This window comes from Bidens hawaiensis, unplaced genomic scaffold, assembly GCF_021521415.1.
Source record: "Bidens hawaiensis isolate Kalapana, Puna unplaced genomic scaffold, B.hawaiensis_p1.1 tig00000657_1, whole genome shotgun sequence".
Taxonomy (NCBI): domain Eukaryota; kingdom Viridiplantae; phylum Streptophyta; class Magnoliopsida; order Asterales; family Asteraceae; genus Bidens; species Bidens hawaiensis.
Window position 1 is genome coordinate 5,049,563 of NW_027491039.1, and position 72,089 is coordinate 5,121,651.

The 72,089-nt window shown below is 34.6% G+C and overlaps 2 protein-coding genes across 2 annotated transcripts; one reads left to right on the plus strand and one right to left on the minus strand.

The window, feature by feature from the left end:
* Window positions 1-12,806: 12,806 nt before the first annotated feature.
* Window positions 12,807-14,633, minus strand: LOC143530655 (protein NUCLEAR FUSION DEFECTIVE 4-like). Its single transcript, XM_077026136.1, has 3 exons — window positions 14,433-14,633; window positions 13,117-13,949; window positions 12,807-13,017 (listed from the first exon to the last, which is right to left on the minus strand). Exons 1-3 carry the CDS (start codon window positions 14,631-14,633, stop codon window positions 12,807-12,809), a joined length of 1,245 nt encoding a protein of 414 aa, XP_076882251.1.
* A 25,359-nt stretch (window positions 14,634-39,992) lies between these two features.
* LOC143530665 (protein ANTAGONIST OF LIKE HETEROCHROMATIN PROTEIN 1-like) lies at window positions 39,993-41,237 on the plus strand. The gene has a single exon (XM_077026143.1). It carries the CDS (start codon window positions 39,993-39,995, stop codon window positions 41,235-41,237), a length of 1,245 nt encoding a protein of 414 aa, XP_076882258.1.
* Window positions 41,238-72,089: the final 30,852 nt, after the last annotated feature.

Genomic DNA, 72,089 nt, shown 5'->3' on the forward strand with positions numbered 1-72,089 from the left:
GGTGGTTCGGGTGTGGCAACGGGGGAACTTGTTCACGGTAGACCATACGTCTGATCATGTTAGGGTACCAATCCCAGCTAACGTTGTTTTCGTAAAGGCTTCCGGATAGGCGGTACCTCTTCGGTGCGGGAGCTGCGAGTTCCGGGACTACGCGGGGTGGCGAGGCGGTAGGTAACTGAGGTTCCTTCCCGTGAGCATGCGTCATCGAATCGGATGATGATGAGGGTGGCGTCGACATTCCTACAGGTAAGCCGTGTATGCGCGCGCGTATGAGCGAAAGAGGTAAGAGATAAGATTACAAGACTACACAAACCTATGCAGTGCGTATTATTATAACTAATGGGTCGTCGCGGTTATAGTCTAGTATGCATGCAGTTTCTAGTTCGCTATAACCAATGGCTCTGATACCAATCTGTCACACCCTCAAAATCCACTAACGGAGTTTTACCGTCAGAGGGTGTGAACTGGCAGGATCGGAATCATTAGTTATAACCAAACCAAAGAAAACGTTTAAATGAAAAATAAGTGCGGAAGCGTAAAACCTTAATTCAAAAGTTGCGTCACGCAGGACGACTTAAAACCAAATGTAAATGTTAAAATTAAGTTTGCAGAGTAAGATGTTTAACAATTAATGCATGCTCCTAAACCGCGCGCCCGCCTCGGCTACCTGAGAATAACATACTAAAAGGGGTCAACACGAGGTTGGTGAGTTCACAAGTTATATAAGATAAATCGTTTAGCGTTTGAGTTCAGCGTTTTCGTTAAGTGTTTTGCGTAACCACGTTACGGCGTTTAAAAGTTTTGCGTAACCACGTTACGGCGTTTAAATGTTTTGCGTAACCACGTTACGGCGTTTAAATGTTTTGCGTAACCACGTTACGGCGTTTAAGTGTGTAACCACGTTACAGCGTTTAAGTGTTACCAGATAATGTTATGTCAAATTATATATCGATAGGTAGCTAATCTATACAACAAGTATTACTAAGTGGTTCGAGACCGAAGCTGACTGTTTATCAAGTGCCCGTCACCAGGTCAACCCAGACCATGGTAAGTGTTAGCCAAAATTACACCCACTCAACCTCCAGTTGAGCTTAGCGTCGGGTGGGGTTTGTCAAACCCAGTAGTACTACTCAACAGTGACTCGCTATTCCAAATATTAACCGGTTCGATGCGTGGGACTTCAAGGGTTACGTGCCGCTTAGCCTCTACAAGTGATATATATAATTTATAACAAAATCTTAAATATGTGTTTATCTCAAAAATGCGTTTATCGGAGTATGTTATCTCCCCCAAGTGAAAAACGTTTGAAAACAGTTCAAAGAGCGGGGTAAGTGAACTCACTGTTTGCGAAGAATATTCCAAATTAGATCACCGAGTGATGCGCGTCGTAGAAAACTCTCTAGCGTTCTAAAATAACAAAGAGATTTTCTAAGTATCGGAACGTTTAACGAGTCTCTAGACTCGGCACATAATACCTATGCACGTATCATGTTTCGTGTTTCGTTTGTGAACCGTGTGTGATTTAAACAAGTACAATTGTGATACGATACACGAGTGAGCAATTACTTTCGTGTCATGTATTAATAACATACTTACAAGCAATTATTCCCGTAAGGGCATTTTGGTCAACAAACAAAGACTAACTAACCATTATTCCCCATAAGGGCAATTTGGTCAATTCATGGCAATCAAACTAGCAACTATTCCCCGCAAGGGTATTTTGGTCAAAATACAACAATTATATAAAAACTATCATATTTCATGCATTCCTACACAACTCAGCAGCTAGTTTCATTGTGACAGAATTTCTACTTGAAAGATTGTACTATTTCACCGATCATATCATCTCAATTAATTCACCAAAAATCACCACTGAAACATACATGTCTTAGGTTTCCAGAACATATTTTATATTATTTTTATTCCATATAGATTTCTCATAATGATCAAAACACTACAGTAAACTCATATCAGTCAGATTCATGCACAACAGAATGTTATTTGCAATTCCCGGTAAACGAAAAATCCAATAAATGCAAGACCACTTGGGTTTGGTTCCTAACTCAGTGAGTCAACTTCCAGAAGTGGAACCAACCCAATTGGCCTCGTAGTTCATGAGATATAGAATTTACAATATAACCTAACAGCAGGTCTAACAGCTCAGCTTTGCATCACGTTTTTGTAAAATCATAAAAGTATACTTCCACTTATCCAAAAATTACGAATTTATACTTTATAGAAACTAGACTCAACCTAGTTTACTGCAGTACCCACAATCTCAATCAATTTTCACGTTTACACTTCGTTACAGTCAGTTAAACATCGTATATATATTCTGTCCAGAATCTGTTCACATCAAAACTCAACATCATAACAATCTATGAACTATCATGCATCCATATAACCCTCTAGACACCATAACTACTATCCATGCATATAAATCACACCATACATACAAGATTAGGGTTTGTGTTTTAATTCAAATCAAGAACAACAATCAATCATGTATCAATATCAATCTAGTTATCACTTTATCATCAAATCAATTCAAGAATCACATGAACAATATAACACCTAGAATCGGCCAGCTAGGGTTTGTTATTAACCCAACAAACATCAAATTCAATCAACAAGGATGTGAAGGATGATCAAATATACCTTCCTAGCACTTAGTTCTTGGATCAAAGACTTGAATTGATGGTGTATGTGGGTGTTCTTGTGGACGGCAGCCGTGGAGAAGGGAGGTGAGAGAGAGCCGATCGGAACTTGTAGGTTAGGGTTAGGATAATAATAATAGTTAGGGTTAAGTTAATAATATATTTATAGATATACAAGTTACATTCTAATCCCTCTACTTTCCAAGTGTTGTTTTTCTAGAACATTCTATCATACTTGCACAATAAGTTAACATGACCATAATATTATCACATAGCACATAATCCTAACACATAGTAATCACATAGTTCGTGTTTTGACGTTTGTCGTTTATTTATCAACTCGTTTGCGTTTCGGTGCAAATCCCGAAAGACTACTACACATGTAGTAAATGTTAAGCGTCATTTAAACCCTAGTTTAAATGTAATGAAGTATGCGTTATAGATTCAACGATCTTTAAAGTTTGAATTAACGGAGTTGAGTTAACGAGGTTAACCTGGAATTGACGATTGTCACAATTGCTAGTAAAGTATGTTATTAGTACGTGACACGAAAGTAATTGCTCACTCATGTATCGTATCACAATTGTACTTGTTTAAGTCACACACAATTCACAAACGAAACACGAAATCTGTTACGTGCATAGGTATTATGTGCCGAGTCTAGAGACTCGTTAAACGTACCGACACTTAGAAAATCTCTTTGTTATTTAGAACGCTAGAGAGTTTCTACGACGCACATCACTTGGTGATCTAGATCGGGATATTCTTCGCAAACAGTGAGTTTCACTTACCCCACTCTTAAACTGTTTTCAAACGTTTTTCACTTGGGGGAGATAACATACTCCGATAAACATATTTTCTGAGATAAACGCATATGAAAGATTTTGTTATAAATTATATATCACTTGTAAAGGCTAAGCGGCATACGTAACATTTGAAGTCCCACACATCGGACCGGTTAATATTTGGAATAGCGAGTCACTTTTGGGTAGTACTACTGGGTTTGACAAACCCCACCCGACGCTAAGCTCAACTGGAGGTTGAGTGGGTGTAATTTTTGGCTAACACTTACCATGGTCTGGATTGACCTGGTGACGGGCACTTGATAAACAGTCAGCTTCGGTCGCGAACCACTTAGCGATACTTGTTGTATAGATTAGCTACCTATCGATATATAATTTGACATAACACTATCTGGTTACGCAACACTTAAACGTCGTAACGGGGTTACGCAACACTGAAACGCCGTAACGAGGTTACGCAAAACGCAAAACGATTTATCTTATTTAACTTGTGAACTCACCAACCTTGTGTTGACACTTTTAGTATGTTATTCTCAGGTAGCCGAGGCGGGCGCGCGGTTTAGGAGCATGCATTAATTGAAAACATCTTTATTCTGCAAACTTAATTTTAACAGTTACATTTGGTTTTAAGTCGTCCTGCGTGACGCAACTTTTGAATTAAGGTTTTACGCTTCCGCACTTATTTACATTTAAACGTTTTTCTTTGGTTTGATTATAACTAATGATTCCGATCCTGCCAGTTCACACCCTCTGACGGTAAAACTCCGTTAGTGGATTTTGAGGGTGTGACAGATTGGTATCAGAGCCATTGGTTATAGCGAACTAGAAGCTGCATGCATACTAGACAGTAACCGCGACGACCCATTAGTTATAATGATACGCACTGCATAGGTTTGTGTAGTCTTGAAATCTTATTTCTTTACCTCTTTCCCTCATACGCGCGCATATTCACGGCATACCTGTAGGAATGTCGACGCCACCCTCATCATCATCCGATTCGATGACGCATGCTCACGGGAAGGAACCGCAGTTACCTACTGCCTCGCCACCCCGTGTAGTCCCGGAACTCGAAGCTCCTGCACCGAAGAGGTACCGCCTATCCGGAGGCCTGTATGAAAACGACGTTAGCTGGGATTGGTACCCCAACATGATCAGACGTATGGTCTACCGTGAACAAGTTCCCCCATTGCCTCACCCGAACCACCCTGCTTACCCTAACACTCTACCACCCATAACCGAACCTGTGGAGCGAGTTCTCGCAGCTGTCATTTCTTGTTTGGAGCGTGATGTGGGTTACATGCGCTACACAAGAGAAAATGTTTCCAGACTGTTTAAAGACGGAACCGAGACTCAGGAGGAGATTGCCCGCATGGCAGCGGCAATGAAAGAAATGCAAGAGACTAGTGAGCAACAAACGAAGGTTATGATGAAGATGCAAGCCGAGATGATAGACTTGCAAGAGCAACTCCAAGAAGCAAGGACCCGAATCGAGATAGCACTCGAGCGTTGCGATGACCTACAAATGCAACTTGCTCAGAACGCAGCAGAACCTGAGGCAGAGCCTGAGGCCGAGCCCGAGGCAGAGCCTGAAGTAGAACCTGAAGAAGATCCCGAAGAGGAGCCTGAGGAGGATCCCGAGGAAGATCCCGAGGAGGAACCCGAAGAAGAACCGGAGGAAGAACCGGCTGAGTAGGAGGCACATTCAGAGGTGTCCTCAGATGACGACATCTAGTGATGATGACACTTAGATGGAGGGGTTGTCTCCATCCTAACTATTATTTTTCTATGATTTTAAGGATTGATTGGAAATACTTTGTAGCGAATACAATGGTTTTAATCATGAATTTTTATTTAAACTAATATGTGGTTGTGATGTGATGTTGTTTCTTATTTTTCTTTCTTACCTATCTTTTATTACATGTATGGTGTGTTGTATATGAAAAAAAAAAAAATTTCATGTTTAACATTTTATACTGTGATTCTAGGAAATGGCCGGAAGAAACGCTGGACGAGGACGTGGTAACATCAGCATGACTGCAGCTGAACTCCAAACTCTGCTGAATGACCATGTTGCTGCCGCTTTAGCTGCACACGTTCAGAATCAAACAGGAGGTCCGAATGGAACATGTACCTTCAAGAACTACCTAGACTGCAAGCCCAGTACGTTTAAGGGCACTGTGGGAGCTATAGGCTTCCTGCGTTGGGCTGAGAAGGCCGAGTCGGCCTTTGAAATGTGTAACTGTCCCCCTGCCAGTAGGGTCAAATTCGCTGCTGGGACACTTGAGGATTCCGCCCTCACTTGGTGGAATTCGAACGTCCAGATCCTTGGATTGGAACTGGCTAACGCGATGAACTGGGAGGAGTTCAAAAACATGATGCGAGAGGAGTACTGTCCGAGGGAGGAAATTTCGAAGTTAGAGTCGGAGTTTTGGTCGTTGAAGATGGTGGGTTCGGAGATTGAAGCCTACACTACTCGTTCGCACGAGTTGGCTGTGATGTGTCCGCGGATGGTGGATCCGCCGAGCAAGAGGATAGAGATGTACATTGATGGGTTAGCACCACAGATTCAGGGTATGGTGACGTCTTCCAGACCAGCCACGATCCAGCAAGCGATCCGTTTGGCTCACAAACTGACGGATCAGGCTGTGACCCAGGGTGCGTTACCACCGAGGGGTTCGACTGTTAAAGCCCGTGACAACCCGAGTAATGACCACGTCAGCAACAGTTACAACAACAGCAACCCGAACAGCGGGAAGAGAAAGTTTGACAACACCAGATCTTCATCCTCAAACCTCCCACCGCAACACCACTACCGTAAGCCCGAATTTACTAGGAGTTTCAACACTCAGAATCACAACAACAACAACAACGGTAGCGGGCAGGTTTCGAGCGGATATGCTGGGAAATATCCAAAGTGCAACAGGTGCAACTTTCATCATGTTGGTCAGTGTGACCGTGTCAAGTGTCAAAGATGCGGAAAGATAGGTCACCAAGCGAAGGAATGTAGAGTTGACCTTGCGGCGAAGGGTGCTCCTAAGCCACCGATGACGACTAAGGGATGTTTTGAATGTGGACAGGAAGGTCATTTCCGGAAGGATTGCCCCAAGCTGAAACAGAATGACAATAATGGGGGTAATGGAAGTGGCAGTAATGGTGGAGGAAATGGCAAAGGAAGAGCGTTTGTGATTGGATCGGGTCAAGCCCGCAATGATCCGCATGTGGTGTCTGGTAAGTTCCCTGTAAACGATTGTTTTGCTTCTGTTTTGTTTGACACTGGAGCTGATAGGAGTTTTGTGTCAAAAACTTTTAGCCAACTTTTAGACCTTACTCCAACCCCGTTAGACGCTAAGTTTCCTGTTGAATTAGCTAACGGTAAAACTGTAGTAACAACTCATATACTTGCGGGATGTAAGTTGAAACTGTCAGGTCATGTCTTTGACATCGACCTTATTCCTTTTACGCTTAGTAGTTTCGATGTCGTTGTCGGCATGGACTGGTTATCCGAGAACCGAGCGGAGATTATATGCCATGATAAGATAGTCCATATTACCACCCCTTCCGGCGAGATCATTTCGGTCTGAGGCGAGAGAAGCGGCATGACCACCAGCGTCATTACCCTTTTGAAGGCACAGAAGTATCTACGAAAGGGTCATCCGGCAATTTTGGCGCAGATTGTTGAGAAACCCGCGGAGGAGAAACGAATTGAAGACATACCGGTTGTGCGAGACTTTCCGGAAGTTTTCCCGGAGGATTTGCCCGGACTCCCTCCTATTCGTCAAGTAGAATTTCAAATCGAGTTGACACCCGGTGCAGCACCCATAGCACGAGCCCCGTATCGGCTCGCACCGGCGGAACTTCAGGAGTTGTCCACTCAGTTGCAAGATTTTTTGGATAAAGGTTTTATCCGACCTAGCTCATCGCCATGGGGAGCCCCTGTCTTGTTTGTCCGAAAGAAAGACGGGACTTTCCGAATGTGCATCGACTACTGGGAGTTGAACAAGGTGACGGTCAAGAACCGTTATCCTTTACCCCGAATTGATGATTTGTTTGACCAGCTTCAGGGATCGAGTTACTACTCGAAGATCGATCTACGATCCGGTTACCACCAGCTGAGAGTGCGCGAAGAAGATATTTCAAAGACGGCTTTCAGAACACGGTATGGTCACTACGAGTTTTCGGTTATGCCTTTTGGCCTAACCAACGCGCCAGCCGTATTTATGGATCTCATGAATCGAGTATGCAAGGCGTACCTCGACAAGTTTGTGATTGTTTTCATTGATGATATTCTCGTCTACTCCAAGAACGAGACTGACCACGAATAGCACTTAAGGATAATTCTGGAACTACTGAAGAAGGAACAACTGTATGCTAAGCTCTCGAAATGTGAATTTTGGCTTCGCGAGGTTCACTTTTTAGGACATGTGATCAACGAGAATGGTATCCATGTCGATCCCGGTAAGGTAGAGGCCATCAAAAACTGGGAAGCACCTAAGACTCCGACCGAGGTGCGACAATTCCTAGGACTGGCCGGCTACTACCGGCGTTTCATCGAGGGATTTTCAAAAATTGCTCAACCCCTCACCGCTTTGACCCACAAGGGCACTAAGTACAATTGGGGTGACACGCAAGAATCCGCTTTTCAACTGTTGAAAACCAAACTTTGTAGCGCCCCTATTTTAGCTCTCCCCGAGGGAACGGAAAATTTTGAGGTACACTGTGACGCATCTATACAAGGTCTCGGTTGTGTGTTGATGCAACTCGAGAAGGTTATAGCCTACGCCTCTCGACAACTACGGGTTCACGAGAAGAACTACACGACCCACGATTTGGAACTCGGAGCTGTAGTGTTTGCTCTTAAGATATGGAGGCATTACTTGTACGGTACCAAGTTTACCATTTACACCGACCACAAGAGTCTCCAACATATCTACGATCAGAATGAGCTGAACATGCGACAGCGTCGTTGGGTCGAGCTGCTTAAAGATTATGATTGTGCCATCAAGTACCACCCTGGCAAGGCCAATGTGGTGGCCGACGCCCTCAGCAGAAAAGAAACAGATAAACCCAGACGGGTGAGAGCATTGCAACTCACGATTCATGCCAGCTTACCCGATCAGATTCGCGATGCGCAACTGGAAGCTTTGAAAGATGATAATCTTCCATCGGAACTCATGCGGGGCATGAGCAAGCAACTTGAAACCAAATCGGACGGGGTCCGATATTTTGAGAACCGGATTTGTGTTCCACGATACGGAGAGTTGAGAACTCTAGTGATGGACGAAGCTCACAAGTCCCGATATTCTATCCACCCTGGCTCAGATAAAATGTATCATGATTTAAAGACACTTTACTGGTGGCCGAACATGAAAGCCGACATTGCCACCTACGTGAGCAAATGTTTGACTTGTGCCAGAGTCAAGATAGAATACCAGAAACCATCTAGTCTTCTGCAACAACCGGAACTCCCAATGTGGAAATGGGAACACATCTCAATGGATTTTATTACGGGTTTGCCTAAGACGCCGACGGGATGCGATACCATCTGGGTGATCGTTGACCGGTTGACTAAATCGGCGCACTTCCTAGCAATTAAGGAAACAGACAAAATGGAAAGACTGACTCGAGTATACATGAAAGAAGTGGTGTCTAGACACGGAGTGCCTGTCTCGATCATTTCCGATCGAGATTCTCGTTTCACCTCGCACTTTTGGAAGTCGCTGCAAAGCGCACTGGGCACCCGTCTCGATATGAGTACAGCATACCATCCTCAGACAGATGGGCAAAGTGAACGGACTATTCAGACCCTGGAGGATATGTTGCGTGCATGCGTCTTAGATTTCGGAAAAGGTTGGGAACCCCACTTACCCTTGGTAGAGTTTTCGTATAATAACAGCTACCACGCAAGTATTAAGGCAGCGCCGTTTGAAGCGCTGTACGGACGGAAGTGTCGATCACCACTCTGCTGGGCAGAGGTGGGTGACAGCCAAATCACTGGTCCGGAACTGGTACTCGAAACCTCGGAAAAGATTGTTCAAATCCGAAATCGCATGGCAGCAGCACGAGATCGCCAAAAGAGTTACGCCGACAAGCGCCGAAAACCTCTCGAATTTCAAGTGAACGATCGGGTGTTACTCAAAGTCTCACCTTGGAAAGGTGTGGTTCGCTTTGGGAAGCGAAACAAACTCAACCCACGGTATGTTGGTCCGTACCGGATAACTGAGCGCATTGGTCCGGTGGCGTACCGACTGGACCTACCAACAGAACTCAGTGGCGTACACGATGTATTCCACGTATCAAATTTGAAGAAATGCCTGTCTGATGAAACCCAAGTAGTCCCTTTGGAGGAACTACAAGTTGATGAACAGTTACGGTTCATTGAGGAACCAGTCGAGGTTTTGGATTGGGAAACCAAAACGCTCAAGCACAGCAAAATTCCAATCGTTAAGGTTCGTTGGAACTCGAGACGTGGACCGGAGTTCACGTGGGAACGCGAGGATCACATGATGAAAAAGTATCCTCACCTTTTTGAAGGGCTAACCAAACACCGAAAACCGCGAAACCCGGCAAACCGTCAAACATCACCGGAGGTATGAATTAAATTTCGGGACGAAATTTCTTCCTACTAAGGGATGATATGACAAACTGAAAATTTTTCTTACTTTTTTTCAGACACTCATCACGACTTGACTCAAATTTTCGGGACGAAAATTCTTTAACATGGGAATGATGTGACAATCGTAAATTTCAGGTTAACCCCGTTAACTCAACTCCGTCAATTCAAACTTTAAGATCGTTGAATCTATAACGCACACTTCATTACATTTAAACTAGGGTTTAAATGACGCTTAACACTTACTACATGTGTAGTCTTTCGGGATTTGCACCGAAACGCAAACGAGTTGACGCGAACGATTGATAAATAAACGACAAACGTCAAAACACTAATTATGTGATAATTATGTGTTAGGTATATGTGTGTTACTTGATTGTTATGTGGAATGTTAAACAAGAAACAAGAACCAACTAGTTTAGGCTAGAGATGTAACACTTGAAAGATTAGGGACTAGAGTGTAACTTGTATTATTATAAATATAACCTTAACACTAAACCCTAAATTATTTTCTAAACACAAGACCCGATCGGCCTCCCTCCTTGCTCCCTCACGGCTGCCGTCCACAACACTCTCACATATACACCTCAAATCAAGTGATTAATCCAAGAACTAGGTGCTAGGAAGGTATACTTGATCATCCCTTACCTCCTTGTTGTTTAATTTTGATGTTTAATGGGTTAAGTATAAACCCTAGGCAGCCGATTTTGGTTCATGTATATGGTTAATACGATTGTTGTTATTTGGATAATGAATTGATAACTAGATTGATGTTGTTGCATGATTCATTGTTGTCTTTGATTTGAGTTAAAACACAAACCCTAATCTTGTATGTATGGTGTAATTGAGTTGCATGGATAGTAGTATTAGTGTCTAGCATGTTATATGATTTATTTGTGATCCATGGCTAGTGAAATTGTTAAGTTTTGATGTGAACAGAATCTGGACAGAATGTATGTACGATGTTCAAGTGACTGTAACGAAGTGTAAACGTGAAAATTGGTTGAGATTGTGGGTACTGCAGTAAACTAGGTTGAGTCTAGTTTTCATGAAGTATAAGTTTGTAATTTTTGGACAAGTATAAGTGTGCTTTTATGATTTTACAAAAACGTGGTGCAAAGCTGAGCTGCTAGACCTGCTGTTAGGTTATGTTGTAAATGTTATATCTCATGAACTACGAGACCAATTGGGTTGGTTCCACTTCTGGAAGTTGACTCATTGAGTTAGGAACCAAACCCAAGTGGTCTTGTATTTATTGGATTTTTCGTTTAACGGGAATTGCAAATAACATTTTGTTGCGCATGAATCTGACTGATATGAGTTTGCTGTAATGTTTTGGTCATTATAAGAAAAATATGTGGAATAAAAATAAGATAAAATATGTTCTGGAAACCTAAGATATGTATGCTTCTGTGGTGATTTTTGGTGAATTAATTGAGACGTTATGATCGGTGAACTAGTGCAATCTTTCAAGTAAAAATTCTGTCATAATGAAACTAGCTGCTGAGTTGTGTAAAAATGCATGAAATATGATAGTTTTTATATAATTGTTGTGTTTTGACCAAAATACCCTTGCGGGGAATAGTTGTAAATTGATTGCCATGAATTGACCAAATTGCCCTTATGGGGAATAATGGTTAGTTAATCTTTGTTTGTTGACCAAAATGCCCTTACGGGGATAATTGCTAGTAAAGTATGTTATTAGTACGTGACACGAAAGTAATTGCTCACTCATGTATCGTATCACAATTGTACTTGTTTAAGTCACACACAATTCACAAACGAAACACGAAATCTGTTACGTGCATAGGTATTATGTGCCGAGTCTAGAGACTCGTTAAACGTACCGATACTTAGAAAATCTCTTTGTTATTTAGAACGCTAGAGAGTTTCTACGACGCACATCACTTGGTGATCTAGATCGGGATATTCTTCGCAAACAGTGAGTTTCACTTACCCCACTCTTAAACTGTTTTCAAACGTTTTTCACTTGGGGGAGATAACATACTCCGATAAACATATTTTCTGAGATAAACGCATATGAAAGATTTTGTTATAAATTATATATCACTTGTAAAGGCTAAGCGGCATACGTAACATTTGAAGTCCCACACATCGGACCGGTTAATATTTGGAATAGCGAGTCACTTTTGGGTAGTACTACTGGGTTTGACAAACCCCACCCGACGCTAAGCTCAACTGGAGGTTGAGTGGGTGTAATTTTTGGCTAACACTTACCATGGTCTGGATTGACCTGGTGACGGGCACTTGATAAACAGTCAGCTTCGGTCGCGAACCACTTAGCGATACTTGTTGTATAGATTAGCTACCTATCGATATATAATTTGACATAACACTATCTGGTTACGCAACACTTAAACGTCGTAACGGGGTTACGCAACACTGAAACGCCGTAACGAGGTTACGCAAAACGCAAAACGATTTATCTTATTTAACTTGTGAACTCACCAACCTTGTGTTGACACTTTTAGTATGTTATTCTCAGGTAGCCGAGGCGGGCGCGCGGTTTAGGAGCATGCATTCATTGAAAACATCTTTATTCTGCAAACTTAATTTTAACAGTTACATTTGGTTTTAAGTCGTCCTGCGTGACGCAACTTTTGAATTAAGGTTTTACGCTTCCGCACTTATTTACATTTAAACGTTTTTCTTTGGTTTGATTATAACTAATGATTCCGATCCTGCCAGTTCACACCCTCTGACGGTAAAACTCCGTTAGTGGATTTTGAGGGTGTGACAGTATTTGAGACCGAAGAGTTCAGAGGCGGTCGGGACCGTTATGGCTAGGCGGACCCCGTAGCATATCCCGACAACTATCCAGCCAATGTAGAGCGAGCCCGGCATGGCTATGGCCATTAATACATAGCCCACCATCATTAGGATTTGGGATGCTGCATTCCATAAAGGTCTTGGTGTTCCTGCTTTCCTGTGACACCATAAAACATAGTTAAAAACAAAAAATAAGGTTAAACTTGATGAAACTAAATACATTTACATATTTTTGCGGAGGATTAAGAAAAATTACCTGATAAAATACTCGGAAATCGACCCGGACCCGATACGACCGAAAAATCCCCATATGCTCGTCAATGATATGAATATGGATACATCTGCATACCCGACTGCCAAACCCATTTGAGCCATATTATTCTGAACAGCTAGACCCGTACCCACACCACACAGAAACAAGACGAACAATATCCAAAAATCAATCGTCTTCAACGCCTCAAACACCGTATGTTCTTCCCCGATCACTGGCTGCATCTTTTCCTTTGCCTCATCCATCACATTACCCGTCTCGGTGACTGTTTCTTCTTGATGTACAAGTAAAGGCTCTGTCACCGCGGTTTTGACTGATTCTATGTCTAAGGTTTTCTCATTTGATCCGATTCGGTTTTGAATTGCGATGCACACTGGAACCAATAATGGAGAAGCTAACATGAGAAGTAAAATGATGCAAAACACCCGTGATAGTGTGGGGCCGTGGTCCCCTGTGATGTCGAATACTAGTAAGTACACTGCGATGGTGATTGCCACGGCATTGAATATACCAATGTAGCGAGTTTCGGATTTTTCTTCCGCTGCAGTGGATGAAGCAGGGATTTCTCTAAGGAAGACGATGGCAAAGAGACAGACGAAGAAGGGTACAACTGTTAGCATGAGGAGGAAACGAGCTGGATCACTGTTGAAGAGAGCTGTGCAGATATCAGTGAAGATGGCGGTGCTTAATCCGACGTAACCTTTGAGGATTCCTGAGACCGGGCCTCTGTTTTTTCGGAAGTTGCGAATGCAAGTTACCAAAATGGCCGTGTTCATCCATGTTGTGCTGTTTCCTCCCATACACAGAAATATGCACATCTATGAAGAAGAAAAAACACAAGGGTCAGTCTAACTGGAAAAATCTGCATGTGTGGCCTATATGATGTAGGAAACACTCTTGTATAAACTTGAGAGTTACTCGAGATCGGATTGATAAACTTGAAACGAGCGGACCCTTATCGATCCAAAGCCTCGTATAACTTTTGGACTTCTATGCATTAATTTCACACTGCACGATCAATAAGTTGATCCGGGACGGAACTCGAGTTTGACAAAACAACTCATGAACTGAGCTAGCTCAAGCTCTCAAAAGTCAAAACGAGCCTAGAGTGATGCTTCTAATTGAGCTCGTTTTCATACCCGACCCAACTTGCAGGGTTAAGTTTTTAACCTCTTTTACCATACCCGCCCAGCAATTAAAGCTCGTCCCAAACCCGTCAGGTGTGTAAGAACAAAATACTTAAAAATGCAGATCTAGTTAATGAAACAAAATGCATGAACAGAAACACATATCATCATCACCTGCCAGTAAGGAAGAGGCTGAATCCTCTGACTGACGACGAGCCACTGGACCCCATAGCCAACAAACCCTTCGATGGAACCTATGAGAAGAAGAACCGAGGGAGAAACACGGTACGAAGCCAGACCGGCAACCAAGCCAAAGGCTTTGCCGATATCTTTAGCCACAGATAGACTATTAAGCTGCAGCTGAGTCAGTGCCATTAGCGACTTAAGCGCGTCTGAATAGTTTGAAAACGTGTAGTTGTTTCCGGCAATGGCTTGCACCCACACCGCCGTCACGAAACCCATCCATTTTCCGGCAACCGACGTCGGAGAAGATGATAATAGCCAGAAAGGGTTTCTGGAGATCTTGGATGATTATTATTATTTATATAAAGGGACGTTGGGTTTGTTGAATGCAGTATTGTTTTCTTTAAGGACAGGAAACCAGTCGTCGGGGAGTTTAATGAAACCATGGTTGATGATGATTCCAAGAGTTTGTGTAAGAGTGTACAAGTTTAGATGCGTGTGGTACAATGGATGCTCTTGTTTTTTTTAGAGGAAGGGGAAATGAAAATGATAATAAAGAACTAAATATAGAAAATTGAATGACAAAAATGGAAAATGAAACGGAATCGGATGAAAATAGTATGCACGAGATTTGACTAATTAATAAAAAATCTTGAATTTAGCTCCTATCATTTGTGGTGTAATAATCAATAATATTTTGTTTTTAGTAGAAAAGTAAAGGTACTTTTTTTTTGAATGATAACTTCTTTTTATTCTTGTTTTCTATGGGACTTGAACCTAATACCTTCTCTTTTCAAACCAATTAAACACATATATTTGATTTTTTTTTCCAGAAAATATTCGTTATTTAATTTACTTTATTTTAGAAAATATATGTGTTTAAAGTGAAAAGTACTATAGATGTTGGTAACTTTTAAAACTTAAATAATCTTTGAATTTTTTTTATCACCTAATAATTTACTTATAAAATCCAACACGTTTAATCCGGGATTTAAGTTTAACCCTTAAGGTGGCGTTTGTTATGCAATAATGATTGGGAGAATGAAATGATTCATTGAGTTGGAATGAAAAAAGTGGTGTTCGGTTGCTCGATGGAATGGAATCATCCAATACACATGGAATCCCATTCCATCAAAACCATTCCTTCCCACCCCCCTTCTTTTTTCATTCCATTCCTCTTTCACCATACTTTCTCAACAACACTACCACCACCTAACAACAACAATCACTGCCTTCGCCACCACCAACACCTGACTACCACCGTCGCCACCACCACCGCCACCACCACCGCCTCCGCCACCACCACCTTACCACCAGCGTAACCACCGCCACCGCTGTCGCCACCATCTTCGATGTGACTATCGCAAACATTGTCACCACCGCAACCTGACCATCACCGCTATCCTACCATCTCTATCACTACCAATGCTACCACCGCCAGCCCCACCACCACCGTCGCCACTGCCACCACCATATTCGTCGCCAGAGTTAACACCACCATCGTCACCAATACAGTTTTTTTTTGGGTGAAAAAAATTGTGAGATGAGTGTTTTTATTATTTATATTTCATTCATACAATTTTTTGGGATACAAATCAAATAAAGTAATAATTCATTTCATTCCTCTAGGTTAACCAAACAAGACAAATGAATAGTAATGATTCATTTCATTCCCGTGTTCATTCCATTCCTTTTCCTATTTTATTCCCCCTTCATTCTATTGCCTCCAACCAAACATACTCAAATCTTTAAAAGTAAAAGGCACACTAACAGTTAGCATCAAGCTAAATACTCTTTGTTAAAAATATTTTAATTTCTAACAACCATAAATTTATGTTCATAGTGTTTGAAATGGAAATCAGATTTCAAGAAGATTAAATGAGACCCCAGAGAGTTGGGTCAAAATCAATAAATGCTATCTTGTTTTCGGAAGACTTCACTCGGTATTAAGTGTTGTTTCAAATGATGTTAAAAAATATTTTTTCGTTTTTTATTATGAAAATGGAATAATTCAAGTTGCTAAAATTTAAGAAGATCAAGGGCTGTTTGGTATCTCTTAGCAGTTACTTAATGGTTTATCTATATCTATATTTTTATATTATTAAGGAGAAGTGATGGACGAAAAAATCATTTCATAATTAGAGCACGAGGATACAATCGTCATTTCATAATTGGACAGAAAAAGTAATTTGCCATTACATCATCTCGTTCTTCAAGCGTAACGTACAAGCTTATGAAGCCTCATGTTTTGTGTAGTTACTCTTCTATCCTTTATACCATGGTATATTATCCTTTATATTATTATTAGGTCCCCAATTCATTCAATTAATATTAATAATATATATTATATAATATATTGTTCCTCCTATCATTAACTGTATTTTTAAATCATCTCAGTTGTTTAAACTCTTCAAATTAAGATCCTGACCGTTCAAACTGATTAAAAACCTTCTGGAAGAAGAAGTTTAGGAAGGTTTCACACTCTCTCTCCAATTCCCTTATTCTGCGGTTACCACTCCCTAAATCATCGTCCCCCTCAACTCTTCTCCTAAACTGTAACAAAGTTTCACTTTAAAGGCATCTTGGCTGTTCACCCCTCTTTAAAAATGAGCAAATCAACCTTCAAAAGGCATAATATTATATCATATGCGTAGCTATCAAATTTCGTGTCCTCTTTTGCTTGAACCCAAATCTGGCAATTTGATGTTAGAGGACGTCGGAGAGGTACGCATAATCGCCTGTACAAGTTTGATTGAATATTACTAACCTATTTCTCATGATTTGTCATCAAAGTTCATGATTTTTAATATCGTACATCTTCTAAAAGAATTCCAATGTTGATTGTTCTACTATAGGTGCTGCTTTTTGGGCACAGCTGCCCCAAAGATTTATCTACAACATATCATCCATATTGAACAAACCTGGTTGGGTTAAAGGTATGCTTGTGTAGTTTCTTTTCTATGTATTATGTATTATGATAGTTGATTAAATATGGTTTATTAATTGTATATTCGTATGCAAGGTATCGCGGTTGATATAATGGTGGAGTTGCTCTTACTCAAGTCGATAAAATTCGAGTACCTGCTGAAAATAACAACTTACCACCTGACTCATTTTTGTTAAAAGGCGGGCCTGCTCATCAGGATGTAACCATAGTTGATATTAATTCTAAGTAAACTCTTATGTTTTCTTTTTTTTTTTTCAAAGTCATATTCTTAATTAATGAAGTAATTAGGATAATTGGTTTTCCATAGTTATTTGATTGTTACATTAGCTTTTAAATAGTTCACTTTTGTATTGTTTATGCAGAGTACAGAAACAAAAAAATGAAGGCTTTCTAAGTGATTCTATATCTTGATCTACATGCTTGGTAATTTTTATTGATTTATATTTTTCAATTAACTTAATGGCTTTGATATATTTGTGTTATTTATATGTAAAATTTGATGTACATTACTATAGCTGTGTACAATATATGATATGCCTGATTTAAAATGGAATGAATGTGCTGATGTGTTGTTGAGCTGATTCAAATCATGGATTAATGCTATTGGGCTGTTTCAATCGTAGCCGCTGACGTGGTACAATGTTTGGCTGATAATATTTTTATGGACTTTATGCCGAGACAGTTGATCATCAATCGTGAGGAGGTAGGTATGAGTTACTCTGCATTCTTATTATCATTTTCTTGAAATCTGATTTTAAGTGACTATAATCATATAATAGCCATCAATTACTTGAGAGATACTGTTTGTGATGCATACTTTTATGTAACACACGCAAATACTTATATAATTTCTAACTTCTGCCCAAAACTTTGCAGATCATGTGCAGCCTAAAGATTCCCCTAAGGTGAAGTGTCATTAGTGATTTAGAGGATAATGAGTTTGAGGAGATTCATTGGGTTGAATCAGTCTATGAGGAGATTCAAACTCATATTAAGAAAGATGTATTTGGTCAAAAGGTTGGGTTGGTGTAAGAACGAAGGGTATTATGAGAGTTAAGAAAAAGTCAATTCTGTTTTGGTTGACTTTTTTTTGGGTCCAAATTCTCTTTTTATGGGTTTGATTTTTTATAGAGGTTGACTTTTTGGAGTTGGACTGATAATTCATAATGCAATATGAACCGGGAACAGGAATAATGTTGTTAGAAAGGAGCATGGGCAAACTGATTATGCCCACTTTTTAATACCTAATATCTTTTGTTGCAGGATGAACAAACAACCTTCATCACAAGCACTTATCCTTCTTCTTGAAGTGCTCTTTAGTCCTGATAAGTTGAGGTATACTTCTGATGTGTTTATAATTTGATAATTAGTTTCGGTGATTTTGATCGTCATCTGCAGGTGTGTTATGTCTATATTTCTTTTCACAGCTAATTGACTAATTTTACTTCACTTTTGTTCTGTAGTAGGAACAGTGCAGTGGAGTGCAGTGGTGTTGATTATGGCTCCAATAGAGGAAATTGAAAATTTTGTTTTAACATTTGTTTTTTTCCCTATGATCACTATATGCCCCAAAAAAAATGTAGTAGTTTTTGTATACCTATTTTATAATATAATCATGTATCATACATTATGGATCTTTTGGTAGACAAATATTTGTTTCTTTAAAATGCAAAGAAAAACTAATTATGTTATTATGACATTAAAGCACCCGTCCACCGGACGGGTATAAAACTAGTTTATTATGGTTTATAGGAAGCCTTTATGGTTCACCAATTCAATATTATTAATATATATTTATTATGGTTTACAGGAGAGGCCTTTAGTATGCCATCGTGCCACCAGTTAAGACTCTCTTAGCAATGAATTGAACGATTATAAAAACAATTGAATGGTGGTATTGAATCAATTGACGGTTGAAGAGTAGAGGACAGATTTCAATTAATAACCGTAAAAGCACACCAAAGTTTTGATCGGTTGGTTGAACCTCCCATTAGAAGCGGATATACCATATATCCAGGGGTAACCCGGGTTACCCCTCAACTTTCGTTGCGTAGTACAAAATTTTATTTACTTTTTAGGGTTTTATACATCGGGATACCCCTGAACAAACATTGTATAAAGAGAGAAGGGGAGAAATGTTTTTCCTACCATACATATATAGTTGCAGGTTTAGCCTAGTAGGAAGAAGATGATAACGAAGAAGATGGGTTTTTTATTATTATTTTAAGTTCATCAAGATAAATAGAAAAGTAAAAACTGCAAGTACTACAACTTTTGTCCTTTCTTTTATTTTTTTATTAAATTAAAAACCTAAAATATTTTAAAGTGATAATAGAGGAAAAGTTCATCTAGATATTGGATTTTTTTTATTATTATGTATTTAAAGATTTATTAGTATGTTTAATTTAGTTGATCATATTTGCTTTAATTTTTACTTTATTGTTTTATTAGTATATTCTTAGTAAAAATGTTATCACAATGTAATATAAATAAATATATCTATTGTTGGTAAAAAATTTTGTTTTAGTCATACGTTGACACATATTTTTTATTATTCTCTTGTAACTTTAAAATATAGTGGCTTCTATACTTTGAAATATGTTACGATATGCTTATTTTTATCTACGTATCAATATAAATTTTATTCAAAAAAATCCACTCTACATTTCGACATAAATTTTATTCAAAACAAGATGGGTCAAATATGATGTTATAAACAACTAGAGTCATTAAACGTTAAACCCAATTATAAATTCGGGAAATAAAAAAAGTAGGGGCCCCCGATGATTTTTATATAAATGTACTGTAAAAAAAATAGGTTACCCCATATATGTACACAAAATTCATCATTCCACTCTACGTCAACTCTTTCGTCTGCTACTGCGTGAGTTAGAGTTAGAAAGGAGGTGATTTTGTTACTTTCATTCTTGCATCTCCATTTCAGGTTTATTTTGATATTAGTTTGCAATTTTGATTTATCAATACATTTTCCTTTTTATCTTGGGATGATTTACCTACTGTTTGATTGTAGTTTGTTGTAATTAAGTAACACCGACGAAGCCAAATAGGGAATTGAAGATTGAAGTTCTTGTCTCCCAGAAATTTCTACACCAACAACATCAGATACCATTTTTTCAGTTTTCTGATTTAGGTTGTCTTTATTATTTTAATCTACATTGTAATATTTGCAAATATTCTGATGTTTTTTTTTTCAATTGACTATTTTTGTTTTGACTTTAGGATTTATACTGCAGCTGGCTTGATCTTGGAAGGACTGGAACCTTTAGATGACAGTTGACATCTAAATATATATAAATGGTCTGCAATTCTAAACAGACTAGCAACCAACTATATGGTCATAAATCTAAGCTATTTTATGTTAAAGTTTGAAAAAACGATGCATTCAACATGGTTTTCTTATAGATTTTATGCCCTTAAACCTTGTTATGCTGACAATAAACACACACAAATATTCTATACTAGGTGAAGCAATTTTGTTTTCTAGCGTTTATCTTTAAGCTCTTTGGAATCGGCTAATTTGAGAAGTTGGATACTTGGATTGAGAAATAAAACATAATCGTTTGTATCTGTGTTGGAAAAATGTTTGTTCTTGAGGCATTAATTATTTACATTAAATAGTACTCGGTACTTGACTTGGATTAGTATGGGTCGGTTTTCGGGTTTACCCGAAAATGGTTCGGATTTGTTAGATTCAGATTCAAGATTTTGGTTTTGCTGTAATTATGTTGTTACTAGTGTGTAGTAGTGGTGGTTTTATGTTTTAGTTTTTAATTTTTTTAGGTAGGGCGATGATGTATGTAACCAAAAATGGTTGGCTCTCTCTATTATGTTAATATTGCAGTGTTATTTTGGTCTGAGTGTCATGAAATTTTATTCTATGATAGTTGCAACTTTGTTTTCTTTCTTTTAACCAAAAAGGACTTATTTGCTCTCATCACTACAGGCTGTTCAATGAAGCTTGCAACTTTCTCTTTTCTTGTATTATACTAAGCAGACTTATATAATATTTAGTTATTATTATTTTCTTGGCTCTGGTATACTTTTTGTGTGGTTCACCCTGCAATGAGTAAAGGAATCAATGAAGCGTTCACAAATGATGGTTGAAGGTTGGTTGGCTTGCTCAATTTGTCTCTTTAAATGATCATTAAAAACAATACAAACTCTTTGTAAGTCTCTTCCTTCACTTTAAAAAAACCAACACAGGTACTTTAAAAAAACCAACACAGGTAATGATGTAGTTTAACTTACATGCAAGATAATAACATATGATCTTTTTATAATAAAAATATTTAATTCGTTTCTAATAAACAGTATACTTAAAACTAGCCCCCAAGGGTTAATATCTTGTCATCTTTGTTTAACTTAAACCGAATAATTAAGCAAACAAACACCAATGTACGCAAAAATATATGTTCATTTTTAAGAAAATGAGGTGTTACTAATGCGCCAAACAAACACAAGCAAACATAAACTCAATACCAGACCCAACTTTAATCTTAGTGACTATCAAACACAAAAAAGTAGAAGTTAAAAGAAATAAAAATAAGAACAACCCATTAAGCTTTCTTTCATTCTAAACAGTTAGCCGATAACCTAAGAAAAACCCATTTTATTGACATCAACTCATCAAGTAGTATTCAACTTTGTGCCGAAACAAAAGCATTCATTTATATGAACTTTACGCATTGTTAAGAAATTATTTTTGGCTTGACGGTTATTGGACATTTTGATTTGCAATTTAGACCTAGATCTTCCTAAGAAAAGATCTACCATGAAAATTGGGTTGTGCCAAAAAGGCATTTGGTTCAATGACATTGGTGGATTAAAAAACCATAAGAACCTAAGAAGCATTGTTTTTACATATAAAAAACTAATCAAAAATTTCATGTAGAAGACGTTTAGTAAACAACATTTATTTTGTAAAAACATATTACTTTTAAATTATTTTTTATAAAGTTTTTTTATTATTAAAACGAATTCAAATGTGTTTATGTAAAAAAAAACAAAAAAATGAATATGTAAAAACAGTATTTCTATACGTAAAAATGAGTATTCTATAACTTTTTTTACATATAAAACACTCATGTTTCCCTAATTTACATATATTAAAAAATGAAGAATTGAAATTGGGATTGTAGGCCGACATATTAGAAGGCTGACATCACCACAACCGACAAGTTTATGGTTGTCTCATATGATGAATTTACTAATGAGATAGACACATCTAAAAATGGCGACGAATCATACTATCCTTTGTTGTACTATCAAGAACAACAAGCCATTGTTTATATCCAGACTATAGCAACCCCATAAAGATTTTATTTTTATGGAAACATAAACTTTGTAAATCTCTTGTCTTTTTTATGAATTTTATCATACTTATTAACTGGAATTTGTAGCTTTGTCATCCACTTTATTTTGATCATCCGAAATTCGAATTATAACTTTATCATCTAACTTATCAACAGTTTGCATTAAACACCTTGTACGTTTATCGTCTATTTTATGAATTTTATCGTATGAGATTGGAAGTAGTAGCTTTAGCATATGTGTTATTTTAACAATTCGAACTTGTAATTTGTAAGTTAATAATCCAATTTATTTTCAAGTTGGATTAAACAAATTGTGATTGTCAAAGCCTCAGCATAGTTAGCTACATGGATTTTGATCCCTTACAATGCTAAAATTATTTATACAATATTCTTTGGACCCCTAACATCTTATTTTTTCCAACACAGCCAAAACAAAAATGGAGCCATACTACACAATTGACAGTTTTTCGTCTCTAACACAGTGTGAAAGAGGGTATATTATGGAAATTGTTTGGGTACACTTTATGGCCATTATCAACAGCGAATTTGTTTTTATATTATCCTTATTGATTAATATGTAAGTGTATTTCCTTTAATCATTTTTTGTTTTATCTAATTTCACATTAACAATTGATCTAACATTACAAAGACAAAAAATCGTTGCCATGATCCCCTAATAATTACTACGTACACTTATACAATAAAAAACAATACTCCATAAATTGTTTGTGTTGCACATGTTCATGCCAAAAGTTTCAAATACGAGGACATTTTAAAGAATGAACAATACCTAATGATTTACGGTGGCTCAAAAATTGTTATCGGTCAACAAATGAAACTTGTTCCATTCATATGTGACATGCTAAAGGGGTTTAAGCTATATCCGTCGGTTTATTTAATTAGGGAACTCACCCACGAAAGACAGAACCTCAAACTAATTGTTGGTACACAGACATAAATGAAATTTAAAACACATGCTATCATAGATGCACACTACATAAACACACATACATCTAGCAAATAAAATGTCGTGCTTCTTATAGATGTAGGAAAAATAATAGCCGAGGAATTTATAAAAAAAACAATGAAAGTTTTAACTATTCCTGCCACGTAAGTTCTTACTTATACACCAAAAAGTAGAACAATATACTAACGATTTACAGTGGTTTAAAAATTGTTATCGGTCAATAAACGAAACTTGTTCCTTTCATATCTGACATGCTAAAGGAGTTTAAGCTGTATCGTAGGTTTATTCTATTAGGGAAATAACCCATAAAAGAAGGAATCTCAAACTAATTGTTGGTACGCAGACATAAATGAAATTTAAAACACATGCTATCATAGATGCACACTACATAAACGCACATACATCTAACAAATAAAATGTTGTGCTTCTTATATAAATATTGTAGGAAAAATAATAGCCGAGGAGTTTATAAAACAGCAATGAAAGTTTGAATTGTTCTTACAAGATGCCACGTAAGTTCTTACTTATACACCAAAAAATCGAAAAATACCTAATGATTTATAGTGGTTTAAAATTGTTATCGGTCGACAAATGAAACTTGTTCCGTTCATATGTGACATGCCAAAGGGGTTTAAGCTATGTCTGTCGGTTTATTCTATTGGGAACTCACCCACGAAAGAAGGAACCTCAAACTAATTGTTTGTACGCAGACATAAATGAAATTTAAAACACATGCTATCATAGATGCACACTACATATAACAAATAAAATGTCGTGCTTCTTATAGATGTAGGAAAAATAATAGCCGGGGAATTTATAAAACAACAATGCAAGTTTATTATTCCTGCAAGATGCCACGTAAATTCATACTTATACACCAAAAAATAACATCATATATTATCATTACACCTTCGTTGTTTTGACACTAACAATGCAAGTGTACAACAGCCACATAATACATATGGTTTTGTATGTCAACAAACATATTAACCAAGTCAGCACATTTTCGGCAATGCTACACAAAAACGAGTCATTACATATCTCACTTGAAGTTGGTTCAGCTTAAACAAAGTAAGCATATATTCCTATACATATCTACATCTTACATGTTACATGCGCTAATGAGATGCTTACTGCTGTCACTACAATTCAGCTTCATTGCTTTTCATGTTGTTGGTACGAGCCAACTGTTACACTTCTGCTCGGGTTTATTTCACAATGCAAAAGCAGCTCTTTATGATTACATGCTATTATTACTCGTACTATAATTTTTTTTTGCAACTATGCATGATTAACGTCATATTAATATTACATCTTTCGCTATTTGTAGATTTTTTTTGTCTCTTTTCATATACACAAATTGTGTACATATATGATGAAACTGCCAACTTCAAACCGAATAATCATACACAGTTGACATACTAGCCATACACTCGTACGCGCAATACAAATACAGTGGCTATTGTTCAATGGAAGGAATAAAATGTTTAAAACAAAGAACAGGTTGGCTGATAATACACAACAAAACTAAATCTAACATCAGTTGCGACACCTGATTCAACTCACCCATTTTAAAAGGTCATACAATTATGCGTTGTTCAAACTTAAATTGTTAGATCAAACTTAATCAAAATGCTTTCGTTTCTTATTCGATTTTAATAATTTGTTTGTTTACGGCCCAAAAGTCTAATCAAGCCCGATCAAATGCCCGTCGCGCACCTGCTGCAACGCGCAGACACTTCTACTATAATTAATAGTATATATCAATTTCTAAATGTGTGTGTGGATCTTAAAATGTCATTTGTAGCAATCGAGGCGTGCAAGTGTAAATGTGGATTTAATGCCTTATTGTTTTTGCAACTTAATTACCAACCACTTTATAACACCATCTATCCAATATATATGCATATGTCAGTATGCATGTGCACAAGCAAATCACGTATGGTCATCACTTTGCCCTTTTTACAATTCTTTAACCGACAACTTTGTGGCTCTAATATGAGCATTTCTTTCATCTCCCGATTAAATTTTTAACTTTAAATACTCACCAACTAACACGATTCAATCCTTTATGTCGATTAAAATCACAAAACCCACAGACCTAATTTAGTAACAAATATTTCATAAAACACGATGTATCCAAAATATATAGGGTTAAGTTAGAATAAAAACCCACTTGAGTTATGAAAACTCTAGAAACTCATTCTCAACCACATGTCTTTAATTAAATATTAAATCTTGTGATCCACAATTAAAGTTAATAAAAAATGTTAAAGTTAATTTACATTTTCTCTCTCATGAAAACATAAATAAAAATTAGTTAAAAAATATAAAAAAAATAGCAAAACATTTTTTTTATGTTTTCGATATTTTGTATTAAATGTAACAACATATATTACATGTAACAAAAAAAAAACGATGTTATATAGAGTTTTCACGGGTTTTCACAACTCAAGTAGATTTTCATTTTATACTTTACCTATATATATATAACTATATGCATACATCAATATTTTAGTGTGCACCCTCACACAAAAAACAACATCCAACAAGCCAGTTGCACATGCGGTAACACACTTGCACTGATAACCCATTACACACACGTTAAACACTATACGTTAAGGAAGAGTGAGGGACAACCATGGTAATTTCACAATTGCATGACGAGGGCGGAAATGACATTTCATAATTGAGGAGAAAAAGTAATTTGCCATTATATCATTTCGTTTCTTAAAGCGTATTGTACAAGTTGATGAAGCTTTATGGACTTGTTAAATTACTATACTATTCAATCTTTAATCTTTGGTGATGCAAAAGGTCATGTTAATTTTGATGGTTTCATCATGAGGGTTTTTAAATTGTCCGTAACCTAACAGGAGCATCCCAACAGACTCGTTCAATTATGAAGGGTTATTGAAGCCTTGAATGCTCGTCCGTTACCACCCCTATGCCTTGGACGTTAAATCAATTGAGGATCGTCATTGCTTTATTCAATTCTCGCCGTAACCTCGTTAAGTTTTATTTATATAGTGCGACTAACTAACAACCTTCAATCCTCATTTTACTCCACGAATCTATTGAAGCTCATCAAATTAATGTAGATTGATAAAGCTTCCCATACTCATCACCAAAATCAACCATATAACCTGGTAATTGAGGTAAAATACCGGTCTCTAATTACCTAATTAAATACCAGTTTTCTTGTTTTATGCTTCAATTTGGATCCATCGTTTGTGGGCGTTTAGATTTCTTATTAGATGTTGGAATCTTGAATTTGTTAAATCTGATTTTGTGTTAAAATTTGGGTGAGAATTAATCAATTTAGAGCTGGAACATGAAATTACTACATGAGATTAAATTTAGCATGCCAACTATTTGATTTAAGGTCTGCAAGGTGTTTTTTTTTTTTTTTGTCAATTTAATTTTTGTTTAATTATTTGTTTTTCATTTTTTCTCTGTTATTTTTTTCAAGATGTTGAATTGACACGATTGAAGAATCAATTTGATGAATACAATGTGCATATCATCACCATTTGTAGGTATCATTTTCGTGTTATTGATCTGTGTTGTTGCCTCTCATAACAGAATCTTGAGGTGTAATTATGAGGTGAAGGCTTCTTTGGGACCCCTGTTTGGACTGAAACACTGAAGCACCACACGCGGTACATAAGTTATTTATATAAATCAGGTTGAGATTTTATGCTTTTGTGTGATTTTTATTGTCAACAGTTGATTATTCTTACCTTAAATAAATTTAGAATTAGGATTAACTTTTAGCTTGATATTGGGTATAAACTTAGGTGTTTTTAACTTTAATACTGTTTTGATGGTTTTATTTGTTTTAGTTTTTTCTAAATTTTTTCTCGACATTTATTAATTGGTTTCTTCATAAATCAGGGACGTGAATGAGGTGATATTCAAAGGTTAAATGGGTTGCCTGGGTCATCACGTGAACCTGTTGGGTTGACATGCGCACGATCCGTTATAGCTAAACGTGTTATCCGGTTCCATCTGAAGCTAAGCCGAAACCGTGAGTAAACTCAATGACTACGTTCAAGTGTGGTCGTTTTGTCTCTTTTACTAATTGTTAGTGACTGGTTATGCTCAAGTTTAAATGTTTATTTAGATATAAAAAGAGAATAATTTTTACATAGCTTTGTGTCTTTGTTTCATTTGTCTAACCTTAAGGTTTGTAAAATTGCTTTGCGTAGATGATAAGTAAATACATGTGAAACTCACTTTTAAGTTCTGTATCTTCATTCCTTATTGCAGTATTGTTAATATACTGGTTGCCATGTTTAAAAAATAAAAGAATTATATATATTGTACTTTGATCTTCACTATTAATATTCTAGCGGTACAACTGTTGTTGAATCTTTTAAATTGTGGTTAGCATGAGGATGTTGAAGTGTATAAAAGGTGTTACGTTTGAATTTTCAGCACATCTTTTAGGTGGAAAAAAAAGATTATAAAAAAGAGGCTATTAGTCATATCTATTACTTCTGCCGGATTGCCACTTGGTGTTGCAAAGAAGTTTGTTAAAAGTCAAAGCTTCGGTCCAAAACTGACGAATCCTAAGTCAAATATGTCTAGCCCCGCATCAAATGATAAAAGTCGTATAGTGTTTTGTTTTAAGTTCGATACGGAAACAAAGAAGTCGGGAAACACTTTTCCCACAAAAGTTGCTTAAGCTGCACCCGGTACCATTGGAACAAGAAGAAATATGACCCGGATACCGCGAATCTAAAACCGAAAATCCTTAACTTGAAAAACCCCAACATGATAACTCAAAGAATGCAAACAGTGATGATGAAAATATGACCGGAAAGAAGTTGATGATTCTTAGTTAGGTCAAGATGGCTCGAAAGAAGGGCAAAACGGGAAAGCGAAAAAGAAAAGGCTTTCTGTTGAGGCCCGCCTTTCAACCTGTCTAATGTTCCTGCTTTCGGCTCACTTCTAATATCATTAAAAGAACATGGCAGAGTGCTACGCCACCTGTCAGCATAACGAAAATGATTACGGTCAACCCGGCCCGTTGACACCAGATGGAGTTCCATAAGTTCCGCTCCTTTCTGGTGGATATAACCAATAACTAATTACTCATGAAGTCGATACCGAAACAGAAGAAAACAGCAGGTCATACGTGGAAACTGTTAGTCAAAGTCAGCCATAAATAGAACAAAAGGCTAATGATAATCTTATTACATTTTTTTTTTTGAATGACAAACAAAACAATTTTATAACAACCAACAGCTTGCAAGAAGCAAGCATACAACAGAAACAGCCACCCAAATACAATCAAAAACCACAGCGGAAAAACTACCTGCACCACTCCGTTACAGTTAGGAACTAAGATTAAAACTACACCATTTTTCCCACGTTAGGGTCGTATTCATATATCTGCTCTTCACCCATAAAAAGCTTAACGTTTTAATCTCACTTATTATATGATTCAACTGTGGCGGCTTCCTTTCAAACACCAAAGAGTTTCTCATCTTCCAAAGGCACCAAATTATCGTGAGAAACTGCGTGAAATGCCTTAGCATCTCGGGATGGCATAGATTCACTTGTAAAGTTCCAGCAAATCACGAGTCGAAAAGGCATAAATTGGCGGGACCTTTCACCAAAAACCAATTACACTCCACACCGATTGGGCAAATTGACATGACATAAATATATGTTCTGCCGTTTCCAGCTCGTCTTCGCATATCGGACAGACGACTGATGGAAACGGACTATTCCTCTTAGCCAAGGACAACAAAGAGGGAATGCGCTCCATCACAACTTATTACATTCAGAGGTCTTCCTGCTTAGCTGCACAATTTTAGTTGCACGGTTACTATTTATTTTCGTTCAATTGCTTGTGCAACACATGCCATGGTGAATAAACTATTTTGTATGTAGCATTTTCCCATAGTGAATTGCTTGTTTTTCATTTATTTCCTTCTAAGCCGACTTTTGAAATTTGTAATATATGCTAAACTTTAATTTCATTTAATACCCGATTTACCCTTTCAAAACTTACAATTCTACTAATAAGTAATAACTATATAGTAATATCTAAGCGAGAGAAAGATATAAGAATGAAAACGAACTTACAAAGATAGTATAGTATGAACCCATCAAATATTAAATAGCAGTTATCTAGGATGTATTAACTAGGGCGCAATTTTTGTTTTAAGATATAAAATGTTTGTAATATGCGGACCGTATATATCTACCTATTTGCAGGAATAGGTCATGGTTACATATATCATTAGTTTACGAAAAAGATATTCGAAACGAATAACATGGAAGAGCTTCACAAACAATTTTGTTAACATCGAGCCGGACCTGAACCCAGGGATTATCAAAAATCGTGGCATCACGTCATTCTTTTATACTACATTGGTGCTACCCCCTACCCCTACATTACAAACTAGGTTAGAACCGTGTAATACACGAGTTTGTAATAAAATAAAATAGCAAAAAGAATAATATAAATAATTACAAAATGTGAAACATGAAAAAAAATACTATTCACAAGTCACTTAACTTCTATTTTTCTTCTTTTTTGTTGCAATTGAAATTTTGAATGCATTTTAACCCTTGATTTAACCATTCTAAACTGAGACAAAGGCTTTTATCATCCAAATTTGGAACAAAGTCTTCTTTTTTTTTTTCTTCTTCTTTTTTTGTTGCAATTGAAATTTTGAACACATTTTAACCCTTGATTTAACCATTCTAAACTGAGACAAAGGCTTTTATCATCCAAATTTGGAACAAAGTCTTCTTTTTTTTTTCTTCTTCTTTTTCTGTTGCAATTGAAATTTTGAACACATTTTAACCCTTGATTTAACCATTCTAAACTGAGACAAAGGCTTTTATCATCCAAATTTGGAACAAAGTCTTCTTTTTGTTTTTCTTCTTTTTTTGCTGCAATTGAAATTTTGAACACATTTTAACCCTTGATTTAACCATTCTAAATTGAGGCAAATACTCTTTCATCATCCAAATTTAGAAAGTTCTTTGTTAACAACTTGCCTAATTCTAAATTTTGAATTTTGATCAATCAACCTTGTGTCTTAATAAACTTCAACATTAGTATTAATTTTATAAAATTAAATATTAGTATTTTACTATTTTGTAGTAGTTAATAAATGTTTTTACAATACTTTTTTTTAATCTGAAAACACCAACAAAAATCATGTAAAAAAACCCAGTTCAACAAAATGATATAATAAAAAACCACAATCAATAAAAGAACATATAAAAACGTCATATTTTAAGTTAATTGCCAAAATATAGACATTCTAAAAAATTGTCGGAATGTTAATTGCCAATTGAAATAGTTAGAAAAAAACAATATTTATCAACTATAAAGCAATTGTTACAGTGATCAAATTTGCATAAAACTCCTAAATGATACCCTTTGTTAATGAAAGACATCAAGCTCATATTCAGCATTCAAACATCCAGAAAACTTAAAAAACAAAAAACATGAACAAAGAATTATAAAAAGAGAAACAATCATACTACCACTTTACACCACTTTACACCGCAATATGATTAAGCAAAATAAAGGCCATAGCCCATATCACCACTCATGATGCAACCAAAATTAATAAGCTACAACCAAAATACAGTATGCAGACCAAATCATAACTCATCATCTATCATAAAGATGACAGGAGATGTATAAGTTTTTTTACATTTTCTTTGCCCTTGCAACAATCCAAGAATCATGTCTGCACACAATAAACAACAAAAAATAATGACGAAAAATATAATACTTATGCAAGAAAGCTTAAATCTTTAATTTATGTAGCTATAAATTCATATTCAAATATAATGGAAAGGAATTTAAAAATGGGGACCGAATTTTAAATCCATAACTGATGTAACTATGTTATAATAAATAAATATTAGAGTGACTTAATTTTGAAATACCGATAATATGGGTATAATCAATACACCTGACATTAGTTGCGTTTGAATATATAAGACACCATAAATCTTGATATGTTACATAAATCAGGAAATAATGTGCGTTATGTTATGTTTAGTGTCAATTAATTATAATACCATGGGATATAATAAAAAATAATAATAATCAACTTCAAGTTCCCAAAACAATCTTTTGTTTTGTAAACAAAACTTACCCAAAATGCCCTTTGGGTGTGTTATAATTAAAAAAGTTAATAATTTGTGTTTCCTAAGAAATCTGTAACAAATAAAAAATAGGTAAACACTAACTATAAAATATATAGAGTTGCTCACTTACCATATATATGAGTTATGTTATAGTGACCATAATCAGCCATTTACAATTTACAATTGGTATGACAACAACTATGACAAAATTATGACTTTCAGTATGTAGATGGTATTGAAAAGTACTTGCAGTTTTCCAAAATAAGCTTCAAAATTTCACCAAGCTTCCAGAATGTCTTCAATATAAAAAATAAAAATATGGAATTTGAAATCCATCAAGAAACTATCTAATTCAATAATAGATCTCTATATAACATTTTAATCAAAAGATTATTTTTTACTATAATTATCTTGTTCTCTTACAAATTTGAATATAATTTTAAATGAAAAAATTAATTAAATAGTATTATAATTGAATATATAAAAAGATAGGCTACTTACTAAACACATGAAATATTACGCTTTTACCTCTTCCTTAAAGTTAAGAACATATGTCTTGTCCTTCTATGCATAAAATTCAAATGCAGCAACATCCAATCCAATCACAACTTATAGAAAATAAGAAAGTGAAAACCTCTTATAATAAATATTATAAAGGCTTAGTACTACTGATGTTAAATATATAAAAGAATAAGTATTATAAAGGCATAATACTGATGTTAAAAATATAAAAGAATAATTATTATAAACACAAAAAACTAATGTCTAAAAGATAAAAAAAACAATGGTTGTTTTTTATGGGTGCCTTTGTTTTGGTTTAAAGTTACTATGATTCCACTCTTCTTTCATCTTTCTCATTGCTAGTAGACACAAATACAAAAATGACTTATAGCCAGTAGTATTCTAGTGGAAACACAATTGTAAGAAAATTATGAACAAACTTAATTCATTCATCTTACTTTTACAAACTAGGGATGCACAATGCTTTCTTGCATACTTCGGGACGGACCAACTATGTAATTACCTCCACAACGGCTAAGTTCTGTTAGATCAAATACACCAAAATTAGGACCTTTTCAGCATATAAAGTTGTTAAAGTAAACCAAATAGAATTCAAAGATCAGTTCAGTTTTCAAATGTTCATTACCATGAGACTTGAAATTTAAACCTAGCAGAAAAACACACCCGTTTGGCAACTGAGTAGCAAGATCACTTGGCTCATAAAACAATGGATCGTTGGCTGTAATTGTAATACAATTACTTATTATGAAAATGAACAAAAATACAAATTTCATATCTTATTGAAACCTAAAACCATAAACAAAACTTCAAATATTGCATACCTCATTGAAACCTTAAAAATTTTAACTTTTAACTTACCTTAATTGCCCTTCATAGAAGAATTTTAGAGTAATCAGGACCAGATCGTATGAAAACAAAGATGCAGAAGCAAGAGGAGCCTCTAACAGGTTGATTATTCATACGATTGTATCAACCCACTGAAAATCATTGAAAATTGAACCAAACGTTTAAAACCAAAATAAGTTCATAAATCATAATAAATATCTAGAAAACAAAGAGATCACCATTTAAATTATTTACCTTCATGGTGGTGCTTGCCATGAGATCCACCACAACACCATCGAAATCTAAGCTTTGTTTTAACACCTAAAACATTCATATCGAATCATAATTATTAAAGTTAATTGATATTGAACAGCCAACAACCTTATTTGAATTGAATCTGTGAATCGGATTACAAAAATTGATAGGTTGGATTGTTAATTAAATCCGCTTACAAATAATTGATTGTTTAAATCGGATTACTAAGATTAGATGAATCAGACTGTTTAACAATCAACATCAGATGTTGAAGATTGATCGATTGTTTAATAATTGACATAAGCTTTGATATATACCTGTTGATGATTGATCGACTTCAAATAATTTCTGAGCAGAATGGGAAGATGGTGAATGTCTTCATTGATAGGATTTAAAATATCTGAATATTACTTAGAGAGGGGTGATTTTTGTTTTGAAGAGATTAAAAAAAAAAATTAGAAAATGCCACATGGCAATTTGAAGGCTGCTGGTGAATTATAAAAAAGGGTTGTTGTTTGAGAACCCACTCTTTTATTATATAGGTAGATACATACATAATCAAACTTTTGGTGCTACATGTTCGGTTGTTTACTACAGGTACATGCATAGTCTTTTATATAACATTTTATTTTTTTAATTATGAAGATCAAATAAAATGTAAGATTTAAATCATGTCAGGGCCCCACATTTTGAATTTAGTACTAAGTTTAGTTGATGTTTAGTCACCTTTGGTTGTAATAGCGGTGTTCATGGAACCAGTAACAATTTCGTTTCTTAATCAGTTATTTTCTAAATTTAGGTCGGTCGGTCGACCGGCTTTAAAGAAAACAAACCATAATGAGCAATTAGTCTTACGGTTTAAACCAAAAACCGCTCATATAAAACCACACCGGACTATAAAAATATAGTTTATTTTCTAAATGTAGGTCGGTCGGCCAACTTTAATGAAAACAAACCATAATGAGTGGTTAGGCTTAAGGTTTAAACCAAAAACCGCTAATATAAAACCGTACCGGACTATAAAAATATAGTTTACTAGATTTTATCCCCCGTATTACGGGAGTTGTTTTACATTATTCGTTTTCAATATTTATATATGTATATTTGGATTTTAATTTTATTTATTGTAAGAAAGTTAATAATTAATATACTTGAGGTTTGATGATGAAATGGTTTCACAAATAAATGATATGTTATAATCCGGTTTAAAAGCTATCTGGGTTTGGTGATACGCATTACCCATTTATTTTCTTAATTATAAATAATATCTTTTTTTTAAATAAAAGAGGATATTAATTTTAGTATATCCTTATTTTATAGGATTTTCATATCAAACATTTGATGAGATTAATTTTTAATATAATGATATGTTATAACTCGTTTAAGAGCTATTTGGGTTTGGTGAGACCTTTACCCGTGAATTCGAGTCAAATGCGTAAGAAGCCTTCATTTACAAATAAAGCAATCTAATGGCTTGAGAGAATGATTGTTTTACATTTTTTGTTTTTTAATATTTAATTTTTAGATTTTAATTTTCTTTATTATAAGAAAGTTAATAACATACTTGTGGTTTGATGATGAAAGGGTTTAATAAAAAAATGATATGTTATAACCCATTAGTTATCTGGATTTGGTGACCAATGACCCGCTTATGTTTTTTTACTATAAAATTGTCTTTTTATTTTTAAATTGGATATTAAATTTTAGTATATCCCTATTTTATAGGATTTTCCTATCAAATAATTGGTAAAATTAGTTTTTAACTTAGTGAGATGTTATAACCCGTTTAAGAGCTATCTGGTAAGACCCATACCCATGAATTTGGGTTAAATCAATGAGAGGCCTCCATTTAAAAATCAAACAATCTGGTGGCTTTCATAAAAGGAGGAGCGACCATATCTCGACACGTAGAATTTTAGGGTTTTCTTTTATATATATTATAGGTAGATTTTAACTTTTTAAAGTATAAAGTATTAGTTTTGGTTCATTGTAAGCAAACTCTTTTTGGCAAATGCATTTAAAATCTTCCCTTTCTTATTTCGGTTTATATACATGTGTAAGTTTTGAACCGAAGCTTCCTTCTATAACAGTAACCCTGAGCCATATAAGTAAAAATTTTAGAGAAATTTTGTTCTTCAAGATTCGCATGTTATTATTGGCCATTAGGCACTGTTACAATTTTTTAGTAACTTCTCTTTTGTGTTTTTACTTTTGAAGCATTTTGAGAATTTGATTTATTGTTTACTAGATTTTATCCCCCGTATTACGGAGGTTGTTTTACATTATTCGTTTTTAATATTTATATACGTATATTTGGATTTTAATTTTGTTTATTGTAAGAAAGTTAATAATTAATATACTTAAGGTTTGATGATAAAATGGTTTCACAAATAAATGATATGTTATAATCCGGTTTAAAAGCTATCTGGGTTTGGTGATACTCATTACCCGTTTATTTTCTTTATTATAAAATTTTTTCTTAATTATAAATAATATCTTTTTTTTTAAATAATATAGGATTTTCATATCAAATATTTTATGAGATTAATTTTTAATATAATGAGATGTTATAACTAGGGGTGTTCTTCGGGTTATTTATTCGGGCTTCGGGTTGTTTAGGTCGGGTTGTTCGGGTTTGAGCTCAAAACAAATTGACCCAAAAACCGACCCAAATAAGTTTGGGTTTCGGGTTATACAGTTCGTGTAAATTTGGGTTGGGTTTCGGGTTTAACAAATAAATAAAATTCCACCTTTAACAATATCATAAATTAAAAAACCAAATTCCAAGCCGTTATAAAACCATAATATACAGCCATATTCAACAATAGCATATATTATTTAGCAAAACATGAAATTTATCATACAAGAATGCATTAGACAGATGAAGGAGTGTTGTAACTTATGGATTAATTCTTGTATAGATTGAAGAAACATGCTCAATAAATATTGGTTTAAATACTATACTATTTAAGTTTTTGAATTGAATATACGTTCTCCGCATGCTTTATGGTCATTAATACATTGGGATGTGTTAGATCCAATATTAATATGGAGTCTTGAGAACAACCGAACAAGAATTTATAAGGTCACTATGCTACTTCATCGCTAAACTACCCTATAAAATTAGGGATATTTTATACTTCGGGTTATTCGGGTCAACCCGAATATGGGCATTTCAACCCAAATAAGGACCCGAATATTTTATCTCGGGTTCGGTTTAGGAGTTTAATCGGTTCGGGTGAATTCGGGTTGGGTTATTTGGGTCTCTGGTCGCTTCGGTTCGGGTTTGTTATTCGGGTACGGTTAAAAAATACACCCCTAGTTATAACCCGTTTAAGAGCTATCTGGGTTTGGTGAGACCTTTACCCATGAATTCGGGTCAAATGCGTGAGAAACCTTCATTTACAAATAAAGCAATCTGATGGCTTGAGAGAACGGTGGTTTTACATTTTTCGTTTTTTAATATTTATTTTTTGGATTTTAATTTTCTTTATTGTAAGAAAATTAATTATATACTTAGGGTTTGATGATGAAAGAGTTTCATAAATAAATGATAAGTTATAACCCGTTTAAAAGCTATCTGGATTTGGTGACCAATGACTCGCTTATGTTTTTTTACTATAAAATTGCTTATTGATTATAAATAATATTTTTTCTTTTTAAATTGGATATTAAATTTTAGTATATCCCTATTTTATAGGATTTTCATATCAAATAATTGGTAAGATTAATTTTTAATTTAATTAGATGTTATAACCCGTTTAAGAGTTATTTGGTTTTGGTAAGACCCATACCCATGAATTTGGGTTAAATTAATAAGAGGTCTCTATTTAAAAATTAAACAATCTGGTGGCTTTCATAAAAGGGGGAAGCAACCAAATCGCGACACGTAGGATTTTAGGGGTTTCGTTTATATATATTATAGATAAAAGAAACTCAAATACATAATGAAATAGTCAACTTGATAACTAAATCCTACTTAATTGAAGAAGTATAACACTTTAAATTCTTATAACCAAAAGTTAACTTACCGCCATAAATTTGGCTACACAGAAATGCCGGTACCTTAATGAATAATCATCTTAATCCATGGTTTCTAACGGATTTAAAGGATATGAATGCTGCTGTGAAATTATTCTACGGGTCTTATACAAATAACGGTGGTATCTTTTTTCTATTTTGTTTGTCCTAATGTTTAATGGGGTGTTTGGGTGAGCTTTTAAAACTTGCATATTTGCTTATTTGTTTGTTAAAAAGCAAAATGTGTTTGGCAAAGCTCCTTCAAAAGCTTCAAATTGGAGCTTTTCAAAAGTTGTTTTTACTTTTCAAAAAGTAAATAAGCAGAAAAGTAATTTTAAAAGCTCACCTAAGCACCCCCTAATTTTTAAACACCATATCATATATCTGGTTCAATACATTATTTTATACATGATACATGTTAAAATTAATGTTTAGGAATTGTGCAGGTTATTGTAGCCGTTTCGTTTCTCTCGTTCTTAAGCCGAACTCAATTGTCACTGTATTTGCGACTGGTCGGTAATCCTCGAGGCAACACCCTGACTTCATTGCTCTTTCATTGTATAGTGTGGGTGGTATTTTTTTTTGGTTTTGTATTTGATTCTCTAACATTATATATTCTTAAGTATTAAATCATATTCGGTTTTACAGTGTATTTTCCTTGAAATGTGGTTCAAGAAATATAAACACCACTTTTTATAATAAGCGCAACTTATGATTCATGGCGGGTTAGTTTAACAATTCAGCATACTTTGAAAATACTTGAACACTATACTAATCTTTATATTTCGGTTATGTTAATGAGTTATGCAGCTATTTTAACCCATATATAATATTGTTAGTGTTGGGTTTTGTGGGTAAGTGCAAAGGAATATTAGTCATTTGATTTGAATTACAAATTGCGCTTGCAGTTTTTTATATTTTTAATAAAATTTTGCCTTGGCACTTGCCAATAAAAAAAATTTTTATATTGCCTTTGCAAAGCAACTTTTAATATAGAATCATAATATTTTTTTTGCTAAATAGTTTCATTTACACAACTATTTAAAATTTTGCAGAAATGAAAAATGATTATTTGTGACTAAATACTTGGGACAATTATTATGATAATGCTTTTTTATATCACTAGCTTTATCAATATTACGTATTTACCATTACTTTTAGGATTCCAATACGTTAAGGTCTTTAATTATATAGGATCTACACAAAAATCAACAAATACAATCATCACATGATCAGTTACGAAAAAAAAGGTTCCTCCTTCTCATTGGCACCCCAATCTAATGCTTCATAGTTAGAAGTGAATGTTGAAACAGGTCATCAAGAAAGTTAACCTATTCATTTTGAAAGAAAGTAAAAGTTAAAGAAGTAATTCAAAATTCAGAGTATGATGTTCATATCTATCCAGCATCTATCACATATAGCAAAATATTAAATAAGACATTAACAAAATATGAAACCTATATGCCAAGAATAGTGCAACATTGAGGTGTCAATATCGACTCAGAAACTATTTTCCGTTACCTTTTTTCCAAAACCAGTTGAATAAGAAGGTTTAGTTAAAAGAGGATCGGGTTGAACAATGGTGGACTATACTAACATACAACCACCTAAACTATTTTAACTTCAAACTTCCTAAACTATTTTAACTTCAAACTTACATGCAAAATTAGAAGCCAACTTACATTTTGTTACTGATTTTGCACCCAATTTTTCGGGTCAGTGTGATACGAGCTTAGTTGATGTAATATGACACTGCCAGTAGGTTAGTATAATAGTTTTTGGTAAAAAAGGTTATAAGGTTGCCTCATGGTTGTGTTGCAGCTATCTTCTGCAACTCTTAGGCCCTGTTCTTGAGTTTTTTTAAAGGAGGGAAAGGAAAGAAAAACTAAGGATAGTTAAAAGATGGGTGTTCTTGAGTTTTTTTTAGGATGGAAAGGAAAGGAGTATGAGCAGTTAGGAGGGATTAAATTGATTTTTTTTTCCCAATAACTTATCCTCTCACAAATGGGCAGATAACTAAGGATAAAAAACCAAATTACAATATTACCAACTAATCTTTTCATCTTCTTCATTACTTCAACCCATTTTCTGCTTCTTTCTCTAACGCCTTTGATTCTATCAAAATCGCTGCCTTCAAAATTGCTGCCATCAAAATCAAAGGCTCCAGGTTTGTATTCATCTTATTCTTCATTATTGCTAGATTTCTATCGTAAACAAAGAATTTCATATGACCCTTTGCAACATTCGGACTTTAATATTTAATAAGTGAACTGCATCAGAGGTTGTAAATATATATCTCCTTTGACTTTCTATGATCCTTTAGTTGAATAGCATCATTAGGTTATTTTTATATGTTATAAAGATAAACCAAATAGAGGTGTGTGTACAGCGAAACATGTGATTGCATCTCAAATAGTCTTTGACTTTTCAACACATTATCACAAACAAACCAAACAGAGATACATGCTATCATTTTGTATGTGATGGGTTAAGCTTATTATCAGTATTATAAGTAGTTAATAATGGTTTTTTTATGTACTTGTATTATAATGGTTTACATAGAAATATGCTATACTGAAACAGGTTTTGATCTTGTTTTTATAATGGACGATAACCTATTTCTTGCGGTGAGACGACACCATTTAGCTGTCGTTCATTTGGTTTGTCTAGTGGTAGCTCTTATAGCACATCATACACATCGCAGTAGGGGAGAAGAGATGTTACATCGACGACAAGTACGTGAAGAGATGTTGCATGAACTTGCAACAGGTGGAAAATGCCGACAAATAATTCGTATGAGTGAGAATGCATTTATGATATTATGTCAAAAGTTAGAAAGTGATGGTGGTTTCCGATCAACTCAACGTATGACTATTGAAGAACACGTTGCAAGATTTTTGCATATAATTGGAAATGATTTTAGAAATCGTTTCGTCTCTTGGTTTTATTATCGATCTGGGACAGCAACAAGCATGCATTTTCATAGAGTCTTAAATGCAATTATATCATTAGAAGACCAGTATCTTATTCAACCTACCGGTGATACTGTGCAAAAACAAATTCAAGAGAAAAGAAGATTTTATCCATTTTTTAAGGATTGTATAGGAGCAATTGATGGAACACATATTCGTGTGAAAGTACCTAGTAAAGATGCTCCGAGATATCGAGGTCGGAAAGGATATCCAACTATCAATGTATTAGCTGCTTGCACATTCGATTTGAAGTTCACATATGTTTTAAGTGGCTGGGAAGGCACAACGTCTGATTCAAGAGTCTTAAAAGATGCACTTACTAGGGAAGATAAATTAAATACTTCAGATGGTAAATTTTATTTAGTGGATGGCGGTCTACCACTCAAAAGTACACTCATAGCACCTTATAGAGGTTTTAGGTATCATTTGAAGGAATACTTAAAACGTGCACCTCAGAATCCAAGAGAATTGTTTAACCTTCGACATGCATCACTAAGAAACTCTATTGAAAGGGAGTTTGGCGTTTTAAAGAGAAGATTTCCAATAATTAGAAGTACAACCGAACCGTTCTACTCATGTGAAACACAATCACAAATATTTTTGGCTTGTTGCATTCTTCACAATTATCTACTTGAAGTTGATCGTGATCGAGAACTTGAAGATGAAGTTGCACAAGAGGTGTTAAATGCCACACAAGATGTAGAGGATCTTGCTCCAAACGCCATGGATGATAGAGGGGAACAAATAAGAGAGTCTATAGCAAATGAAATGCGGAGTCAATATTTGTCGCATCCAAACAATGAAATTAACATGTCTAATTAATTATAAGCTATTTTGGAGTTTTTGGAACTTGAAATTTGTTAATCATAGATATTGTTGGGCCTTTGGAAACTCACTGTTATTCGGTTTCTTTATGAAAATGTTAGTGATAATTCAGTTTCTTTATGAGATTGTTATATTTGGCTATTATTAGTATGAAACAAAATTGTTGCAGGGATTACACTAATGACAGAAATGGTAATGGGTATTATTAGCATATGGATTTGCTAGTTGTATACTTTAGCATATATTTGTTTCTTATAATGAGTGTTTATGTTAGACATTTTACTAATAATACATATTTGTGAATAAAACTCTAATATGTTTATGCAGAAATTAGCCATGAGCAAAAAAGATGGAACGTCCACAAGATTTCATTGGACCACTCCAATGGACACCTCATTTTTGCAGGCAATGATTACGGAGAAAGACAACGGTAATAGAATTGATGGCACGTTTACTCCCCAAGCTTACACCAACATGGTGGAGGAACTAAGCAAAGCTTTTGGAATGGACCTCACAAAAGACCATCTAAAGAATAGACTAAAACCACTCAAAGATCATTTTTCTAAGTTCTATGATGTTCTTAAAGGGAATTTAATGAGCGGTTTTTCATGGGATCCGAGCACCAAATTACTTGATCAAGGTAGACCTTGCATATAGTTGGACATTAATTTTTTTTAATTATCCTTTATCTGTAATTTTTATGATTTTGTAAACAGGAGAGTCCCGGAGCTGCAAAATGGAGGGATAAACCAATTCTTCATTACCACGAGATGCTAGAGTTGTTTGCCAAAGATAGAGCTACAGGTGCTAGAGCAGAAACTGCAAAAGAGAGAAACAAGAGACTAAAAGAAAATCATCATACACCGGAAACAATTGATGAGATTGATCAAATGGTGGAAACCAACGATATTACCTTGGAGAATATCACTAGTGCAGATGATATTCATGTTGTATCAGAGACACCTGATTCGCAAGCCAAGTATCCAAGTTTTTTGAAGAGTAAGAAAAGAAAGCTTGAGAAGGATGATGAATTTACAACAACACTTATGAGTTCAATTAACAATGTTGCTGATGCTATTGGTAAAAGCACAAAGGTATTCAATCAAATTTTAATATTACTTTTTTTTTTCTAAAATTTATATATTTATCTTCACATGATTTCGTTGCCTAATACATGTTGTTTGTTACTATTTTAGGATTTATGCAAGGTAATGGAAGGTTCTCGTGCACTTGTTTACTCAGAGGAGGAAATCTACAAAGAGTTGGAGATTATGGGCATAGTGTCAGAGGAGGAAATCTTCGATGCGTATCTTTTTTTGGTTGAGCGCCCGGAAAAAGCACGAGCTCTTTTTGGTTGTCCTCTTAACAAGCGGGTACATAGAATGATGGGAGCATGAGAATGAGATTTGAAACTTGTTTTGAAACTTTTGATTAAACATGTTTTTTTTGGAAACCGAATTGAACTTTTTATATAATATTTTATAAGTTTTGTTCGGTTTTATATAAATTACTAACGTATTTGTATATTTTAGGTTCCGGGTTTCAATCATGTTGAAAAGAGGGCGAAAACAAGCAAAATGGGAAAAGGCCCGTCGCGCGGCACTTTGGGCTCAGTTTTCTAGAATCTTCTACAAATATTAAAGTCTATGGGCTCATATTTCTAGAATATTCTACAAATATTAAGTTTATGGGCTTAGATTTTCAGAATCTTCTACTAATTTTAAGTTTATGGGCCTTGAAAGTCTATATAAACACCCATAAACATTACCCTAATCATAACCTGAATATCCTGAAAGCCACATCCGATTTTGGGGAGTTCCAAGGCCTAGGAGTGCATCTTTTGGAGGATTTGGAGGCTTGGAATCATTCGGTGGCGTGCTTATCGGTCAAGAACGAAGACCACGGGTTATATCGCCTTTAATCTTCCGTTCTTATTTATTTTCGCCATGAATTCCTTTATTATTGTTTTGTTTTATTTTATGATGTTAGGCTAAACATTATAGACTGCCTAGGCTTATGATGAACCTATTTTGACGTTGTGTTTTGATTTGGGATTTATTTATCATTATGGTTTTATGATTTAGTAAAAAGTTTAATTATATTAAATTAATGCATATGGATATTTAGGATTGTTTGATTAATTGTTATTATTCCATAGTTGCCTTGATTATTGTTTGTCATTATGATAGGTTGCTATTAGGTCAATTACTTTGTGTGCTTGATTATTTTATGATTGATTTCGAATAAGATCATAGGAATAATTATTATTAATTAATTAAACCTAAGTGTGCTGCTAACCTAAATAGCTGTAAGGTTCTAGGTTATTGATAAATCTTTATTATTTAATCTTGCTAGATTTAGTTCTTCGTAAGGAGTCCGTCTAGGTTTGGTTATTTATTATTGTCTATTGAATCAATTAAATATATTAAATTGCCTTTGATTTCCGTGCTGTAAGGTAGGATTTCGTATAAAGGAATTAAGTCACAATTAATTAGTTGACCATAAAGGAACTTGATTTTTGATACTAGTGTGCGTTAAAACTTATTAGAAACCCATAGGTGTCTCTTAAGTGTCTATTTTACGATTCCAGTCCATAACTAAATATTTTCCCGGTTAATTCATAACTGAAATTTAGGAGATTCTAGCCTAAGTAGTGTTCTCATCATCATCTAATTTACTCAAACTTGTGTTTTCGTTTATTTTACTTGTTTTTCTTAATTAGTTTTAATTTAGTATTTTAAACAAAAACCCCTTTTTACAAAAAAAATAGTCGTGTCAGCATTAGTTGAGTCTAATTAGCTAGTTTACGTAATTTAAAGAGTCTCGTGGGTTCGATATCTGGACTTACTTAGCTGTACTAGAGTCGACTGGTTCACTTGTCGGTTAGTAGTTTTAGTTAAGTTAAGAGTCTAGAATTTATTACTTCGTGTCTAGATTAGCGTGTTTTTATTAGACTACTTTTAGCACATCAAGTATCTAATGGACAAAGTCCCGTTATTGTGTTTGCTGAGGAGGTATTATTCGTTTTATATTGATCAATTGATATAAAAGTATGTCGTATTTTAAATAGTGAGTTGGTAAATATGACTCTCATGTTGCGAATGATTCAGACTTTGACTTTAAAGGTTAAACATGGTTTTTCTTAGAAGTGGTAACTGTCAAATGGGGTTGTGCATCGAGTTGTTTTACTACGGGTCAAAATGAGTTGATGTGGTGGGTTGACTCACAAACACCTTTATTATATATTGTTTTATAGTTAATGCTTAGATATGGTTACATAAATCTTTGTATAATATTAATATATGATTAAAGTTTGTATGAAAAGCAGTTAGTTATTGTAAATTCATTTTGATCCTAACCAAAGTGAAAAAAAAGCGAAGATGAAGAAGTTAACAAAATGTATTTTTCGTCCGCTCAAACCCGTCACTGTATGACCCACCAACCATTAGGTATACATATTGTGGCATGTATCGGCTCTTATCAATGTCGTTTTTATTGTAATAAAGTGACCATGTTCTTAAATGGTTTTATAAACCAGTCGGTACCGCCAAATTGGTATGCCATTTCTCAAATCATAGTTATTGGCTTGGTCGTTTTTTTCATCAAAACCGACCAAAACGAATCGTTGACACACTATCCTATGGGAGAGAATACAAAGGTACTTTATAACATAAATTATACAAAGTTTTTTCTAAATATTTATAAAAACTGGCATGAGCACAATAGTATTTAATCAAAAGACATATTTGTTCATTTACTTGCACCTTTTAGGAGTTGAATCGACTTCAGGCTTGGGAATTCACATATAATCAATGATGTCTGTAGTTTAAATCATAAAATTATGTGTTTTGATTAAATATTATTGTTCATCATACCCCGTTTGTGTACATGTATCTAGAATCCAAGTTCTAGCTGCTACGTTGGGATAAAAACAACACGAACCATCACAGGTGTAAAACCTTAAATCCATCTAAAATGAAGAACAAATTCCAACTCTTTTGTTAGGATAGAATAATTAGAGTTTAATTATTTAGGTGTTTGAAAGCATCTTAAACATGTTGTAAACCAAATTAAGTTTGGTTGTACTTATATACTATATTAATAAAATGTATATTAGACTTTCATTTGTTTTTATTTTCGTTTTTTAACAAACTTACGTTTCAACCCCTTAATTTCAATAAGGTTATCATACATCCCTAAACTTAAATAATTTTTCTTTTTAAATAATTTAGTTACTGTTTTCAAACCACATCCTTAGTTTTCTTTTATTTCCTTTTAAACACTATTTTTTTTCTTTTTTCGAGCTCTTTTTTATTGGTCTAACGAATCGGACTGTAATCCCGCGAACATTTTAAAAGTTACATGCATTGAAGCGTTTTGCTTTCGCGCCCATTTGGGAAACATTGACAACTCGTCGCACATGCTCCTAACTATGAAACCCACAACATATCATACAGCCTATGGTCCCTGCTTCGAGATAAGTGGATCCTCTTGTTCAAACCCCCCGCAATCCCACCAATATACTTGCACTCGTAGATCCCCACTACTCGTTACATTAAAAACAGAAAATTGTTTTCTATGGTTTACACAACAACACTATATGAGATTCGGTATAATTTATGCGAACCCGCAGTAATTTACGCGAAATACTATAAACCAATACGAAGGTATAATTTACGCGAACCCGCAGCAACGCGCGGGTACTTTTGCTAGTAGTCTCTTAATGGTTAAGAGGTAACCTTAACCATTCAGACTTGAGGCTACCTCTTAACCATTAAGATGTTATGAGATATTAAGAGGTAGCCTATTAATTACTGTTAGGAGGTTACCATACAGTTCCTAAATAAGAGACCCATGAGAGTTGGGCAAACCGCATATGGTCTGTTATACCGGAATCCAACCCCTTGAATCGAATTTTAAATTTTAAATAAATAATATAAGCCAAAAAATTCATCATGCGAGCCGTAGATCTATTTGACTTGAATTGAAGTGTTGGTAAGGCTTTCACTATTCATACCATTTTTGTTACGCTTTGATTATTCATACATGATTTGACCTATTCAAATATCCATAATACAAGTCATAGATCTATACGTTGTAAACACAACCATGGGTTATATGGTCTAGGCCTCATCTAGCTAAGCCGTTTATCCTTAAACCTATAGGTATACAGTAACTATCAGCCATCAAATAAAAAACAACCCGATTATAAAAAGACGTGGATTTTTAATAGTAATACGCCATCAAAACCGTAGTACACCAACCTCAAAAATATAAATGATAAACCGTAAATACCTTGTAATGTCTCTTATATATAGCGTACCATGCATAATTCATTTTTACCAAATTATTGTGGTATAGCGGTAGAAAGCATGAGTTTCTCTATGAAGACCAACATTTAATCCCTACAAACAACACTTTGGAAGGGTATGGGTTGCTCCATGAAGAAATAAGATCTTGGATCTCTAGTTCGATCCAGAGGGCGTTCGGGTTTTACCACCAATGGGCCTTTGAGCAGGTGGGTTTTCTCCAGAACTAGAGATAACTTAGAGGCACTTAAGGGATTCATACGGTTGGGTTGGGCTAGCTGGCGGTGGTCTTTTGCCATTGGGTCACCTTGTAGACCCGTACGGAATACCTAGCCAATTCTCTGTTTGTTGGTCGTTAAAAAATTATGGTGTCGTATCATGTTCAAGTCTAATATTAAAAAAAAAGAATCAAATTTTTAAACGGGAAAAGCACTAAAAAGAAGTTTAAATTATTATCAAACAAAAATAGGTAGTTGATAAGAATCCAAAAAAGTAAATAGTGTTTTGAAACTAGCCCAATAGCAAAGCAATAAGAGAGAAACATGTAGGAAGAAAGATGAAGATTTTATTAATTAGGTATATAATACATAAAATACAATGGAATATTTACAGGAAATGATAACTTTAAGAAAAAGCTAATCTATATTAGGAATTGATAACCATAATATTAATATATTTATAGCACTTCCCTTGGTTATCAACTTAATACACTTGGAGATGCTGGCTCATTAAAAACCTTTCTAGGAAAACCCAGCGGTACAAAACCATAGCTAAGGAAAAAAGAGTGTAGCGAGATTGTCTCCTCCTAATTTATATATCTGTTAAAATGATAAATATCGAGATTCTGTGAAAGTTGCCCAAAAATTTTGTAGTCAATCATTTGCGTTTTCGTCCCTTAACATGCGAATCGTTAGGTTGAACAATGTTGCATGATCTTCGCGTGAAAATTTCTATTACATCATGTCGTAAACATATACCACTGTATTGATAACCTTGTGTTTTTCTGTATCAACAAGACTAGCCAAACTTGTTTTGATGGGTTAGTACAATATAAGCACATATCTTTCATACCTGAAATATATATTTTAACCCATTCTGATGTCTCATAACTGGACACATGTTGATAAATAAAAATAAAAGATATAGAAATCATTTATAGCTAGCAATAAATATTAATGCTCATATGCATTTAATTATAGTACTTCTAAACTAATAATGTTTTATTTTGTGTTAGTAAATGATATGTAATGCATTGTTGAAAAACCTTTAACGTACTCAAATGATGAAATTTGTCCATGATAAAATGTTTCATCATCTTCTAGATGCACTTTGATGGATTGATTAACATATAATTACACACATACTCAAACTATAATTTGAGCAATGATCACACCATGTCAAGGTCTTTCAAAAATTTCCCCTCTAAAAGTTCATAAATGTAAACTGTGATTATAGTGAACTTTTAATGTTGAAATGTTGATAAAAGTATGACTACTTTTTCAAACTTATATAATTCTTTATCACAATATCTTCTGATTATCACCATGCTTGACCCCACATGTTTTCATGCTTAGTAAGCATAACTTTATATATGCTTCAGACAACCCATTAGGGTCTTCTTTCCATCTTGACCAATTATGCATGAGCATTCACTCTTTTCAAGAGTTTTGGCACATAAACTTTATCACTTAGCAAATTAATTGCAAAAGTTGATAACATCCAAGTAATTTCCGATATTCAATGTACCATTTTTATACATTGAGATGCCAAAATTATCGGGAACAACTTTTCTATGAATGTATATTGGTGAATAAGAGTTACATATTTAAGATGTTTAAGTTAACATTTTACGCATTTATGCGCTTAGGAACTAACTTTCAGGAGCTCCAGCTATATTCATCATATAAAATAATCACAACACAAAATCTGAATATGTATACAACATGAGTCATATTGCTCTCGAGAACTTACTTTACATGATTTGATAATTTGAATCCTTTATATACTTTCACGTAAACCTTTCAGTTATTAAGTGAATCACTAAAATTGTTAGACACATATCAACTGTCTCTTAGTATTACCAGACTATTTAGGTATCAGAAAGTCATTGCTTCCATCGTTGGAGAATATGTCTTCTCACAATCAATCATAAGTATTTGCAAAATCATTGTGCCACTAATTTTGCCTTGTATCACTTAATTTTCATAAAAGACCTGCTTGTATCCAACAAATTTTACAACTCTAGTTCTATGGACTGCTAGTCCGAAAACTTTCCTTTTCATTTGAGAATTTAACTCTGCCTTAGTTGCGTCTTTTCAATTTTACAAATCATTTTTATACTTTCACTCATAGGCAGATTTCAAATCTTGATCCTAATAATTTCTAGCGCTACATTATTATATATAACAAATGACAACTTTGGTGCCGTAAGGACACTCATTGAGCCACTTGGCGGCACCCTACTAGTCAACGAATTTTTGTATTTTTTGTGTTTTATAGTTGCAGTACCGTAACGAACAACGTAACATCTCGGATTTTTCGTATTTGTATTCGTTTATGTTAAAACGATTCGAGAATGAAATTCGGATCTTTCAAACTATTTAAAACCTGTATCTATTTGTATTTAACTTGGTTTAACAAATTTTATAATTTCATAACTTTTAATCCTTCCAAATAGTCCTTAACAACTTTAAAATCGTTTATAATGGCTAAAAGTGCATTTTCGGAAATTACCGGGACTAATTTTACCATTTCTTTCATATTTTTGACTAAATTAACGAAACTTAAGCTCCAAGTTATGTCAATTAATGTTTTAAAATATCCCAAGTCGTTTTCTTGATGCTTAAGACAAGATCTTTAAGATATTGGACATGATTTTGTCATTTATTGATTATTTTGTTTCCTAAACGAGTTCGTTTACCATATAAACGAATTTATGGGCTTTATTATTTAAACTAACATAACCTAAAACCCTAAAGTAATCTGGAAACTCAGCCCCCAACTCTAAAAAAAAATTGTTCATAAGGTTTTATGATGTTTTTTTCAAGAACTTTCAACTTACGGTTTGACTTTCAAGCTTCAAGACCCTTTGACTCGTTTTTTTCCATCTCTCCTTTATCTTTCTGGGTAAGTTGTCTTCATGCAAAACGTTGGTTTTTATATAACTAACAAAAGCCCTCAATCAATTTTACTGATTGATTGGGTTTTGTTAGTCAATTACTCTCCGGCCCGTTTTAGGGCATAATAGTCAAAATATTTGACTATCCGATTTCTCTATTTTCTTATCAGAATTAGCTTTCGGTCCAGAAGACTTCTATTTTTGTCTTGAGATTTTAAGACTACACCAAAACCTGACTTCCGACTCTCTGTTCGGATTCTGGTCAGTACCAGCTCGTTGATTTACTGAATACCTCATAACCGGAGTTCTATACATCAATTTGGAATGATTCCAGCGGCTATCTTCTCGGTTTTGACTCTATTTTATTTTGAATAAGTCTCAGGTCTGTTTGGATCAGAAGACCTGTCATGTTAACTTTGCTCGTTTACTCTATCTCTCGGTTTATTCACTTAATCGTCAAGGTGAGAGATTATTCCCCCTTTACTGTTTTCAAATGTTTTGGGGACATGTGCGTACTATTACTTACTTTTATATTACATACATACACAAAACTAGCAAACGAATGATCGTGTGTATTCAATTAAATGTAATTTGTTACTTGCTTTTGTGCTTACATTCTATCATATTCGGAGAGGTCCATCATAATCACATCATAGTATGATCATACGCCGTCTTAGTAGCCATAGCTCGTGTTCGTGAGGCATGGTCAACCGACAATCACATTTGTATGCAAGTCATAGTAGCCATACCCGTGTTCGTGAGGCATGGTCAACTGACACACTATTTGCTCAAGGTTTGATTGATTATTACTCACATTATTTTGTTTGCGCAATCATTATTCATTTATTATGTACTATATATTTATTATTATTGTATCATGAAAACTGGTGATCATCTCACTCAACATGTGTTGTTGACAAATTTCTTTATTTTCTACGCATATGTTGGGAAACGGTTGATTCGAAGATAAGGTGAAAAACGTATAGAAAGACCTTATGAAATAAAATAAAGAATATTTGCTCTATTATTTAGTTTGGGTTTATTATTGTTATATTTGAAACTTGTGCACTTTATTTGAAATTTGAAATAAATAAATTAATAGATATTGTCATATTTTATAATGTTTGATAGTACCTTGTGAGCTGTGAACCATGGTTCACACCCCGGCATTTCCGCCTTAAGTTGGGGTGTGACACATTGGTATCAGAGCCAAAGCTTATAAGATAGGTGGTTAGAAAAGTCCTAATAATATGCTTAGAACCCTATACGTGCCTACTTGATTGCCTTATGTGCTTATTATTATTATGTGTTTACAACTTACTTAGATTATGTATTTATATTATTGTTTTAATATTATACACACACAAACTCCGAGGTTATGCCTCACTCTCAAAATATTTTTAAATTCCTTTATTTAATAAATTTAGTAGATTGTTTTTATTTTGGAAAATTCCTTAAGAATTCCCTAGTTTTGATTTTACTCCCGCACCTTAAAGCATGGGAGTATGACATGTTCTTGTAGTAAGCGTAAGGGGGAGAGAACTGTGAGTCGGGCCTTGGAAAAACGGTTCCGAGAACCCAAGGTAAGACGCTATTATTTACCTGGAGGATAACCTGACCAAAGTACTCGATCCTATAGGCTAAAGTGGAACAAATGCAATACGACCGGAACTTTAAGTGACCAACGTAACCAATTTGACGGTTACATTCCTTTTTATAAAAACCGAATTTACGGTGATTTCGTGGCTAAATTCGGGAAAATTTTCCAATATTTTATTATTATCATTATTGTTTTAAATATTTAGTTGGGTGAAAAATCCATGTAAATCCATGGGCACTCTAACTAGCCATTTCTCAACCCATTTTCAGTTTGATTTTTGGTTGGAACGTATCGTCCGTGGTGGTTCACGAGATACTCCAACTATTCATATTTGGATCCGTTAATTCTATATTTAGTTGGGCCAGTTAAAATGCTATGTAACGCTCATGGGCCGACCAACTCAATTGTTTTGATAATTTGTTATTTAGTTAGGCCATTTAAAATGCCTTGGAACGCTCATGGGAGGCCAAACTCACAAATCGATATTTTGTTATTTAGCTGGGCCAATAAAATGCCATGGAAAGCTTATGGAAACCCAATTCAAAAAGTTATTTATTTTGGTATGCTAAAAAGTTGGGAACATAAAATGCCATGGAAGGCTTATGGAAAGTCCAACCCAACAAGGGATATTCGTTTATTCAATTGATTTTTCTTAATCAAAATTTCATGACGTGAGTTATTCTCTTTACTCCAAGTAATCAAAGCATTTTAATTCCCATGATTCGACACATTTCTCCGACACACTTATCACAGTTTGCTAGTGCAAATATCATTTTGTTATGTTATTTAAGTTATCTTCTCTAAGTTATTTCATTTTTATCATATTCTCAAACTATCAAACACGTTTCAATCTTTACCCTCAACTTTAACTATTAACATTTTAGTACTTCTTGTTTTCATTAATCTTGTGTTACTTCTCATTTTTCACAACTTATCTTCCATCTTATAAGTCTTTATTATTAAAATTCAATTATTGTTATTTTATTATTAAATTGAGTTATTCATCATTTAAATTTAATTTTCACTATTAAACTAAATCTTCCATTAATTAATTTAATTCTTACTATTAAATTGACTTTTTCCTTCTTGATTGAATCTTCATGGAAATCCATGTATAACTCAATCACTTATTTTATTTATTGCCATTTTCACTATCTTGTTGAAAACCTGCGGTTGTTCGTGGGTATCTCAACGATCTATTTTCATTTTTATTAAATTTCATTATTTAGTTGAAATTACACAGTGGTTCATAAATATTTCAACTCCATACTTTGAATTTTTGATACATCTTGAGAATTTTGAACGTTTCGATGATTACTTCGTTAGTTGTTAGAATAGTCATGATGATTCATGCATTTCTAACCCTGTATTTTATTTTATTATTTCACAACTTAATTTTATCTTCATTCTTAATTTAATATTCGTTATTTATTTAAACTTCCATGATAAACCATGGATAATTCAATTTACTTATTTCATATTATTTTTTTACGATTTTGTGGAAATAGGAAGATTTCTCGTAATTCGTGGATTCTCCAATTACCCACCTCATATTATAAAGATTTATTTGGAATAGGACTATCTCGGTGATTCGAGAATATCCGCTTTAATCTATTAACGATTTGTTTGAATACGTACATTTTCGTATTTTAATTAATATTTCAATTACTATTTACCATTTATTTTAATATTTTAATTTTGTAATTTGAATTCATCTTATCTCAAATTTACAACTTGCAATGCTATAATTTTATATCAATTTTTCTTTAAATCTCATAAGTTTCTCATCTAACCAAACTCGATTCATCAAAATCTTCGTTAACTTTGTTCAAATTTATACTCTCTCAGTCTTAAGAATTTCATTCCTAATGTTATGATATTTAAAGGTTTCACATGTCATTACTCATTTTAAGATTTGTTGTTAATTAAGCTATTATTAAATCATTCACTTAATTTTTGTTGTGATAGGTTTTCGTAAATTCATAACAAATCTTGTTTGCTATTTTCTATTATTTATAAAGTTCACAAAAGTTCGTTGGTTATCTTATATTCCTATCCTCGTTCATCACTCTCTGAACGTCTAGGATTTCATTTTCCTTCAAATTTTAAAGATTTATACATTTATGATCTTCTTATTTTATCTTTAAAATTAAAAACATTTGCTTTCTCTCAAAATTATGTCTTTCTGTTTTGTAACCCACATGATGGGACGGATTATGCGGACCATCCGGCGATAAGAGTAATTATGGATGCATACATAATTATCCAAGTCCTCGCATGGAAATCATAACACCTACAGTTGTGTGTGTCATAATCTAGAACCAAAAGTAGTTTGGGTAACGGTACAATTGTAAAGATGAAAAGGACTTGATGGATACGCCGCTGGTACATCCTATATATAAGTGCCCTTATCGGATTGTCATTTGAAGCGTTGCTTCGGCTATTAAAAGTTCTATGTTATGATAAATTTTAACTTTTATTTAACAATATTTTCCTTAAAGTTTAATTATTTGCAACACAATTATGTTTTAGTTTTCCTTAATTTCGGGATGAAATTCCCTAAATTAGGGGAGACTGTAACATCTTGGATTTTTCGTATTTGTATTTGTTTATGTTAAAACCGATTCGGGAATGCAATTCGGATCTTTCGAACTATTTAAAACTTGTATCTAATTATATTTAACTGGTTTAACATATTTTATAATTTCATAACTTTTAATCATGCCAAATAGTCCTTAACAACCTTTAAAATCGCTAAAAATGGCTAAAAGTGCATTTTCGGCAACTACAAGGACTAATTTTTACCAATTGTTTCATGTTTTCGACTAAATTAACGAAACTTAAGCTCCAAGTTATGTCAATTATTGTTTTAAAATATCTCAAGTCGTTTTCTTGATGCTTAAGACAAGATCTTTAATATATTGGACATGAATTTGTCATTTATTGATTATTTTGTTTCCTAAACGAGTTCGTTTACCAAATAAACGAATTTATGGGCTTTATTATTTAAAATAACATAACCTAAAACCATAAAATAATCTGGAAACTTTGCCCCTATCTCTAAAAAAATCGTTCATAAGGTTTTATGATGTTTTCTTCAAGAACTTTCATCTTATGGTTTGACTTTAAAGCTTCAAGACCCTTTGACTCGTCTTTTTCCCATCTCTCCTTTATCATTCCGGGTAAGTTGTCTTCATGAAAAACGTTGGTTTTTATCTAACCAACAAAAGCCCTCAATTAATTTTACTGATTGATGCGGTTTTGTCAATCAATTACTCTCCGGCCCGTTTTAGGGGATAATAGTCAAAATATTTGACTATCCGATTTCTCTATCTTCTGATCGGAATTAGATTTCGGTCCAGAAGACTTCTATTTTTGTCTTGAGATTTTAAGGCTACACCAAAACCCAACTTCCGACTCTCTGTTCGGATTCTGGTCAGTACCAGTTTGCTTATTTACTGAAAAACCTCATAACCATAGTTCTATACATCAATTTGGAATGATTCCAGCCGCTATCTTCTTGGTTTTGACTCTATTTTATTTTGTATAAGTCTCAGGTATGTTTGGATCAGAAAACCTGTCATGTTAACTTTGCTCGTTTACTCTATCTCTCGGTTTATTCACTTAATCGTCAAGGTGAGATATTATTCCCCCTTTACTGTTTTCAAATGTTTTGGGGAAATGTGCATACTAATACTTACTTTTATATTACATACATACACAAAACTAGCAAACAAATGATCGTGTGTATTCAATCAAATGTTATTTGTTACTTGCTTTTGTGTTACATTTTATCATATTCGGAGAGGTCCATCATAATCACATCATAGTATGATCATACGCCGTCTTAGTAGCCATAGCCCGTGTTCGTGAGGCATGGTCAACCGACAATCACATTTGTATGCAAGTCATAGTAGCCATACCCGTGTTCGTGAGGTATGGTCAACTGACACACTATTTGCTCAAGGTTTGATTGATTATTACTCACATTATTTTGTTTGCGTAATCATTATTCATTTATTATGTACTATATATTTATTATTATTGTATTATGAAAACTGGTGATCATCTCACTCAACATGTGTTGTTGACAAATTTCTTTATTTTCTACGCATATGTAGGTTAACGGTTGATTCGAAGATAAGGTGAAAAACGCATATAAAGACCTTAGGAAATAAAATAAAGAGTATTTTCTCTATTATTTAGTTTGGGATTATTATTGTTATATTTGAAACTTGTGCACTTTATTTGAAATTTGAAATAAATAAATTAATAGATATTGTCATATTTTATAATGTATGATAGTACCTTGTGAGCTGTGAACCATGGTTCGCACCCCGGCATTTCCTTCTTAAGTTGGGGTGTGACAAACATAACGTAAACCGTACGAATGACAATTTTGTTTTAGTTTCGGTGCTATAACGAACATGGCGGAAACCAACTGAATTTGCATAAGCTCACTGCATTTTGTTTTGAAATTGTTACTCTTATGATCACTTGCTTCGAAATCAACTGTAGACGTCAATGATTGTCTCAACAAAAGCAATTTATGTGTAAACATAATGTACATGAAGTTCACCGATTATTCCAATGATTATTAATAACTTGGAAACTCAAATTTATTATTATAAAAAAAAATAAATAAATCATTCTGGAATAATATGCTTAATATCTTATTAGCTTAGCCAGATTCACGCAAACTTGAAGTTGCGAACTTGATAGCCATTTAGACAATGCATCGATTTTAAAACACTAAATGGTACCATGTTAGGCTATGTGTATCCTTTTCTTAATTCAATTACATTTAGGGATTCACACCCTCCTTCAGTTGGTAAATAAATAATTTATTTTGGTTCTTCAATAAATTTCACATCATTGACTTAGTGTGGTCTAACCGGTCATGCCAATAGATAATCATGATCTGTAAACTTCAGGTTTATGATTGCATATGTATTATTCTTCCTTAATACAAAATAGTAACATACGAGAGAACAATGTATAATCATATCAAATGTTCAAGTTATATCACTTTTAAACATCTATATTTTGTTCTCAATCCCTTTGCATCTTTGCCACTTCGTGTGGCCAATCTTATTGTTAATATAAATACTAGTCAAATTTTGATGGTCGATCTCACTTTTATTATGACTATCATTACCACTTACTCAATTATGATAATGATCATGATATATACAATGATCATTGAATACTCAAATTCAGTTAAGGGAGTGGAGTAAAACAAATTCCATGCCTATTATTTTCTCTAATACATGGATATGAAGTTATTTCAAAACTTTCATATTCTTTCAATAATATTGAAATATCAAGAGCATATTGAGATATGGCAAAGGCAAGTTGTTTTATTCATACTTTATTTATAAAAAACTTTCTCTTCAATAATATAAAATGTGAAAAACTTCATGCCAAGTCATGTTTGATTTATTTGTCTAATATCTTGTGACCTTTTATGTTGATAATGAGATTTAGGGATTATTAAACTTAAAGAAGAGTGTCATGTTTGACATCTTTTTCATGATCAATGTACTAATATCTTCCCATTTTGCTTCAAAAACTCATTTTCTGAGGAGCAACATTTTTTAATGTTTTTGACATTTTATGTTGAGTCGGATATTTGCTAAGAAAGATTGGAATCTTCTCAACCTCCTCTGGAAATCAGCTAAGTATGGACTTCGAGCAAGCTTGGACTATCGAGCATGATTTACTACCGCGAGCATGGTCTTCAGAACCATTTCTGGTGAATTCTTCTAAGTGTTGAAGGCTTCGAGCAAGCTACACTTCAAAGAGCAAGAGTGTTCTTCTATCGAGTATGGATTGCCAATCGAGCAAACAACTTGATCGTTCAAGTTTTAACCAAGTGATTCGAGCACAGGATGTCCGACCACATTGGTGACAAGCATGGATGCAATAAGAAGACGTCATATGTTCCAAGCATGGACTTCGAGCATGATTCAATCCCCCGAGCAAGATTTACATTTGATCATGATTAAGATTGTTCAATAAGTATCAAGACAGGATTGAAGACATCAAGTAGAATAAGCTTTCTCGATGGACTTGATGTTCTATAAGTAGTCTTAATATTATTAACTAAAATTACGCTAATTTAGATACTAACTAATAAATTCTAAACTCTTAACTTAACTAAAATTACTAACCGGCAAGTGAACCGGTCGATTCTATTACAGCTAAGTAAGTCCGGATATCGAACCCACAAGACTCTTTAAATTACATAACTAACTAATTAGACTCAACTAATATTGACATGACTATTTGTTTGTTTAAAGGGGTTTTTTTTTTATTAAAAATACTAATTCAAGACTAATTAAAGAACACAAGTAAAATAAACGTAAGCACAAGTTTGAGTAAATCAGATGATGAGAAAACTACCTAGGCTAGAATCCCCTAAATTTCAGTTATGAATTAACCGGGAAAATATTAAGTTATGGAATGGGATCGTAAAATAGACGCTTAAGAGAAAACCCGAACAGGACCCCTGACCCTTCTCAAGAGACACCTATGGGTTTCTAATAAGTTTTAACGCACACCATTATTAAGAATCAAGTTTCCTTACGGTCACCTAATTAATTATGACTTAGTTCCTTTATACGAAATCCTACCTTACAGCGCGGAAATCAAAGGCAATTTAATATATTTAATTGATTCAATAGACAATAATTAAATAATCAAACCTAGCCGGACTCCTTACGAATAACTAAATCTAGCAAGATCAAATAATAAAGATCTGTCAATAACCTAGCACTTTACAGATTTAGGTTAGCAGCACACTTAGGTTTAATTAATTAATAATTATTATTCCTATGATCTTAATGCATATCAATCATAAAATAGTCAAAAACACAAAGTAGATGACCTAATAGCAACCTATTATAATGGCAAACAATAATCTAGGCAATTATGGAATAATAACAATTAATCAAACAATTCTAAATATCCATACGCATCAATTTAATATAAGTAACCTTTTACTAAACCATAAAAACCATAACGCAAATAAATCCCAAATCAAAACAAAACGTCAAAGTAGGTTCATCATAAGCCTAGGCAGTCTATAACGTTTAGCCTAGCATCTCAAAAAACAAACAATAATAGACGAAATTATGGCAAAAATAAATAAGAACGGAAGAATAAAGGCGATAAAACCCGGAGTCTTCGTCCTTGATCGATAAGCACTTTGCCGGCTGATTCCTCGACTCCAAAGCTGCCGGAAACTCGCCTCGGACGCCTCGGAACTCACCTAATATGTCTGGACTTCAAGGTATGATTAATGGTGAGTTTAGGGGTCTTTATATAGGCAACAGGGGTCCAAAAATAGGTTAAGACGGTTTAAACAGGAACAATCTGGAAATCCGGCACCTCCTCACCACACCGCGCGGCGCGGCGGGCCTCCCTTCTTCCGTCGCGCGGCGCACCGGCCCAAGGGGGGTCTGGTTCGTTCTGCTGGTCCGGTTCACTTCCTGGTTCGGTCTGGTTCGTTTCCTGACGCGTCGGTTCTCCTGTTCGGCTTGTTTTTGCTCGTTTTTCGCCCTCTTTTCACCGGAATTAAAACCCGAAATCTACATTATTCAATTAAGTTAGTAGTGATCCTAATAAAAATCGAACGTAAACTAATAAAATATTAAATTAAATATACAAGGGATTAATATATATTTAGCGTTATATCAATGATGTTTGGATGAGTAGGTGTTGAACCCGAATACTCTCTGCTCGACCCAAGGTGTTCTTCCCTCTTCTTGCCCCTGCCTCTTTTTATTGATCGAAACCCTCAATATATTTTCACTTTGTGCGTAGGGGTTTTTTTTTCTCCTCCGATAATTCGTCCCCTAAATTCCTTATATTCTCTTTTCCTTTTTGGTTTGCTTGTCTCGTACTCCAACCCAACAAAGATTAATAAATCGTTTTCAAACCCAAAACATTATTTTCGATTTAATGTTTTCTTCTTAGGGCCTTTGTAAACCGAAATTCATTGTCCCACACATTCAATGTTCTGCACGAAATAAAAGAAAAATATGTAGTAGTTTATGTTAATAATTTAATAGTTAAAATTCTTATGTGAACATATAATTCATTTTCTAAAACTAAGAAAATTTTAAACAAGAGAATAATAAACAAATCTATTTGAGTATTAGCTTATTGGTCTCAAGTTTAGTAAAATTACTCAAATTTAGCTCATTGTTTCTTGAAACCTTTACACTTTAAGTATGAACCGAGACCAAATATAGTTTAATAAAAACTATCCACAGCTACTCAAAATATATAATTTAGCATATATCATACGTATACGTAAAAATATTACAGAATTTTATACGCACCGGGTCGACTTTTTACATAGGCGTAATGGACGTTTAAATTAGTGTAATCACTGTACATCTTTATTCTCTCTCCTACTTTAATTTTTAATCATATTTAATCTCAACCATATAATTTAATCTATTTAATTAAATATGTAATTTAAAAATGAAGTTTTTAATTTCTTAAAACTCAACAAGTTTCTCAAATAAAACATCCCCTATATATATCGGGGTGGGATCCAGTGAAAACTTCTCTTAAATAGAAAACTTAAAAACTATTAAAAAACTATTTTTAACTTTTTTTCTAAAAATTTTTTTGAAGTTTCTTTTTTTTTTCTATTATTCTTATATGTTGTCATTGGTTCCCAAAAAAAAAAACAAAAACAAAAAAAACCCGTTTATCATAAGCCTAGGCAGTCTATAATGTTTAGCCTAACATCATAAAATAAAACAAAACAATAATAAAGGAATTCATGGTGGAAAACAAAAGAAACGAAAGATTAAAGGTGATGAAACCCGGGGTCTTCGTTCCTAATCGATAAGCACGCCACTGTATGATTCCAAGCCTTCAAACCCTCCAAAATATCACCTCTTGAGCTCCCAAATTCGTCCAAGTTGGCTAGGGTATTCAGGTTATGATTAGGGTTATGTTTATGGGTGTTTATATAGACTTTCAAGGCCCATAAACTTAAAATTAGTAGAAGATTCTGGAAATATGAGACCATAGACTAAATATTTGTAGAAGATTCTAGAAAACTGAGCCCAAAGCGTCGCGGGACGGGTCTTTTCCCATTTTGCTTGTTTTCACTTGTTTTTTGCCCTCTTTTCAACATGATTGAAACCCGGAACCTAAAATATTCAAATAAATTAGTAATATTCAAATTCTAATAAAAACCGAACGAAAGCTAATAAAATATTATATTAAATATACTAGGGATTTTTATATATTTAGCCTTATATCAAATATCCACACACTTATCTTTTTTCGTCCCTGAGAAAGTCTAATTGCAATGGGATCAGAATCAGAGAAATACGGTCTTAAAAACATATTAGGTTATCTTAAATTTTAGAACAACGCAAAAATTACGATCACCGATATTGTTGTCCACTTAAACTCTTGCCTTTGTCTTTACCGGGACAAGTAAGATCCAACTATTATTATTATTATTATTATTATTATTATTATTATTATTATATAATAATTAGCCAAGACCCGTTTTATTTTAGATTTTACCGGATCAAACCACCCCAACTTGACTTAAACCTCATAATTAGCAGATTAAAACATTGTTACACATTTTTCATGAATAGCTAAAACGATCAAGGATATTGTCTATCCACCTAAGTTTAAGCATCAAAGTTTACCAAGCAACATTAGATACGATTAAGGTTCAATTATTCAACTAACTAGCTAGTGTTCCCCACTACATGACATACCCCAGTTATCAAGCAACACCCCAAAGTCCATCTCCATAGGTGAGTATGCATGAATTCATCTGTAGGGCTTACATATGACGTGTCCCGTGTGGTCCGTTTCTTAATGGTAATGAGACGCGAGCACGAGGACCCCATATGACTAACAACATGTATGATCAAGTCAGTAGTGAATTTGCACTTTTAAAGCACTTTGTGATCATGTTTAATGACTTATAATTTGGCAGATAAACTGCGGGTTTGCTCTTTTTAGGCCATTTGAAATATCCATAAATCCACTTAGAAAATATAAATACCAGATGAATAACTGCATACAGACCCATAGTCTCCTAACCCCGGGGCATCCCATAAATACAGGATTTAAGACCATAAAACCATACGCCTATGAAGTGTTAAACACTAAAACTAGAAGTTTAAGTTTTAAATTTATATCACCGGCTACACGGCATACTCTAACGTTAAACCTACCCAAGCATCGTATGATAACGTATTCAGATTTCTTTAAAATTCATAATTTTCTACAATCAAACTAAAAATGAGGCTTGAGTATGGCCGACCTTTCATCTCGTATTTTATACAGACTTAACGTGTTTTCCACTAAAAATTATATTTTATCGTTTATAAACCAACTATCAAACTGTCCTTTCATTCTCAAGGTTGAGTCTACTGACACATCACAAGTTAAGTGCGTGTTCTTTAATTATATCTTATTATTAGTAGTTTGAAAAACCGATTCCCGATAAGTATCATCATCTTCCATTTATGTGCAAAAAGAAACAAAATCAAGGGACATTTTTCAAAACTTTTTTTTAACTACGACTCAAGTATCCTATCCGTACACTTAAATTTAGCATTGTCCTCAATGCAAGGATAAGGACAAAAAATAAATAAATAAATAAAAATAAATTCGAAATACAAAAAACTAAAAACCTAAAAACCAAAAACAAAAAATAAAAATAAAAATAAACAAGCAAGATAGAGAGTTAAGTGCCATTTTGGTAACTGTGGTTTGACCAACTATGCAACTTTAGTACGTATATTTTATTTTATGCAAATGACTACCCCAGTTTCCAAAAACTTGCATTTTTAGTACTTTTTTTTAACTCCGTCTATTTTATCAGTTAAGTCAAGGGTACTTTGGTAATTATGTAATTTTCCTTTTCTTTTAAATGCCTTCCCCCTTTTAAATTCCGGCGACATTCACCCCCACCGGAAGTCCGCTGCCGGAAACTACTTCAGCTTGTCAGCGAACGCACCAGGTTTGCCGGAAATGTTCGTGAACTCCATTGTCGTCGTCGCTTCGTACTGAACCATCATAAGCCTAATCCGTCGCTGCTCGTTCTTCGAAGGTCACTAGTGATGGCGGTTAGGAAGGCCGATGGCTGCTGCCATATCTCCGGCAGTAGCAGCAGCGGCGGCGATGACGATGACGATGGCTAGGGGTGTTCAAAACCGGTTATCCGAAGTTTTGAATATCCGGACCTTTCGGATAGTGAATTTCACTCGAATCCGAATCTGAAATTTCGGATACTCGAAGTTCGGATGTCCAAAATTTCGGATGTCTGATCGGGTAGTGAATCGGATATCCGAAAATCTAAAAAAAGAAAAATAAAACCAAAACAAAAAAACAAAAACCTGTTTCTAACTTACATCTCAAGAACCCTAGTTTTTCAATCCAACAAACTAACAACAAATTGTTCAAGATAAACACAACCCATTATTTCAAACTAAACAATCTTCTCAAACAAACATCTTGAGAATTAAAAACAATTTATGGTGACGGACGATGGTCATGGAGACGGCACGAACGACGATTGTGGAGATAGCACGGATGCCGTTAGATGAGGGCCGGAGCCTAGATGTGGTATGGCTGACGGTGCCTTGCGGTGGTGGCGTCTCAGCGGCGGTGTATTGTGGTGGCTGGTGGGAGTCGGGAAAGACTGAAGCAGAGAGCAAAGATGAAAGTTAATGAAGATGTAGATTGGCCGCTGTGTAATTGTGTTATGACTTTAGAAAAGAAAAGAAAAAATTAAGAAAATTACAAAATTACCAAAGTACCCTTGACTTAATTAATAAAATAGACGGAGTTAAAAAAAAGTACTAAAAATGCAAGTTTTTTGAAACTGGGGTAGTCATTTGCATAAAATAAAATATAGGTATTAAAGTTGTATAGTTGTCCAAACCACAGGAACCAAAATAGCACTTAACTACTCCAAGATAGATAATGGAAAAGACTTAGCTGGTAATATGTGCATGAAAACATGATACCAAAGTCTTCTTCCATAGATGTTGTCCAACTCCAAACGTGCTCAGCAATCAGTATCTCCCATTCTCTCACACACGAACGGACGTGGAAAAAACATCAAACAATATCTAAAACATATCTTATCAACTTGATATATGTTAAACTTTCAAAGTCACCAAACCAACCAACCCTAAACAATATATAATATGAATAATAGCAGCAAATAGATAAATAACAAGTATACGTCTCCTGCTGCTCCATCCCCACACTTGAATTTTGCATTATACTTCATGGGGACACTCTTATGCTCAAATCCTACAAAACTTAAAAACACAAAAATAAAGAAAAACTACAAAAGACTACGTTATTGACTCGACAATTAGACAAACTCTGTGAAACCTCCCCACACTTGAACTTCATTAGGAGGTTTTTCTTTGACCTGGACCCTATCTAACCGGTTCAGTTCCACCCGGCACTTGTTACACACTGAAATTTTCTTGGTGGAATTGAAAAATGCTTTAAAAATCCTTAACGGGTCAGACCACCCAAATTTAAACTTACCTGGCAAGAACCGGATGCATGACATATATCGAGAAGACTGGTCATTCTTGAACTTTAATGGCTTCTTCATTCCTGTAGACCATCTTCTAATTTGCAAATTATTCCGGTTCGCAGATGCTCATCTCTTCGCTTGATTTATAAGCGACATTTATTATAAGTGCCATGGGCCAGCTGTATAGGTCTTCCACTACCACCACTTCTATATCTTCTAATAGAGATTCAAAAAATGCTAAGTCACCCTCCGAATCAAACTCACCTATTTCATCGTACTCAGGCAACCCTTCTATCTCCAAATCCAAAAACTCGTCCTCCTCACACAACTTATTCTCAACCTCTTCCTCAACACGAAACATTAACTCAAGTGAATCACCCAAATCCACTTGATCCTCTATCTCTTCTTCAACACCAAACATCAACTCAAGTGAATCTCCCAAATCCACTTCATCCTCTATCTCTTCTTTCTTCACTAACGACCTTTGATAAGCAGCCCACTCTTCTTCATCTATTTCATCATCAGAGTCACTCCAGTAATTAGCAATAGTACCCTGTGGAACCGAAGGTGGGACTTCATCGTCCATTTTCATCTCTGTTACTTGCATGATCTCTTCATCTGACTCATTCACATATTCCAATAACTTCAATCTCTTTTATTCTTCCTCTTCCTCATCCAATCTCCTATTAATGCTTTCTATTGTACGTTGGAGATATGTAATAACGCTCTGCTGATTTTTCAAGATGATATGGTGCTCAACTAACTTCTGTTGGGAATCGGAGGCCAGATATTGAGCCAACATATTCTCTAAATTCTTCATACTACTCTCGGACAAACTATTCTCAACAGGGTTGTTATTAGAATATTGACCATCAAATTGACCCTGATTATGTTGAAGCTGTTGATAGATCATCATAATAATACGAAGGAGGCCCCTGCCAAAAATTTTGTTGCGGCTGCACAGGAGGGTTAGCATAATAATGTGATAAACATCCCACATATTGAGGATATATAAGCGTAAAATGGGGTCCACCACAAATCTCACACATATTTAAGAGACTCAAAAGAAATAAAAGACACGGACAATTAGACTCCTACGACTCTAAAATAAATACTAAATACAAAACAAACTACTTAGACTCCTACGACTCAAAAACAAAACAAAATACAAATAGCACGTATATAGCAAGTAAGTCCAATCAAAGCTAATAACGCAATTGCCAAGAGTCCCCGGAAACGGCGCCAAAAACTTGATGTGCTAAAAGTAGTCTTAATATTACTAACTAAAATTACGCTAATCTAGACACAAAGTAATAAATTCTAGACTCTTAACTTAACTAAAACTACTAACCGGCAAGTGAACCGGTCGACTCTAGTACAGCTAAGTAAGTCCAGATATCGAACCCACAAGACTCTTTAAGTTACGTAACTAGTTAACTAGACTCAACTAATACTGATGTGTTGTAAAACACACTTATTTTCCGCACCTTTTATCTATGTTTTTATATGTGAACGAAAAGCCGGGTTATACTCAAGCCTCGAGTCATATGATTACCTTTATATAAAAACCTAATTTTTGTAAACGTACTTATATGTATAATCTTATGTATACGTATCTATTCCTGCTAATAGCAGAAGACAGTTTTGCTTGGCCCTTTGTTGCGCGGTGGCACAGACCTGAGCCTTGATGCAGTCTGTGATATCGTCCAACATGGTGGACTTTTCAAAAAAATAAATAAATAAATAAAAAATTGCAAAAAGCCAAAAGGTAGAAAAAAAAATATTTCAAATAAAAACCACCATGAAGGAAACTACCGTCGGTCGATCAAGGACCAAGCTAGAGTTTATAGGTTTTGCGTCGAAAATGTTTTGATCATGTGGCAATAGGTTTGAGTCAAGTTGGGGTGACTCGGTCCGGTAAAACCATAATGGAACGTGGTGAAGTGGCGGCAAGGTTTTCAAGAATGGGTCCCGCTTAGTCATACAAACTATTAAAATTGTCACGCCTTATTTGCCTCATAAGTATTAGGGGCATGTGTTTAAGTGGATAGCAATACCGGCAATCGACCTGATCTAGCTTATTAGGTGAAATTTGGAAGAAATATTTGGGTAACGGGTCAATTGTTCTAATAATTTAAAAAAAATAAAAAATAAATAAAATACTAATAATAATAATAAAAATAAAAATAAATAAATAAAACCAAGAGTGGCCGGTTAAACTCGGTTATGATCCTGTGTAGAATTCTTTTTCAGGGACGAAAAAGTCTTAAGTGTGGGGATGTTTGATGTGTTGTAAAACACACTTATTTTCCGCACATTTTATCTATGTTTTTATATGTATTTACCTTATAATAATGTTCATTGACTTGTTTTATATGGGTTTTACATAATAATGTTTATTTTGTAGGCTTTGGGTGAAAGAAAGAAAGAAACCGGACTTTTAGAGGAGCTTACGGGCCTTTTATGTATATGATTTGAAGACAAAGCTCAAGGCCCGGCCCGGTTACATATTGGACAAGCCCAAGTTTTGTACTTACAATAATATAAAAAAAAATTAACCCTAGCAGCCCTAACAGCTCCAATCGGCAACAGGCATGAGGAACCAAGAAAAAGAAAAAAAGCTTTGTGTCGGCTAGGGTTTGGACTTGTGGCGGCTAGGGAAGGAAGAAGAGACAAGAACCAAGCCTCGGGATCATTCACGATCCGTTTATACAGCCAAGAGCAGCCCGGAATCATCCATATCCTTTCATCTTTTTCATTGTTCATCAAACTTTATTTTCTTGATCAATTGTTAATTTATTTTGCAATTGTGTTAAAGATTGACTTGTTTATGATTGATGTTGATTGTTGCACGATTGTTAAGATGATTAACATGATACAATGTTTTTAATGAGTATTCATGGCTGTCCAAAAATGATTAGAGGCTAATCTTGTCGGTTCTACCTAGGAATGATGATAATTGTTAGGTTTTGATGAGTTTATTGGATTGTTTGATTGATAGATGTTAATTGTTATTGTAAAGTTTGATTTAGACATGAAATAGGTTGTGTTTAATGGCTGGAAATTTGGTTAATTCATTGCTTAAACCCCTTGTTTCGGTTAATTAGTTTTGTATTGATTGATCGGTGCTTGTTTGATTCTTTGTGTTTAGAGTTTGTTTACGGTTGGTACAACCGTAGGGTTTTGTTGAGTGATTATTTGGTTAAAGTACAGCGGTTAGGCACCTTCTTAGAGACCGAGAGGTGATAAGAAGTTAGGGTCGTCTCATTACCTTTGCATGCTAGAATAAGGATTGCGCGAGAGCGAGTTCGTTTCTTGTCCGGTTTAGGTGTTTTGAGCGACTAGTTGATCTATTTTGGTTTAAGTTTAATTGTTCCTCTATCCTTGGTTGTGTAGTATTCATTGCCATTAGGGTCGAGTGTTGGTGAGACCGAGAGGTGAGTCAACATTAGAACACGTTAACGATTGTTTCCCGGTTTGGTTGTTTTAGCCGATTTTGAGTAGTTTAGGCTTGTTGAGTGAGACCGAGAGGTAATCCAGTAAGCCCGAGCGATCCTTAGTCGTGTCATCGTTAGGAGCCGATGTCTTGATATCATCCAACCCATGTACTTGTTAGGCCTACAGTTTGATTCAGACCTAGGTAGACGTTTTTCTCCATCCGAAGGTAACACAGTTAGTTCCCCGTTAAGTTTTCTATTTTTGGTAACTTTTGTTAGTTAGTCCAGTTAGTCCAGTTAAGTAATTAAAAATAAAAAATCAATTAAATATTATTCTTAGGTAGGTCTTGTCTAGGGTTAGTGATCATTAGCGTTCTTACGTGTCTTCGTGTTCGATACTCGGACTTCCTAGGTTTATACTACTTGACCGGTACACTTGCCGGTTGTGTGTGGTTAGGATTTTCGTTTTATATTTAAAGCTTAGTTGTGAGGGTTATCCCCGGCAACGGCGCCAGAATCTTGATGTGCGTCAGATAACCCTCACAACTAAGCTTTAAATATAAAAACGAAAATCCTAACCACACACAATCGGCAAGTGTACCAGTCGCAAGTAGTATAAACCTAGGAAGCCCGAGTATCGAACACGAAGACACGTAAGAACGCTAATGATCACTAACCCTAGACAAGACCTACCTAAGAATAATATTTAATTGATTTTTGATTTTTAATTACCTAACTGGACTAACTGGACTAACTAACAAAAGTTACCAAAAATAGAAAACTTAACGGGGAACTAACTGTGTTAACTTCGGATGGAGAAAAACGTCTACCTAGGTCTGAATCAAACTGTAGGCCTAACAAGTACATGGATTGGATGATATCAAGACACCGGCTCCTAAAGATGACACGACTAAGGATGGCTCGGGCTCACTGGATTACCTGTCGGTCTCACTCAACAAGCCTAAACTACTCAAAATCGGCTAAAACAACCAAACCGGGAAACAATCATTAACGTGTTCTAATGTTGACTCACCTCTCGGTCTCACCAACACTCGACCCTAATGGCAATGAATACTACACAACCAAGGATAGAGGAAAAATTCAACTTAAACCAAAATAGATCAACTAGTCGCTCAAAACACCTAAACCGGACAAGAAACAAACTCGCTCTCGCGCAATCCTTATTCTAGCATGCAAAGGTAATGAGACGACCCTAACTTCTTATCACCTCTCGGTCTCTAAGAAGGTGCCTAACCGCTGTACTTTAACCAAATAATCACGTAACAAAACCCTACGGTTGTACCTACCACAAACAAACCCTAAACACAAAGTCTAGAATCAAGCAAGCACCGATCAATCAATACAAAACTAATTAACCGACACAAGGGGTTTAAGCAATGAATTAACCAATTTTCCAGCCATTAAACACAACCTATTTCATGTCTAAATCAAACTTTACAATAACAATTAATATCTATCAATCAAACAATCCAATAAACTCATCAAAACCTAACAATTATCATCATTCCTAGGTAGAACCGACAAGATTAGCCTCTAATCATTTTTGGACAGCCATGAATACTCATTAAAAACACTGTATAACTCATCTCAATCATCTTAACAATCGTGCAACAGTCAATAGCAATCATAAAAAAGTCAATCTCTAACACAATTGCAAAACAAAATTAACAATTGATCAAGAAAATAAAGTTTGATGAACAATGAAAAAGATGAAAGGATATGGATGATTCCGGGCTGCTCTTGGCTGTAAAAACGGATGGTGAATGATCCCGAGACTTGGTTCTTGTCTCTTCTTCCTTCCCTAGCCGCCACAAGTCCAAACCCTAGCCGACACAAAGCTTTTTTTCTTTTTCTTGGTTCCTCCTGCCTGCTGCCGATCGGAGCTGTTAAGGCTGCTAGGGTTAATTTTTTTGTTTTATATTATTGTAAGTATAAAACTTGGGCTTGTCCAATATGTAACCGGGCCGGGCCTTGAGCTTTGTCTTCAAATCATATGCGTAAAAGGCCCGCAAGCTCCTCTAAAAGTCCGGTTTCTTTCTTTCTTTCACCCAAAGCCTACAAAATAAAATTATATATAAAACCCATATAAAACAAGTCAATGAACATTATTATAAGGTAAATACATATAAAAACATAGATAAAAGGTGCGGAAAATAAGTGTGTTTTACAACACATCAAATACTGACACGACTATTTGTTTGTTTAAGAGGGGTTTTATTTAAAATACTAATTTAAGACTAATTAAAGAAAACAAGTAAAATAAACGAAAGCAGAAGTTTGAGTAAATCAGATGATGAGAAAACTACCTAGGCTAGAATCCCCTAAATTTTAGTTATGAATTAACCGTGAAAATATTAAGTTATGGACTGGGATCGCAAAATAGACGCTTAAGAGAAAACCCGAACAGGACCCCTGACCCTTCTCAAGAGACACCTATGGGTTTCTAATAAGTTTTAACGCACACCAGTATTAAGAATCAAGTTTCCTTACGGTCACCTAATTAATTATGACTTAGTTCCTTTATACGAAATCCTACCTTACAGCGCGGAAATCAAAGGCAATTTAATATATTTAATTGATTCAATAGACAATAATTAAATAATCAAACTTAGACGGACTCCTTACGAAGAACTAAATCTAGCAAGATCAAATAATAAAGATCTATCAATAACCTAGCACTTTACAGATTTAGGTTAGCAGCACACATAGGTTTAATTAATTAATAATTATTATTCCTATGATCTCAATGCATATCAATCATAAACTCGTCAAAAACACAAAGTAGATAACCTAATAGCAACCTATCATAATGGCAAACAATAATCTAGGCAACTATAGAATAATAGCAATTAATCAAACAATCCTAAATATTCATATGCATCAATTTAATATGATTAAACCTTTTACTAAATCATAAAAAACCATAATGATAAATAAATCCCAAATCAAAACACAACGTCAAAATAGGTTTATCGTAAGCCTAGGCAGTCTATAATGTTTAGCCTAACATCATCAAATAAAACAAAACAATAATAAAGGAATTCATGGCGAAAAACAAAAGAAACAAAAGATTAACGGTGATCGATAAGCACACCACCATATGATTCCAAGCCTTCATACCCTCCAAAATATCACCTCTTGAGCTCCCAAATTCGTCCAAGTTGGATAGGGTATTCAGGTTATGATTAGGGTTAAGTTTATAGGTATTTATATAGACTTTCAAGGCCCATAAACTTAAAACTAGTAGAAGATTCTGCAAATATGAGCCCATAGACTTAATATTTGTAGAAGATTCTAGAAAACTGAGCCCAAAGTGTCGCGTGATGGGCCTTTTCCCATTTTTCTTGTTTTTGCTTGTTTGTCGCCCTCTTTTCGACATGATTGAAACCCGGAACCTAAAATATTCAAATAAATTAGTAATATACAAATTCTAATAAAAACTGAACGAAAACTAATAAAATATTATATTAAATATACAAGGGATATATATATATATTAGCCTTATATGAGGACTAGTTCGAGCAAAGCAAGGATTGGTCAAGAAGAATGAAGCTTGCCAGAGGAGAATATTTTCTATGTAAAATATTCTAAGTAAAGTATGCTCCAAGATACTTATCGAGAATACCCTGCATACTGAGTTTGCTCGATCAAGATACATATCATGCTCGAAGACTATTACACTTGTATTTGTATTTTGTATTTCATTATGTAATGATTAGGGATTCTAGAAGGAATGTTAGGGTCTATAAATAGCATCCTAGGTTTCCATTTCTGGGGATGCTGGCTACGCACGCATTACGAGAAAACATTCCAAACGAATATTCTCTTTGTTTCCTCGTATCGCCGCCGCCGTCACGAAACCCTAGACATTCTATTTACTGTTTCATTGTGATGTGTCTCAATTATACATACTATTATATAAATATTCCCTACTTTTGGATAATTTTGAGCCAAGTTTTTATTGAATATTATTATTATTTGGTTCATTTGTGAGTTTAGTGGTTTAAAATAAAATGAGCTAAAATGAAACACTTTTGCTAAACTTGAGACCGACGAATAAAGAGTCAAGCATATATTATATATTACTAATTTCTATAATTATAATTAATATTATATGTAAAGTCTTAAAAAAAACAAAACAAAAAAATGAACGTATTACATATTATATAATAATAATAATAATAAAGTTATGTCGGTTGTTTTATTGGATTCTTTTTTGTCATGTTTTGGGCAGGGCCCACGAGAGGAGACCTAGCAGCTGCATATTGGAATTGTTTAAAAAGATTGATTGGGAAAAATCCCAGCCGCCATTCACATACTGATTTTCTTCGTGGAGAGCAAGGAATAAAGGCAAGCTAGCAGCATTATTATTCATATATCTTTGGTGGAAGTCAGCGCCACATATATTTTGATTGAGAGGTCTCACGGAAACCAAGAGAAAGAAGTCAAACACGAGACACAAGGCAGCGACAACTCAGTTTCTTTGGAGGGGTTTGGTTCTCACCTACTCACTCAAACACGGTTGTTTTATTTTTAATTCGATTATTTTTATTATGAATTTTGTTGAACCAATTTATTTTATTCTTGTTTTGAGCATGACTATTGGCTAAAACTTTATTAGTTACCTAGGCTTTGAATGAATATTTGTTGACTTTTGTTTTGCTTGTCGGTATTGGCTTATTGGTGTTGGACAAATATTATTGTAATAGACTTTTTGATGTTTTTAAGATGAATATGTGTGCTTAATATTAATTTATTTTTATTCAATTGTTCCATATGTGTCTTTGTGAAAGTCTTTCATGTGT

What these genes read in the sequence shown, in the direction of transcription:
- LOC143530655 (XM_077026136.1), bottom strand. Translation starts at nt 14,633, where the DNA reads ATGGCACTGACTCAGCTGCAGCTTAATAGTCTATCTGTGGCTAAAGAT. An exon ending in AGCCTCTTCCTTACTGGCAG is followed by an intron (nt 13,950 to 14,432) that starts GTGATGATGATA and finishes TCTTCTTCATAG; the next exon opens with ATGTGCATATTTCTGTGTAT. An exon ending in ATTTCCGAGTATTTTATCAG is followed by an intron (nt 13,018 to 13,116) that starts GTAATTTTTCTT and finishes ATGGTGTCACAG; the next exon opens with GAAAGCAGGAACACCAAGAC.
- LOC143530665 (XM_077026143.1), top strand. Translation starts at nt 39,993, where the DNA reads ATGGTTTACATAGAAATATGCTATACTGAAACAGGTTTTGATCTTGTT.